The sequence below is a fragment of the Vigna unguiculata genome, chromosome 1 (genome assembly GCF_037176805.1).
Source record: "Vigna unguiculata cultivar grain cowpea cultivar isolate G323 ecotype 2 chromosome 1, ASM3717680v1, whole genome shotgun sequence".
Lineage (NCBI taxonomy): Eukaryota > Viridiplantae > Streptophyta > Magnoliopsida > Fabales > Fabaceae > Vigna > Vigna unguiculata.
This window is the reverse complement of record NC_140792.1, coordinates 36,242,737-36,314,825: the sequence shown is the minus strand read 5'-3', so window position 1 is coordinate 36,314,825 and position 72,089 is coordinate 36,242,737. Positions and strand designations below refer to the sequence as shown.

Genomic DNA, 72,089 nt, shown 5'->3' with positions numbered 1-72,089 from the left:
TTCCATGGACGTCCCCCTTGCGGTTTTTCACGTTTTTGGCTCATTTTTACCGTTTTTATGCATATTTGACAGCACCCATTGAGGGTTTTACGTTTGGAATTCGTTTTCTTGGTTGGGCAGTTCGGTTTGTGGATTTTATTGACTTGGAACAATACCCATTCATGGGGTTTTCGCATTTATATATGATAACACTGTTTTGCATTCCATTTAAGCTTTGAAATCTCAATTTTTGCTCTTAAATTGCGTTTTCAGATTTGAAGGGTTCTTGGTTCTTGGTTCTGATTTTTGTGATTTCAGTTTTGAAGTGTTTAATTACTCATTTCCATGTCTAGCTAAATTCGTGTATTGACTCCTTGATGAAAAATGCAATGAAGCTTTGAGGTTCTGCTTGTTTTGTGAAATCTGCCATGTTTTTGTTCTGAATTCGTGGAATGCATGTGGTGAATCTGTCAATGCTTAATTTACAGAGTAATTGCATGTGTTTTGTTTAAGATACGTTCATGCTTAATGTATGTAGCTTGGCTGTCACGAATTTAAGGATGTGTGCATTGCTTAATTGCATAATGAAGCTAGATTGTAATTTTCGCTTAGTGAATTATTATCTAGTGGATTGAGACAAGGCAGGGTTGGTGTTAATTTGGTGGCCTATGATAAGTGAAATTGCGTTTGAATCAGGGATGTCAATACGGCTTTAGTCACTGTAGCATTTAAATTAATCTATTGATTAGCATTCTGAATCTCTCTGCCAACCCCCCTCCCCCCTGTGTTTTATTGTTGTGTTCATCTGGAAAATTGGCTTTGAATGAAAATATTGGTCGTTGGGAGACGACTTGGTTCACTTTCATGTACTGCATTTAATATGTTTTAATTTGGTGGGCTACGGCCTTTATCAAATTTGGCGCCGTTGCCGGGGACCAATCGTTTCGTTCAAAGTAAAATTTTCAGTGTGTTTGTGTTCTGTGTTTTGGTGTGTATATGTTCATTGTGATGTTAATGTTGTGTTAAGTTCAGTGTCTGTTTCCATTCCTGTGTGTTTCTGTTTAGTGTAGTGAATAGTGTCGCGGCGCGCATGAATAGTGTCATTTGTAGTAGTGAATAGTGTTTGAATAGTGTCCGAATCTGGCATTTAACTTCTGGATTTTATTTTTGGTAGCTATGGAGCTTGTTTTAACTTGAAATTTTTTTTCCCCACTTCTAAGACGTTGAACTTGATAGGAAAAATAGCTAGAGCAATTGCTATGGTCTGAGTTAAGAGATTCAAAAAAATTTTGGACTGATTTTAAGTTAAACTTCAAAGGACCATAACTTTTGCTCTGGTTATCAGGTTTTTATCTTCTCCCACGCGCATGAACTAACCCCTAAACGGAATCTCTACCGGCACACTTTAGAGCATACCACAGCCATTGACGGCCAAAAAAAGGGCCTAGAAAATCAAATTGCCGCTTGCGAAGCCGCCGTCCCGAACCAGATCGCCGCCGTCGCGAGCCACCTACGTGAACACAACCAGATCGGTGTTGCGAGCCACCTCCGCTGCGACGAAACCAGAGCCAGCAGATGTCTCGCGAAACCAGGCTGCCACGACGAACCACCACACGTTGACGAAGCCACGCGTTGCAGAACCACTGCGAATCAGATCGACGACGAGGGCACTTTCTGACGCGAAATCCCCATCACTGCGGCGCCGGCCACCACGCAGCCACCTGCGACGAAAAAAGCTGCCTGGAGAAGACGCCAAACCAGACGCGAACACACTTACATTGCGAGAATCCTCCACCTCCGTTCCAAACAGAACCGCAGGCCACCGTGACAGAAATCGATGTCGATTGCGCCAATGCGACAGCCACCACGGTACCTGCAAAAAACCAGACCAGACAGACCCCCGTGAAGCAACTGATGAGTCATTATTTTCTTCTATTCCACTAGCCTTTGTGCACCCATTAGACAGTTGATTAGTGCTTAATTGTTCATCATTAGAGTGTTTTTCATCTGTTGGGCTTTATTGGGCCACTGTTCCGAATTTGGACTAATTTCACATTATTTGGCCTAATTTTTGTTTTTAATTATTTTTAGGTATTTGGGTGAAGCAATTTTGGAGCTTGGACATTAATATTTAGTTGAAGAAACTTTCCACATCATTGCCACATCATTTCCATGTCATTTCCACATCAGCAAAGTCAATGGGTCAACATTTGAGGCCCATAGTGGCATTTTTGTAATTCTGCGGCTTATAATGGCAGTTTTGTAATTCTGAGTGGCATGGGTGATATGACCACGAATTAGGTCTGCATGAGAAGAAGGCAGCCGCTCATTCATCTTCAACCTCTCTTCAAAACCTCCATTTTCGTTCTCCAAGCTTCCATGGACGTCCCCCTTGCGGTTTTTCACGTTTTTGGCTCATTTTTACCGTTTTTATGCATATTTGACAGCACCCATTGAGGGTTTTACGTTTGGAATTCGTTTTCTTGGTTGGGCAGTTCGGTTTGTGGATTTTATTGACTTGGAACAATACCCATTCATGGGGTTTTCGCATTTATATATGATAACACTGTTTTGCATTCCATTTAAGCTTTGAAATCTCAATTTTTGCTCTTAAATTGTGTTTTCAGATTTGAAGGGTTCTTGGTTCTTGGTTCTGATTTTTGTGATTTCAGTTTTGAAGTGTTTAATTACTCATTTCCATGTCTAGCTAAATTCGTGTATTGACTCCTTGATGAAAAATGCAATGAAGCTTTGAGGTTGTGCTTGTTTTGTGAAATCTGCCATGTTTTTGTTCTGAATTCGTGGAATGCATGTGGTGAATCTGTCAATGCTTAATTTACAGAGTAATTGCATGTGTTTTGTTTAAGATACGTTCATGCTTAATGTATGTAGCTTGGCTGTCACGAATTTAAGGATGTGTGCATTGCTTAATTGCATAATGAAGCTAGATTGTAATTTTCGCTTAGTGAATTATTATCTGGTGGATTGAGACAAGGCAGGGTTGGTGTTAATTTGGTGGCCTATGACAAGTGAAATTGCGTTTGAATCAGGGATGTTAATACGGTTTTAGTCACTGTAGCATTTAAATTAATCTATTGATTAGCATTCTGAATCTTTCTGCCAACCCCCCTCCCCCCTGTGTTTTATTGTTGTGTTCATCTGGAAAATTGGCTTTGAATGAAAATATTGGTCGTTGGGAGACGACTTGGTTCACTTTCATGTACTGCATTTAATATCTTTCAATTTGGTGGGGTACGACCTTTATCAAATTTGGCGCCGTTGCCGGGGACCAATCGTTTCGTTCAAAGTAAAATTTTCTGTGTGTTTGTGTTCTGTGTTTGGTGTGTATATGTTCATTGTGATGTTAATGTTGTGTTAAGTTCAGTGTCTGTTTCCATTCCTGTGTGTTTCTGTTTAGTGTAGTGAATAGTGTCGCGGCGCGCATGAATAGTGTCATTTGTAGTAGTGAATAGTGTTTGAATAGTGTCCGAATCTGGCATTTAACTTCTGGATTTTTGTTTTGGTAGCTACGGAGCTTGTTTTAACTTGAAATTTTTTTTCCCCACTTCTAAGACGTTGAACTTGATAGGAAAAATAGCTAGAGCAATTGGTATGGTCTGAGTTAAGAGATTCAAAAAAATTTTGGACTGATTTTAAGTGAAACTTCAAAGGACCATAACTTTTGCTCTGGTTATCAGGTTTTTATCTTCTCCCACGCGCATGAACTAACCCCTAAACGGAATCTCTGCCGGCACACTTTAGAGCAAACCACAGCCATTGACGGCCAAAAAAAGGGCCTGGAAAATCAAATTGCCGCTTGCCAAGCCGCCGTCCCGAACCAGATCGCCGCCGTCGCGAGCCACCTACGCGAACACAACCAGATCGGTGTTGCGAGCCACCTCCGCTGCGATGAAACCAGAGCCAGCAGATGTCTCGCGAAACCAGGCTGCCACGACGAACCACCACACGTTGACGAAGCCACGCGTTGCAGAACCACTGCGAATCAGATCGACGACGAGGGCACTTTCTGACGCCAAATCCCCATCACTACGGCGCCGGCCACCACGCAGCCACCTGCGACGAAAAAAGCTGCCTGGAGAAGACGCGAAACCAGACGCGAACACACCTACATTGCGAGAATCCTCCACCTCCGTTCCAAACAGAACCGCAGGCCACCGTGACAGATATCGATGTCGATTGCGCCAATGCGACAGCCACCACGGTACCTGCAAAAAACCAGACCAGACAGACCCACGCGAAGCAACTGATGAGTCATTATTTTCTTCTATTCCACTAGCCTTTGTGCACCCATTAGACAGTTGATTAGTGCTTAATTGTTCATCATTAGAGTGTTTTTCATCTGTTGGGCTTTATTGGGCCACTGTTCCGAATTTGGACTAATTTCACATTATTTGGCCTAATTTTTGTTTTTAATTATTTTTAGGTATTTGGGTGAAGCAATTTTGGAGCTTGGACATTAATATTTAGTTGAAGAAACTTTCCACATCATTGCCACATCATTTCCATGTCATTTCCACGTCAGCAAAGTCAATGGGTCAACATTTGAGGCCCATAGTGGCATTTTTGTAATTCTGCGGCTTATAATGGCAGTTTTGTAATTCTGAGTGGCATGGGTGATATGACCACGAATTAGGTCTGCATGAGAAGAAGGCAGCCGCTCATTCATCTTCAACCTCTCTTCAAAACCTCCATTTTCGTTCTCCAAGCTTCCATGGACGTCCCCCTTGCGGTTTTTCACGTTTTTGGCTCATTTTTACCGTTTTTATGCATATTTGACAGCACCCATTGAGGGTTTTACGTTTGGAATTCGTTTTCTTGGTTGGGCAGTTCGGTTTATGGATTTTATTGACTTGGAACAATACCCATTCATGGGGTTTTCGCATTTATATATGATAACACTGTTTTGCATTCCATTTAAGCTTTGAAATCTCAATTTTTGCTCTTAAATTGCGTTTTCAGATTTGAAGGGTTCTTGGTTCTTGGTTCTTGGTTCTGATTTTTGTGATTTTAGTTTTGAAGTGTTTAATTACTCATTTCCATGTCTAGCTAAATTCGTGTATTGACTCCTTGATGAAAAATGCAATGAAGCTTTGAGGTTGTGCTTGTTTTGTGAAATCTGCCATGTTTTTGTTCTGAATTCGTGGAATGCATGTGGTGAATCTATCAATGCTTAATTTACAGAGTAATTGCATGTGTTTTGTTTAAGATACGTTCATGCTTAATGTATGTAGCTTGGCTGTCACGAATTTAAGGATGTGTGCATTGCTTAATTGCATAATGAAGCTAGATTGTAATTTTCGCTTAGTGAATTATTATCTAGTGGATTGAGACAAGGCAGGGTTGGTGTTAATTTGGTGGCCTATGATAAGTGAAATTGCGTTTGAATCAGGGATGTCAATACGGTTTTAGTCACTGTAGCATTTAAATTAATCTATTGATTAGCATTCTGAATCTGTCTGCCAACCCCCCTCCCCCCTGTGTTTTATTGTTGTGTTCATTTGGAAAATTGGCTTTGAATGAAAATATTGGTCGTTGGGAGACGACTTGGTTCACTTTCATGTACTGCATTTAGTATGTTTTAATTTGGTGTGGTACGTCCTCTATCAAATTTGGCGCCGTTGCCGGGGACCAATCGTTTCGTTCAAAGTAAAATTTCCAGTGTGTTTGTGTTCTGTGTTTTGGTGTGTGTGTAGTTCAAGTGTGGTTGAGTTGGTATATGTTCATTGTGATGTTAATGTTGTGTTAAGTTCAGTGTCTGTTTCCATTCCTGTGTGTTTCTGTTTAGTGTAGTGAATAGTGTCGCGGCGCGCATGAATAGTGTCATTTGTAGTAGTGAATAGTGTTTGAATAGTGTCCGAATCTGGCATTTAACTTCTGGATTTTTGTTTTGGTAGCTACGGAGCTTGTTTTAACTTGAAATTTTTTTTCCCCACTTCTAAGACGTTGAACTTGATAGGAAAAATAGCTAGAGCAATTGGTATGGTCTGAGTTAAGAGATTCAAAAAAATTTTGGACTGATTTTAAGTGAAACTTCAAAGGACCATAACTTTTGCTCTGGTTATCAGGTTTTTATCTTCTCCCACGCGCATGAACTAACCCCTAAACGGAATCTCTGCCGGCACACTTTAGAGCAAACCACAGCCATTGACGGCCAAAAAAAGGGCCTGGAAAATCAAATTGCCGCTTGCGAAGCCGCCGTCCCGAACCAGATCGCCGCCGTCGCGAGCCACCTACGCGAACACAACCAGATCGATGTTGCGAGCCACCTCCGCTGCGACGAAACCAGAGCTAGCAGATGTCTCGCGAAACCAGGCTGCCATGACGAACCACCACACGTTGACGAAGCCACGCGTTGCAGAACCACTGCGAATCAGATCGACGACGAGGGCACTTTCTGACGCCAAATCCCCATCACTGCGACACCGGCCACCACGCAGCCACCTGCGACGAAAAAAGCTGCTTGGAGAAGACGCGAAACCAGACGTGAACACACCTACATTGCGAGAATCCTCCACCTCCGTTCCAAACAGAACCGCAGGCCACCGTGACAGAAATCGATGTCGATTGCGCCAATGTGTCAGCCACCACGGTACCTGCAAAAAACCAGACCAGACAGACCCCCGCGAAGCAACTGATGAGTCATTATTTTCTTCTATTCCACTAGCCTTTGTGCACCCATTAGACAGTTGATTAGTGCTTAATTGTTCATCATTAGAGTGTTTTTCATCTGTTGGGCTTTATTGGGCCACTGTTCCGAATTTGGACTAATTTCACATTATTTGGCCTAATTTTTGTTTTTAATTATTTTTAGGTATTTGGGTTAAGCAATTTTGGAGCTTGGACATTAATATTTAGTTGAAGAAACTTTCCATATCATTGCCACATCATTTCCATGTCATTTCCACGTCAGGAAAGTCAATGGGTCAACATTTGAGGCCCATAGTGGCATTTTTATAATTTTGCGGCTTATAATGGCAGTTTTGTAATTCTGAGTGGCATGGGTGATATGACCACGAATTAGGTATGCATGAGAAGAAGGCAGCCGCTCATTCATCTTCAACCTCTCTTCAAAACCTCCATTTTCGTTCTCCAAGCTTCCATGGACGTCCCCCTTGCGGTTTTTCACGTTTTTGGCTCATTTTTACCGTTTTTATGCATATTTGACAGCACCCATTGAGGGTTTTACGTTTGGAATTCGTTTTCTTGGTTGGGCAGTTCGGTTTGTGGATTTTATTGACTTGGAACAATACCCATTCATGGGGTTTTCGCATTTATATATGATAACACTGTTTTGCATTCCATTTAAGCTTTGAAATCTCAATTTTTGCTCTTAAATTGCGTTTTCAGATTTGAAGGGTTCTTGGTTCTTGGTTCTGATTTTTGTGATTTCAGTTTTGAAGTGTTTAATTACTCATTTCCATGTCTAGCTAAATTCGTGTATTGACTCCTTGATGAAAAATGCAATGAAGCTTTGAGGTTGTGCTTGTTTTGTGAAATCTGCCATGTTTTTGTTCTGAATTCGTGGAATGCATGTGGTGAATCTGTCAATGCTTAATTTACAGAGTAATTGCATGTGTTTTGTTTAAGATACGTTCATGCTTAATGTATGTAGCTTGGCTGTCACGAATTTAAGGATGTGTCCATTGCTTAATTGCATAATGAAGCTAGATTGTAATTTTCGCTTAGTGAATTATTATCTAGTGGATTGAGACAAGGCAGGGTTGGTGTTAATTTGGTGGCCTATGATAAGTGAAATTGCGTTTGAATCAGGGATGTCAATACGGTTTTAGTCACTGTAGCATTTAAATTAATCTATTGATTAGCATTCTGAATCTGTCTGCCAACCCCCCTCCCCCCTGTGTTTTATTGTTGTGTTCATCTGGAAAATTGGCTTTGAATGAAAATATTGGTCGTTGGGAGACGACTTGGTTCACTTTCATGTACTGCATTTAGTATGTTTTAATTTGGTGGGGTACGGCCTCTATCAAATTTGGCGCCGTTGTCGGGGACCAATCGTTTCGTTCAAAGTAAAATTTTCAGTGTGTTTGTGTTCTGTGTTTTGGTGTGTGTGTAGTTCAAGTGTGGTTGAGTTGGTATATGTTCATTGTGATGTTAATGTTGTGTTAAGTTCAGTGTCTGTTTCCATTCCTGTGTGTTTCTGTTTAGTGTAGTGAATAGTGTCGCGACGCGCATGAATAGTGTCATTTGTAGTAGTGAATAGTGTTTGAATAGTGTCCGAATCTGGCATTTAACTTCTGGATTTTTGTTTTGGTAGCTACGGAGCTTGTTTTAACTTGAAATTTTTTTTCCCCACTTCTAAGACGTTGAACTTGATAGGAAAAATAGCTAGAGCAATTGGTATGGTCTGAGTTAAGAGATTCAAAAAAATTTTGGACTGATTCTAAGTGAAACTTCAAAGGACCATAACTTTTGCTCTGGTTATCAGGTTTTTATCTTCTCCCACGCGCATGAACTAACCCCTAAACGGAATCTCTGCCGGCACACTTTAGAGCAAACCACAGCCATTGACGGCCAAAAAAAGGGCCTGGAAAATCAAATTGCCGCTTGCGAAGCCGCCGTCCCGAACCAGATCGCCGCCGTCGCGAACCACCTACGCGAACACAACCAGATCGGTGTTGCGAGCCACCTCCGCTGCGACAAAACCAGAGCCAGCAGATGTCTCCCGAAACCAGGCTGCCACGACGAACCACCACACGTTGACGAAGCCACGCGTTGCAGAACCACTGCGAATCAGATCGACGACGAGGGCACTTTCTGACGCGAAATCCCCATCTCTGTGGCGCCGGCCACCACGCAGCCACCTGCGACGAAAAAAGCTGCCTGGAGAAGACGCGAAACCAGACGCGAACACACCTACATTGCAAGAATCCTCCACCTCCGTTCCAAACAGAACCGCAGGCCACCGTGACAGCAATCGATGTCGATTGCGCCAATGCGACAGCCACCACGGTACCTGCAAAAAACTAGACCAGACAGACCCCCGCGAAGCAACTGATGAGTCATTATTTTCTTCTATTCCACTAGCCTTTGTGCACCCATTAGACAGTTGATTAGTGCTTAATTGTTCATCATTAGAGTGTTTTTCATCTGTTGGGCTTTATTGGGCCACTGTTCCGAATTTGGACTAATTTCACATTATTTGGCCTAATTTTTGTTTTTAATTATTTTTAGGTATTTGGGTGAAGATATTTTGGAGCTTGGACATTAATATTTAGTTGAAGAAACTTTCCACATCATTGCCACATCATTGCCACATCATTTCCATGTCATTTCCACGTCAGCAAAGTCAATGGGTCAACATTTGAGGCCCATAGTGGCATTTTTGTAATTCTGCGGCTTCTAATGGCAGTTTTGTAATTCTGAGTGGCATGGGTGATATGACCACGAATTAGGTCTGCATGAGAAGAAGGCAGCCGCTCATTCATCTTCAACCTCTCTTCAAAACCTCCATTTTCGTTCTCTAAGCTTCCATGGACGTCCCCCTTGCGGTTTTTCACGTTTTTGGCTCATTTTTACCGTTTTTATGCATATTTGACAGCACCCATTGAGGGTTTTACGTTTGGAATTCGTTTTCTTGGTTGGGCAGTTCGGTTTGTGGATTTTATTGACTTGGAACAATACCCATTCATGGGGTTTTCGCATTTATATATGATAACACTGTTTTGCATTCCATTTAAGCTTTGAAATCTCAATTTTTGCTCTTAAATTGCGTTTTCAGATTTGAAGGGTTCTTGGTTCTTGGTTCTGATTTTTGTGATTTCAGTTTTGAAGTGTTTAATTACTCATTTCCATGTCTAGCTAAATTCGTGTGTTGACTCCTTGATGAAAAATGCAATGAAGCTTTGAGGTTGTGCTTGTTTTGTGAAATCTGCCATGTTTTTGTTCTGAATTCGTGGAATGCATGTGGTGAATCTGTCAATGCTTAATTTACAGAGTAATTGCATGTGTTTTGTTTAAGATACGTTCATGCTTAATGTATGTAGCTTGGCTGTCACGAATTTAAGGATGTGTGCATTGCTTAATTGCATAATGAAGCTAGATTGTAATTTTCGCTTAGTGAATTATTATCTAGTGGATTGAGACAAGGCAGGGTTGGTGTTAATTTGGTGGCCTATGATAAGTGAAATTGCGTTTGAATCAGGGATGTCAATACGGTTTTAGTCACTGTAGCATTTAAATTAATCTATTGATTAGCATTCTGAATTTGTCTGCCAACCCCCCTCCCCCATCTGTTTTATTGTTGTGTTCATCTGGAAAATTGGCTTTGAATGAAAATATTGGTCGTTGGGAGACGACTTGGTTCACTTTCATGTACTGCATTTAGTATGTTTTAATTTGGTGGGGTACGGCCTCTATCAAATTTGGCTCCGTTGCCGGGGACCAATCGTTTCGTTCAAAGTAAAATTTTTAGTGTGTTTGTGTTCTATGTTTTGGTGTGTGTGTAGTTCAAGTGTGGTTGAGTTGGTATATGTTCATTGTGATGTTAATGTTGTGTTAAGTTCAGTGTCTGTTTCCATTCCTGTGTGTTTCTGTTTAGTGTAGTGAATAGTGTCGCGGCGCGCATGAATAGTGTCATTTGTAGTAGTGAATAGTGTTTGAATAGTGTCCGAATCTGGCATTTAACTTCTGGATTTTTGTTTTGGTAGCTACGGAGCTTGTTTTAACTTGAAATTTTTTTTCCCCACTTCTAAGACGTTGAACTTGATAGGAAAAATAGCTAGAGCAATTGGTATGCTCTGAGTTAAGAGATTCAAAAAAATTTTGGACTGATTTTAAGTGAAACTTCAAAGGACCATAACTTTTGCTCTGGTTATCAGGTCTTTATCTTCTCCCACGCGCATGAACTAACCCCTAAACGGAATCTCTGCCGGCACACTTTAGAGCAAACCACAGCCATTGACGGCCAAAAAAAAGGCCTGGAAAATCAAATTGCCGCTTGCGAAGCCGCCGTCCCGAACCAGATCACCGCCGTCGCGAACCACTTACGCGAACACAACCAGATGGGTGTTGCGAGCCACCTCCACTGCGACGAAACCAGAGCTAGCAAATGTCTCCCGAAACCAGGCTGCCACGACGAACCACCACACGTTGACGAAGCCACGCGTTGCAGAACCACTGCGAATCAGATCGACGACGAGGGCACTTTCTGACGCGAAATCCCCATCACTGCGGCGCCGGCCACCATGCAGCCACCTGCGACGAAAAAAGCTGCCTGGAGAAGACGCGAAACCAGACGCGAACACACCTACATTGCGAGAATCCTCCACCTCCGTTCCAAACAGAACCGCAGGCCACCACGGTACCCGCAAAAAACCAGACCAGACAGACCCCCACGAAGCAACTGATGAGTCATTATTTTCTCCTATTCCACTAGCCTTTGTGCACCCATTAGACAGTTGATTAGTGCTTAATTGTTCATCATTAGAGTGTTTTTCATCTGTTGGGCTTTATTGGGCCACTGTTCCGAATTTGGACTAATTTCACATTATTTGGCCTAATTTTTGTTTTTAATTATTTTTAGGTATTTGGGTGAAGCAATTTTGGAGCTTGGACATTAATATTTAGTTGAAGAAACTTTCCACATCATTGCCACATCATTTCCATGTCATTTCCACGTCAGCAAAGTCAATGGGTCAACATTTGAGGGCCATAGTGGCATTTTTGTAATTCTGCGGCTTATAATGGCAGTTTTGTAATTCTGAGTGGCATGGGTGATATGACCACGAATTAGGTATGCATGAGAAGAAGGCAGCCGCTCATTCATCTTCAACCTCTCTTCAAAACCTCCATTTTCGTTCTCCAAGCTTCCATGGACGTCCCCCTTGCGGTTTTTCACGTTTTTGGCTCATTTTTACCGTTTTTATGCATATTTGACAGCACCCATTGAGGGTTTTACGTTTGGAATTCGTTTTCTTGGTTGGGCAGTTCGGTTTGTGGATTTTATTGACTTGGAACAATACCCATTCATGGGGTTTTCGCATTTATATATGATAACACTGTTTTGCATTCCATTTAAGCTTTGAAATCTCAATTTTTGCTCTTAAATTGCGTTTTCAGATTTGAAGGGTTCTTGGTTCTTGGTTCTTGGTTCTGATTTTTGTGATTTCAGTTTTGAAGTGTTTAATTACTCATTTCCATGTCTAGCTAAATTCGTGTATTGACTCCTTGATGAAAAATGCAATGAAGCTTTGAGGTTGTGCTTGTTTTGTGAAATCTGCCATGTTTTTTTTCTGAATTCGTGGAATGCATGTGGTGAATCTGTCAATGCTTAATTTACAGAGTAATTGCATGTGTTTTGTTTAAGATACGTTCATGCTTAATGTATGTAGCTTGGCTGTCACGAATTTAAGGATGTGTGCATTGCTTAATTGCATAATGAAGCTAGATTGTAATTTTCGCTTAGTGAATTATTATCTAGTGGATTGAGACAAGGCAGGGTTGGTGTTAATTTGGTGGCCTATGATAAGTGAAATTGCGTTTGAATCAGGGATGTCAATACGGTTTTAGTCACTGTAGCATTTAAATTAATCTATTGATTAGCATTCTGAATCTGTCTGCCAACCCCCCTCCCCCCTGTGTTTTATTGTTGTGTTCATCTGGAAAATTGGCTTTGAATGAAAATATTGGTCGTTGGGAGACGACTTGGTTCACTTTCATGTACTGCATTTAGTATGTTTTAATTTGGTGGGGTACGGCCTCTATCAAATTTGGCGCCGTTGCCGGGGACCAATCGTTTCGTTCAAAGTAAAATTTTCAGTGTGTTTGTGTTCTGTGTTTTGGTGTGTGTGTAGTTCAAGTGTGGTTGAGTTGGTATATGTTCATTGTGATGTTAATGTTGTGTTAAGTTCAGTGTCTGTTTCCATTCCTGTGTGTTTCTGTTTAGTGTAGTGAATAGTGTCGCGGCGCGCATGAATAGTGTCATTTGTAGTAGTGAATAGTGTTTGAATAGTGTCCGAATCTGGCATTTAACTTCTGGATTTTTGTTTTGGTAGCTACGGAGCTTGTTTTAACTTGAAATTTTTTTTCCCCACTTCTAAGACGTTGAACTTGATAGGAAAAATAGCTAGAGCAATTGGTATGGTCTGAGTTAAGAGATTCAAAAAAATTTTGGACTGATTTTAAGTGAAACTTCAAAGGACCATAACTTTTGCTCTGGTTATCAGGTTTTTATCTTCTCCCACGCGCATGAACTAACCCCTAAACGGAATCTCTGCCGGCACACTTTAGAGCAAACCACAGCCATTGACGGCCAAAAAAAGGGCCTGGAAAATCAAATTGCCGCTTGCGAAGCCGCCGTCCCGAACCAGATCGCCGACGTCGCGAACCACCTACGCGAACACAACCAGATGGGTGTTGCGAGCCACCTCCGCTGCGACGAAACCAGAGCCAGCAGATGTCTCCCGAAACCAGGCTGCCACGACGAACCACCACACGTTGACGAAGCCACGCGTTGCAGAACCACTGCGAATCAGATCGACGACGAGGGCACTTTCTGACGCGAAATCCCCATCACTGCGGCGCCGGCCACCATGCAGCCACCTGCGACGAAAAAAGCTGCCTGGAGAAGACGCGAAACCAGACGCGAACACACCTACATTGCGAGAATCCTCCACCTCCGTTCCAAACAGAACCGCAGGCCACCACGGTACCCGCAAAAAACCAGACCAGACAGACCCCCACGAAGCAACTGATGAGTCATTATTTTCTCCTATTCCACTAGCCTTTGTGCACCCATTAGACAGTTGATTAGTGCTTAATTGTTCATCATTAGAGTGTTTTTCATCTGTTGGGCTTTATTGGGCCACTGTTCCGAATTTGGACTAATTTCACATTATTTGGCCTAATTTTTGTTTTTAATTATTTTTAGGTATTTGGGTGAAGCAATTTTGGAGCTTGGACATTAATATTTAGTTGAAGAAACTTTCCACATCATTGCCACATCATTTCCATGTCATTTCCACGTCAGCAAAGTCAATGGGTCAACATTTGAGGGCCATAGTGGCATTTTTGTAATTCTGCGGCTTATAATGGCAGTTTTGTAATTCTGAGTGGCATGGGTGATATGACCACGAATTAGGTATGCATGAGAAGAAGGCAGCCGCTCATTCATCTTCAACCTCTCTTCAAAACCTCCATTTTCGTTCTCCAAGCTTCCATGGACGTCCCCCTTGCGGTTTTTCACGTTTTTGGCTCATTTTTACCGTTTTTATGCATATTTGACAGCACCCATTGAGGGTTTTACGTTTGGAATTCGTTTTCTTGGTTGGGCAGTTCGGTTTGTGGATTTTATTGACTTGGAACAATACCCATTCATGGGGTTTTCGCATTTATATATGATAACACTGTTTTGCATTCCATTTAAGCTTTGAAATCTCAATTTTTGCTCTTAAATTGCGTTTTCAGATTTGAAGGGTTCTTGGTTCTTGGTTCTTGGTTCTGATTTTTGTGATTTCAGTTTTGAAGTGTTTAATTACTCATTTCCATGTCTAGCTAAATTCGTGTATTGACTCCTTGATGAAAAATGCAATGAAGCTTTGAGGTTGTGCTTGTTTTGTGAAATCTGCCATGTTTTTTTTCTGAATTCGTGGAATGCATGTGGTGAATCTGTCAATGCTTAATTTACAGAGTAATTGCATGTGTTTTGTTTAAGATACGTTCATGCTTAATGTATGTAGCTTGGCTGTCACGAATTTAAGGATGTGTGCATTGCTTAATTGCATAATGAAGCTAGATTGTAATTTTCGCTTAGTGAATTATTATCTAGTGGATTGAGACAAGGCAGGGTTGGTGTTAATTTGGTGGCCTATGATAAGTGAAATTGCGTTTGAATCAGGGATGTCAATACGGTTTTAGTCACTGTAGCATTTAAATTAATCTATTGATTAGCATTCTGAATCTGTCTGCCAACCCCCCTCCCCCCTGTGTTTTATTGTTGTGTTCATCTGGAAAATTGGCTTTGAATGAAAATATTGGTCGTTGGGAGACGACTTGGTTCACTTTCATGTACTGCATTTAGTATGTTTTAATTTGGTGGGGTACGGCCTCTATCAAATTTGGCGCCGTTGTCGGGGACCAATCGTTTCGTTCAAAGTAAAATTTTCAGTGTGTTTGTGTTCTGTGTTTTGGTGTGTGTGTAGTTCAAGTGTGGTTGAGTTGGTATATGTTCATTGTGATGTTAATGTTGTGTTAAGTTCAGTGTCTGTTTCCATTCCTGTGTGTTTCTGTTTAGTGTAGTGAATAGTGTCGCGGCGCGCATGAATAGTGTCATTTGTAGTAGTGAATAGTGTTTGAATAGTGTCCGAATCTGGCATTTAACTTCTGGATTTTTGTTTTGGTAGCTACGGAGCTTGTTTTAACTTGAAATTTTTTTTCCCCACTTCTAAGACGTTGAACTTGATAGGAAAAATAGCTAGAGCAATTGGTATGGTCTGAGTTAAGAGATTCAAAAAAATTTTGGACTGATTTTAAGTGAAACTTCAAAGGACCATAACTTTTGCTCTGGTTATCAGGTTTTTATCTTCTCCCACGCGCATGAACTAACCCCTAAACGGAATCTCTGCCGGCACACTTTAGAGCAAACCACAGCCATTGACGGCCAAAAAAAGGGCCTGGAAAATCAAATTGCCGCTTGCGAAGCCGCCGTCCCGAACCAGATCGCCGACGTCGCGAACCACCTACGCGAACACAACCAGATGGGTGTTGCGAGCCACCTCCGCTGCGACGAAACCAGAGCCAGCAGATGTCTCCCGAAACCAGGCTGCCACGACGAACCACCACACGTTGACGAAGCCACGCGTTGCAGAACCACTGCGAATCAGATCGACGACGAGGGCACTTTCTGACGCCAAATCCCCATCACTACGGCGCCGGCCACAACGCAGCCACCTGTGACGAAAAAAGCTGCCTGGAGAAGACGCGAAACCAGACGCGAACACACCTACATTGCGAGAATCCTCCACCTCCGTTCCAAACAGAACCGCAGGCCACCGTGACAGAAATCGATGTCGATTGCGCCAATGCGACAGTCACCACGGTACCTGCAAAAAACCAGACCAGACAGACCCCCGCGAAGCAACTGATGAGTCATTATTTTCTTCTATTCCACTAGCCTTTGTGCCCCCATTAGACAGTTGATTAGTGCTTAATTGTTCATCATTAGAGTGTTTTTCATCTGTTGGGCTTTATTGGGCCACTGTTCCGAATTTGGACTAATTTCACATTATTTGGCCTAATTTTTGTTTTTAATTATTTTTAGGTATTTGGGTGAAGCAATTTTGGAGCTTGGACATTAATATTTAGTTGAAGAAACTTTCCACATCATTGCCACATCATTTCCATGTCATTTCCACGTCAGCAAAGTCAATGGGTCAACATTTGCGGCCCATAATGGCATTTTTGTAATTCTGCGGCTTATAATGGCAGTTTTGTAATTCTGAGTGGCATGGGTGATATGACCACGAATTAGGTCTGCATGAGAAGAAGGCAGCCGCTCATTCATCTTCAACCTCTCTTCAAAACCTCCATTTTCGTTCTCCAAGCTTCCATGGACGTCCCCCTTGCGGTTTTTCACGTTTTTGGCTCATTTTTACCGTTTTTATGCATATTTGACAGCACCCATTGAGGGTTTTACGTTTGGAATTCGTTTTCTTGGTTGGGCAGTTCGGTTTGTGGATTTTATTGACTTGGAACAATACCCATTCATGGGGTTTTCGCATTTATATATGATAACACTGTTTTGCATTCCATTTAAGCTTTGAAATCTCAATTTTTGCTCTTAAATTGCGTTTTCAGATTTGAAGGGTTCTTGGTTCTTGGTTCTTGGTTCTGATTTTTGTGATTTCAGTTTTGAAGTGTTTAATTACTCATTTCCATGTCTAGCTAAATTCGTGTATTGACTCCTTGATGAAAAATGCAATGAAGCTTTGAGGTTGTGCTTGTTTTGTGAAATCTGCCATGTTTTTTTTCTGAATTCGTGGAATGCATGTGGTGAATCTGTCAATGCTTAATTTACAGAGTAATTGCATGTGTTTTGTTTAAGATACGTTCATGCTTAATGTATGTAGCTTGGCTGTCACGAATTTAAGGATGTGTGCATTGCTTAATTGCATAATGAAGCTAGATTGTAATTTTCGCTTAGTGAATTATTATCTAGTGGATTGAGACAAGGCAGGGTTGGTGTTAATTTGGTGGCCTATGATAAGTGAAATTGCGTTTGAATCAGGGATGTCAATACGGTTTTAGTCACTGTAGCATTTAAATTAATCTATTGATTAGCATTCTGAATCTGTCTGCCAACCCCCCTCCCCCCTGTGTTTTATTGTTGTGTTCATCTGGAAAATTGGCTTTGAATGAAAATATTGGTCGTTGGGAGACGACTTGGTTCACTTTCATGTACTGCATTTAGTATGTTTTAATTTGGTGGGGTACGGCCTCTATCAAATTTGGCGCCGTTGTCGGGGACCAATCGTTTCGTTCAAAGTAAAATTTTCAGTGTGTTTGTGTTCTGTGTTTTGGTGTGTGTGTAGTTCAAGTGTGGTTGAGTTGGTATATGTTCATTGTGATGTTAATGTTGTGTTAAGTTCAGTGTCTGTTTCCATTCCTGTGTGTTTCTGTTTAGTGTAGGGAATAGTGTCGCGGCGCGCATGAATAGTGTCATTTGTAGTAGTGAATAGTGTTTGAATAGTGTCCGAATCTGGCATTTAACTTCTGGATTTTTGTTTTGGTAGCTACGGAGCTTGTTTTAACTTGAAATTTTTTTTCCCCACTTCTAAGACGTTGAACTTGATAGGAAAAATAGCTAGAGCAATTGGTATGGTCTGAGTTAAGAGATTCAAAAAAATTTTGGACTGATTTTAAGTGAAACTTCAAAGGACCATAACTTTTGCTCTGGTTATCAGGTTTTTATCTTCTCCCACGCGCATGAACTAACCCCTAAACGGAATCTCTGCCGGCACACTTTAGAGCAAACCACAGCCATTGACGGCCAAAAAAAGGGCCTGGAAAATCAAATTGCCGCTTGCGAAGCCGCCGTCCCGAACCAGATCGCCGCCGTCGCGAACCACCTACGCGAACACAACCAGATGGGTGTTGCGAGCCACCTCCGCTGCGACGAAACCAGAGCCAGCAGATGTCTCCCGAAACCAGGCTGCCACGACGAACCACCACACGTTGACGAAGCCACGCGTTGCAGAACCACTGCGAATCAGATCGACGACGAGGGCACTTTCTGACGCGAAATCCCCATCACTGCGGCGCCGGCCACCACGCAGCCACCTGCGACGAAAAAAGCTGCCTGGAGAAGACGCGAAACCAGACGCGAACACACCTACATTGCGAGAATCCTCCACCTCCGTTCCAAACAGAACCGCAGGCCACCGTGACAGAAATCGATGTCGATTGCGCCAATGCGACAGCCACCACGGTACCTGCAAAAAACCAGACCAGACAAACCCCCGCGAAGCAACTGATGAGTCATTATTTTCTTCTATTCCACTAGCCTTTGTGCACCCATTAGACAGTTGATTAGTGCTTAATTGTTCATCATTAGAGTGTTTTTCATCTGTTGGGCTTTATTGGGCCACTGTTCCGAATTTGGACTAATTTCACATTATTTGGCCTAATTTTTGTTTTTAATTATTTTTAGGTATTTGGGTGAAGCAATTTTGGAGCTTGGACATTAATATTTAGTTGAAGAAACTTTCCACATCATTGCCACATCATTTCCATGTCATTTCCACGTCAGCAAAGTCAATGGGTCAACATTTGCGGCCCATAGTGGCATTTTTGTAATTCTGCGGCTTATAATGGCAGTTTTGTAATTCTGAGTGGCATGGGTGATATGACCACGAATTAGGTCTGCATGAAAAGAAGGCAGCCGCTCATTCATCTTCAACCTCTCTTCAAAACCTCCATTTTCGTTCTCCAAGCTTCCATGGACGTCCCCCTTGCGGTTTTTCACGTTTTTGGCTCATTTTTACCGTTTTTATGCATATTTGACAGCACCCATTGAGGGTTTTACGTTTGGAATTCGTTTTCTTGGTTGGGCAGTTCGGTTTGTGGATTTTATTGACTTGGAACAATACCCATTCATGGGGTTTTCGCATTTATATATGATAACACTGTTTTGCATTCCATTTAAGCTTTGAAATCTCAATTTTTGCTCTTAAATTGCGTTTTCAGATTTGAAGGGTTCTTGGTTCTTGGTTCTTGGTTCTGATTTTTGTGATTTCAGTTTTGAAGTGTTTAATTACTCATTTCCATGTCTAGCTAAATTCGTGTATTGACTCCTTGATGAAAAATGCAATGAAGCTTTGAGGTTGTGCTTGTTTTGTGAAATCTGCCATGTTTTTGTTCTGAATTCGTGGAATGCATGTGGTGAATCTGTCAATGCTTAATTTACAGAGTAATTGCATGTGTTTTGTTTAAGATACGTTCATGCTTGATGTATGTAGCTTGGCTGTCACGAATTTAAGGATGTGTGCATTGCTTAATTGCATAATGAAGCTAGATTGTAATTTTCGCTTAGTGAATTATTATCTAGTGGATTGAGACAAGGCAGGGTTGGTGTTAATTTGGTGGCCTATGATAAGTGAAATTGCGTTTGAATCAGGGATGTCAATACGGTTTTAGTCACTGTAGCATTTAAATTAATCTATTGATTAGCATTCTGAATCTGTCTGCCAACCCCCCTCCCCCCTGTGTTTTATTGTTGTGTTCATCTGGAAAATTGGCTTTGAATGAAAATATTGGTCGTTGGGAGACGACTTGGTTCACTTTCATGTACTGCATTTAGTATGTTTTAATTTGGTGGGGTACGGCCTCTATCAAATTTGGCGCCGTTGTCGGGGACCAATCGTTTCGTTCAAAGTAAAATTTTCAGTGTGTTTGTGTTTTGTGTTTTGGTGTGTGTGTAGTTCAAGTGTGGTTGAGTTGGTATATGTTCATTGTGATGTTAATGTTGTGTTAAGTTCAGTGTCTGTTTCCATTCCTATGTGTTTCTGTTTAGTGTAGTGAATAGTGTCGCGGCGCGCATGAATAGTGTCATTTGTAGTAGTGAATAGTGTTTGAATAGTGTCCGAATCTGGCATTTAACTTCTGGATTTTTGTTTTGGTAGCTACGGAGCTTGTTTTAACTTGAAATTTTTTTTCCCCACTTCTAAGACGTTGAACTTGATAGGAAAAATAGCTAGAGCAATTGGTATGGTCTGAGTTAAGAGATTCAAAAAAATTTTGGACTGATTTTAAGTGAAACTTCAAAGGACCATAACTTTTGCTCTGGTTATCAGGTTTTTATCTTCTCCCACGCGCATGAACTAACCCCTAAACGGAATCTCTGCCGGCACACTTTAGAGCAAACCACAGCCATTGACGGCCAAAAAAAGGGCCTGGAAAATCAAATTGCCGCTTGCGAAGCCGCCGTCCCGAACCAGATCGCCGCCGTCGCGAACCACCTACGCGAACACAACCAGATGGGTGTTGCGAGCCACCTCCGCTGCGACGAAACCAGAGCCAGCAGATGTCTCCCGAAACCAGGCTGCCACGACGAACCACCACACGTTGACGAAGCCACGCGTTGCAGAACCACTGCGAATCAGATCGACGACGAGGGCACTTTCTGACGCGAAATCCCCATCACTGCGGCGCCGGCCACCACGCAGCCACCTGCGACGAAAAAAGCTGCCTGGAGAAGACGCGAAACCAGACGCGAACACACCTACATTGCGAGAATCCTCCACCTCCGTTCCAAACAGAACCGCAGGCCACCGTGACAGAAATCGATGTCGATTGCGCCAATGCGACAGCCACCACGGTACCTGCAAAAAACCAGACCAGACAGACCCCCGCGAAGCAACTGATGAGTCATTATTTTCTTCTATTCCACTAGCCTTTGTGCACCCATTAGACAGTTGATTAGTGCTTAATTGTTCATCATTAGAGTGTTTTTCATCTGTTGGGCTTTATTGGGCCACTGTTCCGAATTTGGACTAATTTCACATTATTTGGCCTAATTTTTGTTTTTAATTATTTTTAGGTATTTGGGTGAAGCAATTTTGGAGCTTGGACATTAATATTTAGTTGAAGAAACTTTCCACATCATTGCCACATCATTTCCATGTCATTTCCACATCAGCAAAGTCAATGGGTCAACATTTGCGGCCCATAGTGGCATTTTTGTAATTCTGCGGCTTATAATGGCAGTTTTGTAATTCTGAGTGGCATGGGTGATATGACCACGAATTAGGTCTGCATGAGAAGAAGGCAGCCGCTCATTCATCTTCAACCTCTCTTCAAAACCTCCATTTTCGTTCTCCAAGCTTCCATGGACGTCCCCCTTGCGGTTTTTCACGTTTTTGGCTCATTTTTACCGTTTTTATGCATATTTGACAGCACCCATTGAGGGTTTTACGTTTGGAATTCGTTTTCTTGGTTGGGCAGTTCGGTTTGTGGATTTTATTGACTTGGAACAATACCCATTCATGGGGTTTTCGCATTTATATATGATAACACTGTTTTGCATTCCATTTAAGCTTTGAAATCTCAATTTTTGCTCTTAAATTGCGTTTTCAGATTTGAAGGGTTCTTGGTTCTTGGTTCTTGGTTCTGATTTTTGTGATTTCAGTTTTGAAGTGTTTAATTACTCATTTCCATGTCTAGCTAAATTCGTGTATTGACTCCTTGATGAAAAATGCAATGAAGCTTTGAGGTTGTGCTTGTTTTGTGAAATCTGCCATGTTTTTGTTCTGAATTCGTGGAATGCATGTGGTGAATCTGTCAATGCTTAATTTACAGAGTAATTGCATGTGTTTTGTTTAAGATACGTTCATGCTTAATGTATGTAGCTTGGCTGTCACGAATTTAAGGATGTGTGCATTGCTTAATTGCATAATGAAGCTAGATTGTAATTTTCGCTTAGTGAATTATTATCTAGTGGATTGAGACAAGGCAGGGTTGGTGTTAATTTGGTGGCCTATGATAAGTGAAATTGCGTTTGAATCAGGGATGTCAATACGGTTTTAGTCACTGTAGCATTTAAATTAATCTATTGATTAGCATTCTGAATCTGTCTGCCAACCCCCCTCCCCCCTGTGTTTTATTGTTTTGTTCATCTGGAAAATTGGCTTTGAATGAAAATATTGGTCGTTGGGAGACGACTTGGTTCACTTTCATGTACTGCATTTAGTATGTTTTAATTTGGTGGGGTACGGCCTCTATCAAATTTGGCGCCGTTGTCGGGGACCAATCGTTTCGTTCAAAGTAAAATTTTCAGTGTGTTTGTGTTCTGTGTTTTGGTGTGTGTGTAGTTCAAGTGTGGTTGAGTTGGTATATGTTCATTGTGATGTTAATGTTGTGTTAAGTTCAGTGTCTGTTTCCATTCCTGTGTGTTTCTGTTTAGTGTAGTGAATAGTGTCGCGGCGCGCATGAATAGTGTCATTTGTAGTAGTGAATAGTGTTTGAATAGTGTCCGAATCTGGCATTTAACTTCTGGATTTTTGTTTTGGTAGCTACGGAGCTTGTTTTAACTTGAAATTTTTTTTCCCCACTTCTAAGACGTTGAACTTGATAGGAAAAATAGCTAGAGCAATTGGTATGGTCTGAGTTAAGAGATTCAAAAAAATTTTGGACTGATTTTAAGTGAAACTTCAAAGGACCATAACTTTTGCTCTGGTTATCAGGTTTTTATCTTCTCCCACGCGCATGAACTAACCCCTAAACGGAATCTCTGCCGGCACACTTTAGAGCAAACCACAGCCATTGACGGCCAAAAAAAGGGCCTGGAAAATCAAATTGCCGCTTGCGAAGCCGCCGTCCCGAACCAGATCGCCGCCGTCGCGAACCACCTACGCGAACACAACCAGATGGGTGTTGCGAGCCACCTCCGCTGCGACGAAACCAGAGCCAGCAGATGTCTCCCGAAACCAGGCTGCCACGACGAACCACCACACGTTGACGAAGCCACGCGTTGCAGAACCACTGCGAATCAGATCGACGACGAGGGCACTTTCTGACGCGAAATCCCCATCACTGCGGCGCCGGCCACCACGCAGCCACCTGCGACGAAAAAAGCTGCCTGGAGAAGACGCGAAACCAGACGCGAACACACCTACATTGCGAGAATCCTCCACCTCCGTTCCAAACAGAACCGCAGGCCACCGTGACAGAAATCGATGTCGATTGCGCCAATGCGACAGCCACCACGGTACCTGCAAAAAACCAGACCAGACAGACCCCCGCGAAGCAACTGATGAGTCATTATTTTCTTCTATTCCACTAGCCTTTGTGCACCCATTAGACAGTTGATTAGTGCTTAATTGTTCATCATTAGAGTGTTTTTCATCTGTTGGGCTTTATTGGGCCACTGTTCCGAATTTGGACTAATTTCACATTATTTGGCCTAATTTTTGTTTTTAATTATTTTTAGGTATTTGGGTGAAGCAATTTTGGAGCTTGGACATTAATATTTAGTTGAAGAAACTTTCCACATCATTGCCACATCATTTCCATGTCATTTCCACGTCAGCAAAGTCAATGGGTCAACATTTGCGGCCCATAGTGGCATTTTTGTAATTCTGCGGCTTATAATGGCAGTTTTGTAATTCTGAGTGGCATGGGTGATATGACCACGAATTAGGTCTGCATGAGAAGAAGGCAGCCGCTCATTCATCTTCAACCTCTCTTCAAAACCTCCATTTTCGTTCTCCAAGCTTCCATGGACGTCCCCCTTGCGGTTTTTCACGTTTTTGGCTCATTTTTACCGTTTTTATGCATATTTGATAGCACCCATTGAGGGTTTTACGTTTGGAATTCGTTTTCTTGGTTGGGCAGTTCGGTTTGTGGATTTTATTGACTTGGAACAATACCCATTCATGGGGTTTTCGCATTTATATATGATAACACTGTTTTGCATTCCATTTAAGCTTTGAAATCTCAATTTTTGCTCTTAAATTGCGTTTTCAGATTTGAAGGGTTCTTGGTTCTTGGTTCTTGGTTCTGATTTTTGTGATTTCAGTTTTGAAGTGTTTAATTACTCATTTCCATGTCTAGCTAAATTCGTGTATTGACTCCTTGATGAAAAATGCAATGAAGCTTTGAGGTTGTGCTTGTTTTGTGAAATCTGCCATGTTTTTGTTCTGAATTCGTGGAATGCATGTGGTGAATCTGTCAATGCTTAATTTACAGAGTAATTGCATGTGTTTTGTTTAAGATACGTTCATGCTTAATGTATGTAGCTTGGCTGTCACGAATTTAAGGATGTGTGCATTGCTTAATTGCATAATGAAGCTAGATTGTAATTTTCGCTTAGTGAATTATTATCTAGTGGATTGAGACAAGGCAGGGTTGGTGTTAATTTGGTGGCCTATGATAAGTGAAATTGCGTTTGAATCAGGGATGTCAATACGGTTTTAGTCACTGTAGCATTTAAATTAATCTATTGATTAGCATTCTGAATCTGTCTGCCAACCCCCCTCCCCCCTGTGTTTTATTGTTGTGTTCATCTGGAAAATTGGCTTTGAATGAAAATATTGGTCGTTGGGAGACGACTTGGTTCACTTTCATGTACTGCATTTAGTATGTTTTAATTTGGTGGGGTACGGCCTCTATCAAATTTGGCGCCGTTGTCGGGGACCAATCGTTTCGTTCAAAGTAAAATTTTCAGTGTGTTTGTGTTCTGTGTTTTGGTGTGTGTGTAGTTCAAGTGTGGTTGAGTTGGTATATGTTCATTGTGATGTTAATGTTGTGTTAAGTTCAGTGTCTGTTTCCATTCCTGTGTGTTTCTGTTTAGTGTAGTGAATAGTGTCGCGGCGCGCATGAATAGTGTCATTTGTAGTAGTGAATAGTGTTTGAATAGTGTCCGAATCTGGCATTTAACTTCTGGATTTTTGTTTTGGTAGCTACGGAGCTTGTTTTAACTTGAAATTTTTTTTCCCCACTTCTAAGACGTTGAACTTGATAGGAAAAATAGCTAGAGCAATTGGTATGGTCTGAGTTAAGAGATTCAAAAAAATTTTGGACTGATTTTAAGTGAAACTTCAAAGGACCATAACTTTTGCTCTGGTTATCAGGTTTTTATCTTCTCCCACGCGCATGAACTAACCCCTAAACGGAATCTCTGCCGGCACACTTTAGAGCAAACCACAGCCATTGACGGCCAAAAAAAGGGCCTGGAAAATCAAATTGCCGCTTGCGAAGCCGCCGTCTCGAACCAGATCGCCGCCGTCGCGAACCACCTACGCAAACACAACCAGATGGGTGTTGCGAGCCACCTCCGCTGCGACGAAACCAGAGCCAGCAGATGTCTCCCGAAACCAGGCTGCCACGACGAACCACCACACGTTGACGAAGCCACACGTTGCAGAACCACTGCGAATCAGATCGACGACGAGGGCACTTTCTGACGCGAAATCCCCATCACTGCGGCGCCGGCCACCACGCAGCCACCTGCGACGAAAAAAGCTGCCTGGAGAAGACGCGAAACCAGACGCGAACACACCTACATTGCGAGAATCCTCCACCTCCGTTCCAAACAGAACCGCAGGCCACCGTGACAGAAATCGATGTCGATTGCGCCAATGCGACAGCCACCACGGTACCTGCAAAAAACCAGACCAGACAGACCCCCGCGAAGCAACTGATGAGTCATTATTTTCTTCTATTCCACTAGCCTTTGTGCACCCATTAGACAATTGATTAGTGCTTAATTGTTCATCATTAGAGTGTTTTTCATCTGTTGGGCTTTATTGGGCCACTGTTCCGAATTTGGACTAATTTCACATTATTTGGCCTAATTTTTGTTTTTAATTATTTTTAGGTATTTGGGTGAAGCAATTTTGGAGCTTGGACATTAATATTTAGTTGAAGAAACTTTCCACATCATTGCCACATCATTTCCATGTCATTTCCACGTCAGCAAAGTCAATGGGTCAACATTTGAGGCCCATAGTGGCATTTTTGTAATTCTGCGGCTTATAATGGCAGTTTTGTAATTCTGAGTGGCATGGGTGATATGACCACGAATTAGGTCTGCATGAGAAGAAGGCAGCCGCTCATTCATCTTCAACCTCTCTTCAAAACCTCCATTTTCGTTCTCCAAGCTTCCATGGACGTCCCCCTTGCGGTTTTTCACGTTTTTGGCTCATTTTTACCGTTTTTATGCATATTTGACAGCACCCATTGAGGGTTTTACGTTTGGAATTCGTTTTCTTGGTTGGGCAGTTCGGTTTGTGGATTTTATTGACTTGGAACAATACCCATTCATGGGGTTTTCGCATTTATATATGATAACACTGTTTTGCATTCCATTTAAGCTTTGAAATCTCAATTTTTGCTCTTAAATTGCGTTTTCAGATTTGAAGGGTTCTTGGTTCTTGGTTCTTGGTTCTGATTTTTGTGATTTCAGTTTTGAAGAGTTTAATTACTCATTTCCATGTCTAGCTAAATTCGTGTATTGACTCCTTGATGAAAAATGCAATGAAGCTTTGAGGTTGTGCTTGTTTTGTGAAATCTGCCATGTTTTTGTTCTGAATTCGTGGAATGCATGTGGTGAATCTGTCAATGCTTAATTTACAGAGTAATTGCATGTGTTTTGTTTAAGATACGTTCATGCTTAATGTATGTAGCTTGGCTGTCACGAATTTAAGGATGTGTGCATTGCTTAATTGCATAATGAAGCTAGATTGTAATTTTCGCTTAGTGAATTATTATCTAGTGGATTGAGACAAGGCAGGGTTGGTGTTAATTTGGTGGCCTATGATAAGTGAAATTGCGTTTGAATCAGGGATGTCAATACGGTTTTAGTCACTGTAGCATTTAAATTAATCTATTGATTAGCATTCTGAATCTGTCTGCCAACCCCCCTCCCCCCTGTGTTTTATTGTTGTGTTCATCTGGAAAATTGGCTTTGAATGAAAATATTGGTCGTTGGGAGACGACTTGGTTCACTTTCATGTACTGCATTTAGTATGTTTTAATTTGGTGGGGTACGGCCTCTATCAAATTTGGCGCCGTTGCCGGGGACCAATCGTTTCGTTCAAAGTAAAATTTCCAGTGTGTTTGTGTTCTGTGTTTTGGTGTGTGTGTAGTTCAAGTGTGGTTGAGTTGGTATATGTTCATTGTGATGTTAATGTTGTGTTAAGTTCAGTGTCTGTTTCCATTCCTGTGTGTTTCTGTTTAGTGTAGTGAATAGTGTCGCGGCGCGCATGAATAGTGTCATTTGTAGTAGTGAATAGTGTTTGAATAGTGTCCGAATCTGGCATTTAACTTCTGGATTTTTGTTTTGGTAGCTACGGAGCTTGTTTTAACTTCAAATTTTTCTTCCCCACTTCTAAGACGTTGAACTTGATAGGAAAAATAGCTAGAGCAATTGGTATGGTCTGAGTTAAGAGATTCAAAAAAATTTTGGACTGATTTTAAGTGAAACTTCAAAGGACCATAACTTTTGCTCTGGTTATCAGGTTTTTATCTTCTCCCACGCGCATGAACTAACCCCTAAACGGAATCTCTGCCGGCACACTTTAGAGCAAACCACAGCCATTGACGGCCAAAAAAAGGGCCTGGAAAATCAAATTGCCGCTTGCGAAGCCGCCGTCCCGAACCAGATCGCCGCCGTCACGAGCCACCTACGCGAACACAACCAGATCGGTGTTGCGAGCCACCTCCGCTACGACGAAACCAGAGCCAGCAGATGTCTCCCGAAACCAGGCTGCCACGACGAACCACCACACGTTGACGAAGCCACGCGTTGCAGAACCACTGCGAATCAGATCGACGACGAGGGCACTTTCTGACGCGAAATCCCCATCACTGCGGCACCGGCCACCACGCAGCCACCTGCGACGAAAAAAGCTGCCTGGAGAAGACGCGAAACCAGACGCGAACACACTTACATTGCGAGAATCCTCCACCTCCGTTCCAAACAGAACCGCAGGCCACCGTGACAGAAATCGATGTCGATTGCGCCAATGCGACAGCCACCACGGTACCTACAAAAAACCAGACCAGACAGACCCCCGCGAAGCAACTGATGAGTCATTATTTTCTTCTATTCCACTAGCCTTTGTGCACCCATTAGACAGTTGATTAGTGCTTAATTGTTCATCATTAGAGTGTTTTTCATCTGTTGGGCTTTATTGGGCCACTGTTCCGAATTTGGACTAATATCACATTATTTGGCCTAATTTTTGTTTTTAATTATTTTTAGGTATTTGGGTGAAGCAATTTTGGAGCTTGGACATTAATATTTAGTTGAAGAAACTTTCCACATCATTGCCACATCATTTCCATGTCATTTCCACGTCAGCAAAGTCAATGGGTCAACATTTGAGGCCCATAGTGGCATTTTTGTAATTCTGCGGCTTATAATGGCAGTTTTGTAATTCTGGGTGGCATGGGTGATATGACCACGAATTAGGTCTGCATGAGAAGAAGGCAGCCGCTCATTCATCTTCAACCTCTCTTCAAAACCTCCATTTTCGTTCTCCAAGCTTCCATGGACGCCCCCTTGCGGTTTTTCACGTTTTTGGCTCATTTTTACCGTTTTTATGCATATTTGACAGCACCCATTGAGGGTTTTACGTTTGGAATTCGTTTTCTTGGTTGGGCAGTTCGGTTTGTGGATTTTATTGACTTGGAACAATACCCATTCATGGGGTTTTCGCATTTATATATGATAACACTGTTTTGCATTCCATTTAAGCTTTGAAATCTCAATTTTTGCTCTTAAATTGCGTTTTCAGATTTGAAGGGTTCTTGGTTCTTGGTTCTTGGTTCTAATTTTTGTGATTTCAGTTTTGAAGTGTTTAATTACTCATTTCCATGTCTAGCTAAATTCGTGTATTGACTCCTTGATGAAAAATGCAATGAAGCTTTGAGGTTGTGCTTGTTTTGTGAAATCTGCCATGTTTTTGTTCTGAATTCGTGGAATGCATGTGGTGAATCTGTCAATGCTTAATTTACAGAGTAATTGCATGTGTTTTGTTTAAGATACGTTCATGCTTAATGTATGTAGCTTGGCTGTCACGAATTTAAGGATGTGTGCATTGCTTAATTGCATAATGAAGCTAGATTGTAATTTTCGCTTAGTGAATTATTATCTAGTGGATTGAGACAAGGCAGGGTTGGTGTTAATTTGGTGGCCTATGATAAGTGAAATTGCGTTTGAATCAGGGATGTCAATACGGTTTTAGTCACTGTAGAATTTAAATTAATCTATTGATTAGCATTCTGAATCTGTCTGCCAACCCCCCTCCTCCCTGTGTTTTATTGTTGTGTTCATCTGGAAAATTGGCTTTGAATGAAAATATTGGTCGTTGGGAGACGACTTGGTTCACTTTCATGTACTGCATTTAATATGTTTTAATTTGGTGGGGTACGGCCTCTATCAAATTTGGCGCCGTTATCGGGGACCAATCGTTTCGTTCAAAGTAAAATTTTCAGTGTGTTTGTGTTCTGTGTTTTGGTGTGTGTGTAGGTCAAGTGTGGTTGAGTTGGTATATGTTCATTGTGATGTTAATGTTGTGTTAAGTTCAGTGTCTGTTTCCATTCCTGTGTGTTTCTGTTTAGTGTAGTGAATAGTGTCGCGGCGCGCATGAATAGTGTCATTTGTAGTAGTGAATAGTGTTTGAATAGTGTCCGAATCTGGCATTTAACTTCTGGATTTTTGTTTTGGTAGCTACGGAGCTTGTTTGAACTTGAAATTTTTTTTCCCCACTTCTAAGACGTTGAACTTGATAGGAAAAATAGATAGAGCAATTGGTATGGTCTGAGTTAAGAGATTCAAAAAAATTTTGGACTGATTTTAAGTGAAACTTCAAAGGACCATAACTTTTGCTCTGGTTATCAGGTTTTTATCTTCTCCCACGCGCATGAACTAACCCCTAAACGGAATCTCTGTCGGCACACTTTAGAGCAAACCCCAGCCATTGACGGCCAAAAAAAGGGCCTGGAAAATCAAATTTCCGCTTGCGAAGCCGCCGTCCCGAACCAGATCGGCGCCATCGCGAGCCACCTACGCGAACACAACCAGATCGGTGTTGCGAGCCACCTCCACTGCGACGAAACCAGAGCCAGCAGATGTCTCGCGAAACCAGGCTGCCACGACGAACCACCACACGTTGACGAAGCCACGCGTTGCAGAACCACTGCGAATCAGATCGACGACGAGGGCACTTTCTGACGCGAAATCCCCATCACTGCGGCGCCGGCCACCACGCAGCCACCTGCGACGAAAAAAGCTACCTGGAGAAGACGCGAAACCAGACGCAAACACACCTACATTGCGAGAATCCTCCACCTCCGTTCCAAACAGAACCGCAGGCCACCGTGACAGAAATCGATGTCGATTGCGCCAATGCGACAGCCACCACGGTACCTGCAAAAAACCAGACCAGACAGACCCCCGCGAAGCAACTGATGAGTCATTATTTTCTTCTATTCCACTAGCCTTTGTGTACCCATTAGACAGTTGATTAGTGCTTAATTGTTCATCATTAGAGTGTTTTTCATCTGTTGGGCTTTCTTGGGCCACTGTTCCGAATTTGGACTAATTTCACATTATTTGGCCTAATTTTTGTTTTTAATTATTTTTAGGTATTTGGGTGAAGCAATTTTGGAGCTTGGACATTAATATTTAGTTGAAGAAACTTTCCACATCATTGCCACATCATTTCCATGTCATTTCCACGTCAGCAAAGTCAATGGGTCAACATTTGAGGCCCATAGTGGCATTTTTGTAATTCTGCGGCTTATAATGGCAGTTTTGTAATTCTGAGTGGCATGGGTGATATGACCACGAATTAGGTCTGCATGAGAAGAAGGCAGCCGCTCATTCATCTTCAACCTCTCTTCAAAACCTCCATTTTCGTTCTCCAAGCTTCCATGGACGTCCCCCTTGCGGTTTTTCACGTTTTTGGCTCATTTTTACCGTTTTTATGCATATTTGACAGCACCCATTGAGGGTTTTACGTTTGGAATTCGTTTTCTTGGTTGGGCAGTTCGGTTTGTGGATTTTATTGACTTGGAACAATACCCATTCATGGGGTTTTCGCATTTATATATGATAACACTGTTTTGCATTCCATTTAAGCTTTGAAATCTCAATTTTTGCACTTAAATTGCGTTTTCAGATTTGAAGGGTTCTTGGTTCTTGGTTCTTGGTTCTGATTTTTGTGATTTAAGTTTTGAAGTGTTTAATTACTCATTTCCATGTCTAGCTAAATTCGTGTATTGGCTCTTTGATGAAAAATGCAATGAAGCTTTGAGGTTGTGCTTGTTTTGTGAAATCTGCCATGTTTTTGTTCTGAATTCGTGGAATGCATGTGGTGAATCTGTCAATGCTTAATTTACAGAGTAATTGCATGTGTTTTGTTTAAGATACGTTCATGCTTAATGTATGTAGCTTGGCTGTCACGAATTTAAGGATGTGTGCATTGCTTAATTGCATAATGAAGCTAGATTGTAATTTTCGCTTAGTGTATTATTATCTAGTGGATTGAGACAAGGCAGGGTTGGTGTTAATTTGGTGGCCTATGATAAGTGAAATTGCGTTTGAATCAGGGATGTCAATACGGTTTTAGTCACTGTAGCATTTAAATTAATCTATTGATTAGCATTCTGAATCTGTCTGCCAACCCCCCTCCCCCCTGTGTTTTATTGTTGTGTTCATCTGGAAAATTGGCTTTGAATGAAAATATTGGTCGTTGGGAGACGACTTGGTTCACTTTCATGTACTGCATTTAATATGTTTTAATTTGGTGGGGTACGGCCTCTATCAAATTTGGCGCCGTTGCCGGGGACCAATCGTTTCGTTCAAAGTAAAATTTTCAGTGTGTTTGTGTTCTGTGTTTTGGTGTGTGTGTAGTTCAAGTGTGGTTGAGTTGGTATATGTTCATTGTGATGTTAATGTTGTGTTAAGTTCAGTGTCTGATTCCATTCCTGTGTGTTTCAGTTTAGTGTAGTGAATAGTGTCGCGGCGCGCATGAATAGTGTCATTTGTAGTAGTGAATAGTGTTTGAATAGTGTCCGAATCTGGCATTTAACTTCTGGATTTTTGTTTTGCTAGCTACGGAGCTTGTTTTAACTTGAAATTTTTTTCCCCACTTCTAAGACGTTGAACTTGATAGGAAAAATAGCTAGAGCAATTGGTATGGTCTGAGTTAAGAGATTCAAAAAAATTTTGGACTGATTTTAAGTGAAACTTCAAAGGACCATAACTTTTGCTCTAGTTATCAGGTTTTTATCTTCTCCCACGCGCATGAACTAACCCCTAAACGGAATCTCTGCCGGCACACTTTAGAGCAAACCACAGCCATTGACGGCCAAAAAAAGGGCCTGGAAAATCAAATTGCCGCTTGCGAAGCCGCCGTCCCGAACCAGATCGCCGCCGTCGCGAGCCACCTACGCGAACACAACCAGATCGGTGTTGCGAGCCACCTCCGCTGCGACGAAACCAGAGCCAGCAGATGTCTCGCGAAACCAGGCTGCCACGACGAACCACCACACGTTGACGAAGCCACGCGTTGCAGAACCACTGCGAATCAGATCGACGACGAGGGCACTTTCTGACGCGAAATCCCCATCACTGCGGCGCCGGCCACCACGCAGCCACCTGCGACGAAAACAGCTGCCTGGAGAAGACGCGAAACCAGACGCAAACACACCTACATTGCGAGAATTCTCCACCTCCGTTCCAAACAGAACCGCAGGCCACCGTGACAGAAATCGATGTCGATTGCGCCAATGCGACAGCCACCACGGTACCTGCAAAAGACCAGACCAGACAGACCCCCGCGAATAGTGTCATTTGTAGTAGTGAATAGTGTTTGAATAGTGTCCGAATCTGGCATTTAACTTCTGGATTTTTGTTTTGGTAGCTACGGAGCTTGTTTTAACTTGAATTTTTTTTTCCCCACTTCTAAGACGTTGAACTTGATAGGAAAAATAGCTAGAGCAATTGGTATAGTCTGAGTTAAGAGATTCAAAAAAAATTTGGACTGATTTTAAGTGAAACTTCAAAGGACCATAACTTTTGCTCTGGTTATCAGAATCACTATTATTTTATATGGATTTGGGGTAGAATTTGATTTCCTACCTTGTCATAACCGGCTCTGCCGGTTTGCAAAATCAGATTCTCCAGAAAATGCCATTTTCTACATTTCAGCAATGTTTTTTGTGATTTTTCTTCATTTTTCTTACTTTTGAAAAATTGTTAAAAATACTTGTGCTTTGAGTTTTGATCTGATTTTTTTTGTGCTTCTGTTTGACCACTCAAAGGAATATCCTACCAATTTTCAAGTCATTTGAAGGTCGTTTGAGTATACTTGTAGTTATACCCTTTGTTATGCCAATATCACTACAATTAGTGCTTTTTGGTGCATGACTAGGGGAAACCCAAGTGAATTACAACCATTTGACCCTGAAATTGATAGGACATTCCACAGAGGAAGTAGGCATCTTAGGAATCCATCTTTGCATGCTGAATATTCAGTGACTTTTCCTGATTCTTCTGATTCTCATCAAATTCCTGACACTCCTCATTCCTTGCATTCTGAGCATACTGTTTATTCTGAGCATTTTCATACTGATAACATGGCTCAACCTCCTCCACCTCCTCCACATCATGAGAGAACCATGAGTGAGCTCACTGCACCAGAGTTCACTTATGATAATTTATGCATACAATACCCTGAGGAGGAGGTTCCATATGTGCTGAAAACTGGTTTAATACACTTGTTGCCAAAGTTTCATGGTCTTGCAGGTGAGGACCCGTGCAAACACTTGAAGCAGTTTCATGTCGTCTGTTCCACCATGAAGCCTGCAGATGTACAAGAGGACCATGTATACTTGAAGGCTTTCCCTCATTCTTTGGAGGGTAATGCGAAAGACTGGCTGTACTACCTAGCACCCAGGTCCATCACAAGCTGGGATGACCTTAAGAGATTGTTCCTTGCCAAGTTCTTTCCTGCTTCAAGGACAACAGCCATACGGAAGGAGATTTCTGGCATCAAGCAGCAATCTGGGGAGACCCTTTATGAGTACTGGGAGAGGTTCAAGAATCTCTGTTCAAGCTGTCCACACCATCAGATTTCTGAACATCTCCTTCTGCAGTATTTTCATGAAGGCTTGCACCACATGGATCGAAATATGATTGATGCCGCAAGTGGTGGTGCCCTTGGTAACATAACCCCAGCTGCAGCCAGGCAACTGATAGAAAACATGGCTTCAAATTCTCAACAATTTGGCACAAGGAGTGATGCCATAGTTGTTAGAGGTGTACATGATCTGGGGGCAGCCGAGTACACAAAGAAGTTGGAAAGTAAGATTGATGCTCTTACCTCACTTGTCAATCAACTTGCTTCCAATCAGAGAGCTCCAGCTGCAAGAGTTTGTGGCCTTTGTACATCTGTTGATCACTTTACAGACTCTTGCCCAGCGTTGCAACAACAGGCTGCTACTGCTGCTTCTTCTTCTACACCAGTGGATACGCCTCAGGCCTATGCAGCAAATATTTTCAACAATAGGCCCCAACATCAACAACAGAACCATGATTTTTCAACAAACAGATATAATCCAGGATGGAGGAATCACCCTAATTTGAGATGGGGAAACCAGGGTAACCAGCAGCCCCAACAATTTCAAAATGTGCAACCCCCTCCACAACAAAGAGTTGCACCTGCACCACAAGCTGCTCTTGTTCCACATCTACCCACACCAGCTCCTGCTATAGCACCTGCACCTTCTTCTTCTACTTCATTGGAGGAGTTAGTCAGGATGATGACCCTTCAAAATATGCAATTTCAGCAGGAGACTAGGGCCTCAATCCAGAGTTTGACAAATCAAATGGGGCAGATGGCCACTCAGCTAAACCAGGCACAGGCTCAGAATTCTGACAAGCTTCCATCACAGACGGTGGAAAATCTGAGGAATGTGAGTGCCATTACATTAACATCTGGGAAGAACATTGAAGTTCCCACTCCTGAGCCTACACCTCCAAAGGAAGCCGACCCTGCCAAACTTCAGAGAAAGCGTGATGCTCATGCAGCTGGTCCTTCCACATCTGGTGCGACTTCTACACCTTCCACCTCTACTGCTGCACCTTCCATACCTCTTCCTTTCCCTTCAAGAGCCATTCCAAGCAAAAAGATGGAAGAGGTTGACAGGGAGATCTTGGAAACTTTTAGGAAGGTGGAGGTGAACATACCTCTGTTGGATGCCATAAAAAAAATTCCCAGATATGCAAAGTTCTTGAAGGAGCTATGCACGCACAAAAGGAGGCTAAAAGGAAACGAAAAGATCAGCATGGGCAGAAACGTGTCAGCATTGATAGGTAAATCTGTTCCTCAGATTCCTGAGAAGTGCAAGGACCCAAGTACATTTTGTGTACCTTGCATCATAGGTAACAATAAATTTGAAAATGTAATGCTTGATCTTGGTGCTTCAATAAATGTAATGCCTCTATCTATTTTTAAATCTCTTTCTCTTGGACCCTTGCAACCTACAGGTGTGGTGATTCAGTTGGCAAATATAAGTGTTGCCCACCCCGCAGGTTTGGTTGATGATGTTTTGGTTCGTGTTGGTGAATTGATTTTCCCTGCTGATTTTTACATTCTTGATATGGAAGAGGGATTTTCACATGGTTCTGCACCAATCATTTTAGGCAGACCATTTTTGAAAACTGCACGAACCAAAATTGATGTCCATGCAGGTACTTTGTCCATGGAGTTTGATGATATTGTTGTGCGATTCAACATTATGGATGCCATGAAACATCCTTCTGAGGATCATTCTGTTTTTCACGTGGATATTATTGATGATGCTGTTGATGGATTGATCTCTGATTTCCACTCTTTGCATGCATTTAAACATTCATTTGTGTCTGAGTTGTCTGAATTTGCATGCATTGATGATTCTGATTCTGATTCTAATTCTGATCCTAATGATGCTGAATATGATGTGGATAATGTTGAATCTACTGAGTTTCACTCTCTGGATGTTGTACCTATTGACTTTGATGTTATACAATCAGGTTGCACTAACCATGTTGCAGGAAGTACATACGCATCTGATTGTTATGCTCAGGTACAGGTTGTGGAACCCATTTCTCCCCCCCCTCTGGTTCCTGATATTCAGCCAGCATCCAGTACTCCAGAGTTGAAACCACTGCCAGACAACCTCAAGTATGTCTACTTAGAGGAGGAGGACAAACTGCCTGTCATCATTTCCACCTCCCTCACTGCTGAACAAGAGCAGAGGTTGTTGCAAGTTCTTAAGAAGCATAAGAAGGCAATTGGATGGACATTGGCTGACATCCCTAGTATTAGCCCATCAACATGCATGCACAGGATATTGTTGGAAGATGGAGCAAAGCCAGTGAGACAGCCACAGAGGTGACTCAACCCTGTCATCTCGGATGTTGTAAAGAAGGAGGTGACCAAGCTTCTACAAGCTGGGATCATCTACCCCATTTCTGACAGTCAGTGGGTTAGCCCCATCCATGTTGTTCCAAAGAAGACTGGCCTCACTGTAGTCAAGAACGAAAAAGAGGAGCTAATTCCAACAAGAGTGCAAAACAGTTGGAGGGTTTGCATTGACTACAGAAGGCTAAATCAAGAAACCAGAAAAGACCACTTCCCCCTGCCTTTTATTGATCAGATGCTTGAGCGCTTGGCAGGTAAGTCCCATTATTGCTTTCTTGATGGGTTTTCTGGTTATTTTCAAATTTGCATTGCACCTGAGGACCAAGAAAAAACCACATTCACCTGCCCCTTTGGCACTTTTGCCTATAGGAGGATGCCGTTTGGCCTATGCAATGCCCCTGGCACATTCCAGCGGTGCATGCTTAGCATTTTTAGTTATTTTCTTGAAAAATGCATAGAGGTGTTTATGGATGACTTTACTGTATATGGGTCCTCATTTGATGCATGTTTGGATAGTTTGGACAGAGTTTTAAACAGGTGCATCCAATCTAACCTTGTTCTCAATTTTGAGAAATGTCATTTCATGGTAGAACAAGGCATAGTATTGGGGCATATAATTTCAAAAAAGGGCATTGAAGTTGACCCTGCCAAGATCTCAATTATTTCACAATTGCCTTACCCCTCTTTTGTGCGAGAGGTTCGTTCTTTTCTTGGCCATGCAGGGTTTTACAGGCGCTTCATTCAAGACTTCAGTAAGAAGGCCCTCCCACTGTCTAACCTACTGCAAAAAGATGTTGACTTCATCTTTGATGAAGGATGCAAAGAGGCTTTTGATTGCCTCAAGAAGGCCTTGACCACAACTCCAATCATTCAGGCGCCCGACTGGACAGCCCCATTTGAGCTTATGTGTGATGCATCCAACTATGCATTAGGGGCTGTTCTAGCTCAAAGGATTGATAAGCAACCGAGGGTAATCTACTACGCCTCCAGGACATTAGATGCTGCCCAAGCAAACTATACCACAACAGAAAAAGAGCTCCTTGCGGTAGTTTTTGCACTTGAAAAGTTTCGATCTTATCTGCTTGGTTCTCCTGTTGTTGTGTTTACTGACCATGTAGCTCTTAAGTACCTGTTGAAGAAGGCAGAATCAAAACCTCGACTGATAAGATGGATGCTCTGGCTCCAAGAATTTGATTTGGAGATCCGTGATAGGAGCGGAGCACAAAACCTGGTTGCAGACCACCTAAGCAGGATTGAGAGGTCTACTGATGATGCTGCTACACCGATCCAGGATGACTTTCCCGATGAAAGTTTGTTGACACTCTCTACTTCTTCCTCACCTTGGTTTGCTAACATTGTTAATTATCTTGCTGCTTCTGTTTTTCCTCCCCTAGCATCCAGAGCTCAATGTGATAAACTCAAGAGCGATGCTAGGTATTACATTTGGTATGACCCCTATCTGTGGAAAATGTGCAATGATCAGGTTACCAGGATATGCATTCCGGACCATGAGATTGACTCGGTCCCCAAATTTTGTCATTCATCTGCACCTGGTGGTCACCTTGGCACACAAAGGACACCTCGCAAGGTGCTAGATTGTGGATTTTATTGGCCCACAATCTTCAAGGATGCGTGGAGGATATGTAGCACGTGTGAGGAATGCCAACGAGCAGGAGGAGCCATTTCTTGGAGACAACATATGCCTCAACAACCCATGCTATTTTGTGAGGTGTTTGACGTCTGGGGTATAGATTTCATGGGCCCTTTCCCTGTCTCTTTTGGTTTCACTTACATCTTGCTTGCTGTTGATTATGTTTCAAAATGGGTGGAAGCCAAACCCACTAGAACTAATGATGCTCGAGTTGTTGTGGACTTTGTTAGGTCTCACATATTTTGCAGGTTTGGAGTTCCTCGAGCTATTGTTAGTGACCAAGGCACCCATTTTTGCAACAGATCCTTGGGGGTTTTGCTTCAAAAGTACGGGGTTGTGCAAAAACTTTCTACACCATATCACCCCTAAACTAATGGGCAAGCCAAGATCTCAAATAGAGAAATCAAGAGGATCTTGGAGAAGATTGTGCAGCCCAACAGGAAGGATTGGAGCAATAGACTTGAGGATGCTCTATGGGCTCACAGGACTGCTTACAAGGCACCTATAGGGATGTCTCCTTATCGGGTTGTCTTTGGTAAGCCATGCCACCTTCCAGTGGAGATAGAGCATCGAGCCTACTGGGCTGTCAAGTCATGCAACTTCTCTCTTGATCAAGCTGGGGAGGAAAGGAAGCTGCAGTTGAACGAGTTGGATGAGATCCGTTTGGAGGCATATCAGAACTCTATGTTCTACAAGGAGAAGACCAAGAGATTCCATGATAGCTCCATTGCTAGAAAGGAGTTTGTTATTGGTCAGCAAGTTTTACTGTATAACTCCAGACTTGGACTCATGGGGGGTAAGTTGAGATCAAAGTGGATTGGTCCTTTTGTTGTCACTAATGTTTATCCTTATGGTGCAGTTGAAATCAAAAGCCAGTCCACAGATAAGAGCTTCAAAGTGAATGGGCATCGTCTTAAGCCATTCCTCAGCAATCCTGCCTTGGTGGATACTGTTGTGGAGGAAACTTCCCTGCTTGACCCCACTTCTATTTCACCATGATTCAGGGAGTTTTCTTTCCTTTTCTTTCTCCTTCTTCTTTACTTTTATTGCACTTGTCCAGGTCTGTCCGTCTGTTGTTGTTTCCGTTTGTTTGTTTCATTTTTGTTAATTAGTGTTAGTTAGTGTGTTATGTTTTTGCTTTCTGTTTGGAACACTCATTTCACTCTTGGAGGATGAGTTGTTGGTTATTCTGTGAACTGTTATCCTTGCTTTGTCTTTGCATGTCAACTTGCTTTTGGAATTAGTTTACCCTGTGTAAGAATTTGAGCCACTCTCTGTTCTTTGATTGTGTGATATATGCCTCTTGAATGCTTGCACAGTGGCCTTGGCTTGACTCTTTCTGAATGCCTTTCTGATTCACATGCATGTTGGGATATGATTTAGGCAATTTTGTTCTGTGAGCCTACAACCAGATGAGCCTACCTTGAACTGTTTCCGTTGATACCCCTTTTTGAGCCTGCATACCCTTTCATTGTTTTACAGCTCATTACAAGCCCTTAGCCTGAAAAACCATGATTATTCCTACCTTAGGAAATTTTGGAGCTTTGGAATTGTTTTGGGAATGGGTGCTCAATTAAGTGTGGTCGCGCACAACAAGTGTGGTTGTGCGCGCACTTGTTGTTGGTTCTTGGAATTGCTCATTTGTACACCAAAGTGGGATTTCAAAATTGTTGTTTCTCTGCATGTTCTCTGTATAGAAAAAAGAAGAAAGAAAAAGAAAAGAAAAGAGAATAAAGAAAAGAAATAAAAAGGAGTTTGGATTTGAGCATTGTGTGAGAACCGAAGTTGGAAGTGTTGGTGTTTGGGATTACTTTCATGATTGATTGAGACTTATTACCCACTGCTCCTCTATTTCCTTGGTTGCTTAGCTACTTATCCATATGCTCCACACCTTGTCCTCAGCCCCATTACAACCTTGAAAAGTCCTTCTGATCTTGACCTGCATGTGTTTCTGGTTTGGTTGTTCGTTCTAGAGGCTTGCCAAGTCTGTTTGATGTTTGTTTTTCAAGGGTGCTTTGAGAGTAAACAGTAGCCTAGAGATTTGAGTGATACAGTGCATATTTCGTGAGGTTATGTTGCTTTCAATTCTCTCCTTAAGCTGAACTGAGTACTTGACATGTTTTGAACTGCTTGGATGATGTTCACGGATACCTTGCAGCTTTGAATCCTTATGTGTTAGATGTGTTTCCATTTGTCTGTGTCGAGTCCGTTTGTCATGTGTCTGTTTGTCTTGTGTCTTTTTGTCTCCCTTGTTATGTTTGTGATGTCCTTGCTTTGCTTTACTCTTTAATTTTGCCCAGGAGTGCAAAAGGGTAAGTGTGGTCGATTTTGATGAGTCATTATTTTCTTCTATTCCACTAGCCTTTGTGCACCCATTAGACAGTTGATTAGTGCTTAATTGTTCATCATTAGAGTGTTTTTCATCTGTTGGGCTTTATTGGGCCATTGTTCCGAATTTGGACTAATTTCACATTATTTGGCCTAATTTTTGTTTTTAATTATTTTTAGGTATTTGGGTGACGCAATTTTGGAGCTTGGACATTAATATTTAGTTGAAGAAACTTTCCACATCATTGCCACATCATTTCCATGTCATTTCCACGTCAGCAAAGTCAATGGGTCAACATTTGAGGCCCATAGTGGCATTTTTGTAATTTTGCGGCTTATAATGGCAGTTTTGTAATTCTGAGTGGCATGGGTGATATGACCACGAATTAGGTCTGCATGAGAAGAAGGCAGCCGCTCATTCATCTTCAACCTCTCTTCAAAATCTCCATTTTCGTTCTCCAAGCTTCCATGGACGTCCCCCTTGCGGTTTTTCACGTTTTTGGCTCATTTTTACCGTTTTTATGCATATTTGACAGCACCCATTGAGGGTTTTACGTTTGGAATTCGTTTTCTTGGTTGGGCAGTTCGGTTTGTGGATTTTATTGACTTGGAACAATATCCATTCATGGGGTTTTCGCATTTATATATGATAACACTGTTTTGCATTCCATTTAAGCTTTGAAATCTCAATTTTTGCTCTTAAATTGCGTTTTCAGATTTGAAGGGTTCTTGGTTCTTGGTTCTTGGTTCTGATTTTTGTGATTTCAGTTTTGAAGTGTTTAATTACTCATTTCCATGTCTAGCTAAATTCGTGTATTGACTCCTTGATGAAAAATGCAATGAAGCTTTGAGGTTGTGCTTGTTTTGTGAAATCTGCCATGTTTTTGTTCTGAATTCGTGGAATGCATGTGGTGAATCTGTCAATGCTTAATTTACAGAGTAATTGCATGTGTTTTGTTTAAGATACGTTCATGCTTAATGTATGTAGCTTGGCTGTCACGAATTTAAGGATGTGTGCATTGCTTAATTGCATAATGAAGCTAGATTGTAATTTTCGCTTAGTGAATTATTATCTAGTGGATTGAGACAAGGCAGGGTTGGTGTTAATTTGGTGGCCTATGATAAGTGAAATTGCGTTTGAATCAGGGATGTCAATACGGTTTTAGTCACTGTAGCATTTAAATTAATCTATTGATTAGCATTCTGAATCTGTCTGCCAACCCCCCTCCCCCCTGTGTTTTATTGTTGTGTTCATCTGGAAAATTGGCTTTGAATGAAAATATTGGTCGTTGGGAGACGACTTGGTTCACTTTCATGTACTGCATTTAATATGTTTTAATTTGGTGGGGTACGGCCTCTATCAGCAACCCACCGTCGACGAGAACGCAACTTCAAGAAAGGGTTCAGTCTTCTTCATCGTGATTTGGCCGTGCTCAATGAAGAAGAAGGGTTTGAAATCCAAGCGAGAGACGAAAGGTTAAAGAAATTGGGGATTTAGGGTTCTTTGAAACCCTTGAGAATCAGATTTGGGGATTATCTTGATTAGGGCTGCCAACGTTTGGTGACTTCAAATTCGAAATAGACAACCTAAAAAATACGTTGTTTTTTGGTTGATTCTAAACAAAGCATTCATTCATCTACGATCACAGAACCAATGCAGTCTCTCAAGTCACACCATGCTGTTTCATCTTCTCTTTTCAATCAATTCTCTTATCAGTCTATGACATTCTTCCTCTCTTTCTCAACCAAAAGCCGTTGCCTACACTTCAACAAAACCACTTCAATAATTGATTACCTGAATTCCGACTTGCAGTTCTCCAGAACCCAATCCCTTTATGTCTCCAAACGTGTTTCAGGGTGCTGATTCCGTCAAAACCCCTTATCAGTGCTCACTTTCTTCAAATTAATAGGCTTTTCCCAAAGCCAGATTCTCTCCCTGATTCGTCAAAGACCCCAGATACTGTTTACAAACGTTGAGAAAATCTTGAGACCCAAAATTCAGCTATTTCAGATGTCTGGATTCCAGGGTTACGAGTTATGCAGCTTCATTTCAAAGAATCCCTCCATTTTGACTCATAGCTTGAAGAAAACATTGGTCCCCTCAGTTGAAGCTATTAGGAAAATTGTCTACGACCAGAAAGATTTTATTCTTGTCTTGCACAGATGTGGCTGGATACCCCCAAAGTACAAAAGAATTATGGAGAATGTCGTCTTCTTGGAGAGTTGTGGCATTCTTGGGACTCATCTTTCATTGCTACTCAAACTTCATCCAAGGCTTTTCGTTGCACAGCGGTCTACTATTGAAAACAATGTTTCTCGAGCTGTAGACTTGGGTTTCCGTGAAAATTCAAGAATGTTTGTCCATGCAATTCATACATTAAGTTGTTTGAGCGATAAAACATTTGAGAGAAAGTTGAAACTAATTAATTGTTTTGGTTTTTCGAAGGATGAGGGCCTGCAAATGTTCAAGAGAACCCCGACTTTGTTTAGAACATTAGAGAAGAAGTTGAAAGTTGGAATGAAATTCTTCTTGCATACAGTTAAGCTGCCCAAGTCAGTCCTTATTCACCAGCCTAAGATTTTAATGTACAGCATGGAGGATCGCGTGCTTCCTCGATATAAAGTCTTCCAACTGTTGAAATCAAAAAATCTCTGCAAGAAAGTCCCCAGTTATATTCATGTGTTGTGCTTGTCTGAGGAGATGTTCTTGGACAAGTATATATCACAGTTCAGAGAAAATGCAGAGGAGTTATTAGTAGCATACAAGGGTCATTATCTGGAGGCATAACCATACCTTCAATTCTGTTTTTTCACTCTTCCACAGGGTTCTAATACTGAAATTATTTAGATAGTGTTGTGCATAACCATGGAATGTCTCATTGTAGTAATGAAGATGGCTCGTTTATTGTATCTGTTTATTGATTATGCATCTTTCTTTCCCATGGTAATTTGGTGGTCATAAGAACCTTGGAAGATCCACACGAAAATAAGCAATCCACTTTGACTGCTCCTTTAAAGAGGTATGCAGAGTATACTTTTCTTGATCTTGTTGACTTGTTCCCCAGCTGGGATATGCTCCAATGTTGAATTGTAAAATTAGCCTGTATTCATCTTCCAGCACCCTTGTTTAGCTTTTAAATCGCTGAGCATTAATTAGACTGTTTCTATGTTGTGAATTATGTAAGTTAATTTGATTAGTCAAATTTGTATGTGCCTCAGTAGGATTGATATCGAGTTTCCTTTTACTCCCTTCCACCTTCTACTATTAAGAGAGAAAAAATCAAGAAGAACGTGGGTTGCATTAGTAAATCTTAGGTGGTACTTGAAAGTTGAAACCATTGAGACATTATTATGCTGCTTTATTGTCAACGTTTAAGACTGCTTTTTTTTAATGGCTTTTCAATGAGGGACTAAAGGTATGCATCACTGCTTTCACTTGTTTATCACTGGAATATATTTGGTAGTATTTGAACTAAGCTAAAAAATGCCAAAATATAATCCCTTCAACTGCAGCTGCAACAAATCTTCTTACAATCTCTTTCCCTTACAAGATGGACCATTCTTTGCTGTGACAGTTTCATCTTGTCACCTTGCAGTGGCCCTCCAGCCCCGTCTTATGATTTCCTGACTCAACAGCTAAACCTGAAAACAATCAAAGAAGAGTTCATATTTTGTATATTAATTCTGATGCATTATCTTTGAAGGTCCGTCTCATGATATTTTGTATCACTCTTCTGCAGGGTTGTTATATTATAATAGATAAATATTACAATAGACAACATATGTATATAAGGACACACATTAAAAGAAATAATTATCTATTTATTTTAAAAATCAAATAATTTTAAAAATAATCTTTAGAAATACATACCGTGGGTTAAATCGATTCAATATAGAATTCGAGCATTTTAGAGATTTGTATGAAGATTTTAAATTTAAAAAACTAATAATACTATTTAAGAACTAAAATAATAATTTATTAGATATTAAAGGTTATAGTTGAAATATATTTTTATTTTTACGGTAAATCAGTTTAATAATAAATCAAATGAATAAAATAATTATTCAGAGAAGTAATACTTTAAACATAATATATTCTTTAATAATTTATTAAATGACCAACTAATTATAAATTCTAAAATTATAAATTTAATATAATAATAAAACAAAAAAAAAATATTACTTCTCTAAATATAGGGAGCCCATTAACTATAATACAGTAACATTCGCAAGAAATTTTTTTTCTTCTAGTCTCTAAAATACGCCATTTCAAAGTATAGTTTATTGTTAACTCTACTTGGTTACATAGTGAACTAATTTTCAAGTCTTTTATTAATGGTGGTAAATTCAAAACCCCATTACCATTATGAAAAAGCAGATAAGTTCTTGCATGTGATTGTTAGGTGTAATAAAGTAGTTTCGAACCTTAGTGTAGTCAAAGTTCTCTCTAATAACAACCGTCCCACCTTAAAAAAACACTTACGGGAATCATAAAAGCTGGTCCAGTATTTTGAATTTGAGTCAAAATAACTGGTTCTAGAAGTGTCAAGTTTGGTACATAATGGTTTGTTTTCTAAAAGATGGTGGTAGTGACATAAATCAACGGTGGAACCGGGAAGAGTAAATGGTATAAGAAAGAAGAAATCTTTGGCGTGAGTTGAAAATTAGAACTTTGTTTCTTTCGAGCTGCATGACTTGGACTCGCTTTCCCCCCCTCTCTTTCTGTCTTTTGTGAAAGAACATGACAACGTTAAACTATCTATTAACTGAGATAAATGTGGAAGCAATACTCAACCAGCAACGTTAGATTGAGATAAATTTAACTACGGTTGATACACTACACCATGAACATGCAAAAATAAAATTCCAGAAACATATTCGTTTTAATGTTTGGTATGGTAGGAGCCACTTACATTCTGGCTCTCTGATCGTAATTTAAAATTCAACAAGTGCGATGAGTTGTTTAATTTCCACATAAAGACACACGAATAATAATTACCCATAACCACATAAGCATCTTATATATATGGGAATGACGTGATTCTTGCAAGCTGCAACTGAAACTTTTGTTTATTTCGCCAATTCTGAAGAAGGGTCCTCTTGGAATCTGATACCATCTAGCTGCTCCATGGAAAACTCTCATGTTTGTGAGGGTGGGAGAGGAAGATACTGATTTTTGATGAAAGAGATAAATGTTTATGTTTATTTTTTTTGCTTTTTATTATGATAATAACAGATAATTAAAACAGCAGTATACAATACTAACCATAGAATTATCAAGTACTTAAAGAAAATCTCTTCCTTTTATTTTATTTCCTTGAGAAGATTAGGACTAAGCCGTCAACTTTGGCCATGGTTCAATGTTACTGTATATACATCAGTACTTCGTTGTTTTGGAGTTTGACACCATTATATTCCGTGGAAAATTAGAAAAAGCTCTTCTTAATCGCTGTTCAGAATCTTAACTGGATAGCTCCTACGAAAAACAATTAGTCCTCATACACATACCTATTCAAAACATGTCACTATTTCTTTCTTATTTTAGTTCATAATCTTCCATTTACACCCTCATAACACACTATAAAACAAGTTACACCAACTCAACTTATAATCATTTGAGCTTAACCAAGTTTGTCGAGAAACCATATACCTTGCATCGAACACTTTTCAAACCAACCTGCACCATGGAACAGGAACTCATCAAGTTCAAAGGTTCATGGAAAGGCAACAAGAGTTGCTTCAAGTGAAGCTGGATATGATCCAAGGATGAGGTGGCGTGCTGCTAATCCAGCAGTAGAGACCACACGCGCTTGGAAGGGACAACATGGTCGTGCGGCGAACTCAGATAACACCTCACTTGATAACGATGAAACTTTCAACAGTTTCATTCGACGTGCCAAGGGTAAACTTAGAAACGTGTCCCACATCGGTCGGGAGCAGAGCAACGTTACACCTGTACCACTACGAGATGATGACGAGGCTAATGCTAGGGATAACCTAAACGACCAGTTTTCAAATTTTATCAAGAGTTCGAAGAAGAAGTTGAGAAGTACATCAAGCATGAGGAAGCATGGTTCCTTCAACAGACGGTGACCATTGATAAACCAGGGAACCTCAAAGAGAGTGATTTGACATGTGGGTCCATCCAATATTCTGTTATATATACTGCATGAAAATAAGATCCTAAGCCATGCAAGCATTATTATACTTTACATTTTTTTCTATTTCAAGCACAGTAAATGTGAAATGTTTATTTGGGGGGAATAATTTCGACTGGTTTATTGTTTGTTTGTAAGAAATTAATATACATTGATGTTTTGTCGTTAATGAAAGGTTTCTGATTAATCTGTAGTGTTTTTATTGAAAGAATAATTAATATCAGTTTATTAACAGGAAGGATCAGAGGGCAGCTATATATAGGAAATGACTCAATGAACATACATACCTGCATTAGACCCAACACCTCTACTTCTTCACCGACTTTAATGACGCCTTGTTCAACACGGCCAGTGGCAACTGTTCCACGTCCCTTCATCACAAATGAAAAATATAAAGCAGCTGAAATGATGGAAACCATTGCCCCCATATTTATTTATGTCCATACAATCCAATATATGTAATGAAACAAATGCAGATTTTGAGAGAACTAAGTGTTGAAAATAGAAATTTTGATATTCTCTTTAAGGGAAAAAAAACAATTATATGAGACAACAGTTTTTAAAGCACTATGTTAAGATTTAAATTACCACTGCGTCATATCATTACAAAGAGCAAGGTCGTAACAAATGCTACCTCCTTTCCTTTTTTATTCTTCAAAAACCCTAGACCGAATTAAGAATTTGAAATTTAAGATTTTGAAATTTTATCCTTCACCTAACTAGAGATTTAGAAGAACAAGAAAGAATTTGTTAAAGTGACCACAGTTACAAAGATGACCGGTATTATAAACATCTATTCCACATATGCTCCAGTGTTCATAATCCCATCTGCTTATGATGTTAAGCACATCAATAATTGTTGTAGTTTGAGTGAACTGAAGGAGCATATAAGGAATTTAAAGCAATTTTAACGTAAACAGAATAGTAATAAATAGTACTTCTTAAACAGTGTCGTTACCTAAACGGTGTTTATACTGGAGCAGATGGAAAGTGATAGAACATGATAAAAACACAAGACTTACATTACAAATTGTAACAATTTTATAACTGAGGCCATCTTTACTTGAATGAATCTGCTTTCTTCAAAAATTAACCCAAAAAATAAAGTTCAGGTCCTTTTACCTGAATTGAGAACACATCTTCAATTGGCATTAGGAAGGGCTTGTCAAGTTGGCGAACAGGGTCAGGAATGTATGCATCTACAACATCCATTAATTTTAGAATGGCCTATCTTCCAATCTCGTCATTTGTACCCTGTAAAGCAGACAACGCTGAACCTCTAATGATCGGGATTTCATCCCCAGGGAACTTGTAGAAGCTCAGTAGCTCTGCAAAAAACATTATCATAAAAACACATTTTAGCAAACACAAAGATTACAGAAACTTAAGCAGGTTTATTCATTTTCTGAGCATGGACAAGAGAAGAGAAGCCTTAGAGAAACACCCTACCACGTAACTCCATTTCTACAAGCTCTAACAACTCTGGATCATCAACAGCATCAACTTTATTTAGAAAGCAAACAAGAGATGGCACACCAACATGCATAATACATTTAAAGATAAAATATGTCAATCTAGAAGTAAGGAGAAAGGTGTAGACGTTCTAGGTATATATATACAAACCACATCAGTAGAATACCTACTTGGCGAGCAAGAAGAATGTGCTCCTTGGTTTGAGGCATTGGTTCATCAGGTGCAGATACAACAAGTATACCACCATCCATCTGGGCAGCTCCCGTAATCATATTCTGAAAAAAAAAACAGACAATTATAAAGCATACAGTGAAAAAGAATTAATTTCTTATTTAAACTAAATAAAACCATTAGATAAACCATCTAGTAAGTACATCAAGGCAAGCTGGAATGCTAAACCCACCAGCATTCATGGAAAATAGGAATCTGACAAATGCAGCTGTTGCCAATATACAGTGTAATCAATACCTATAAAATATATTTTGTTACAAACTAATCTACTTCCAAATTCCTAGCATAAATTTTCCATCTCATTTTGAAAAGAAGGTCAGGCTACACAAGCACCAAAATATGCTAAATTCCACAATTAACTATTATACAAGGTAAAATTGCTTAAATTTGTTCGCCACAACTTAGCCACCCAGCTTCCGTTAGGCAATTGATAACTCCAATAAAAAAAAACATTCTTAGAGAAACTAAACCAAATTCGAAAGCTTACTTTAACATAATCCGCGTGTCCAGGGCAGTCCACATGCGCATAACGTCGTTTTGCAGTCTCATACTCCACATGAGCCTGAAAACCGAAATATAGAGCAAGCATACATATCAACAGAAAACAACACAATCGATTGCAAGACCAAAAGAGTGCGATTCCATACCGTTGCAATGGTGATTCCTCTCTTCTTCTCTTCAGGAGCCTTGTCAATTTCATCAAAGGCCACAGCCTTAGCCTTCCCTTCATCCGCAAGCACCTGATCAAACCTAATTGAGTAATAAACACCAAAACATCCACCTCAACACACATTTAAACAAAGAGTGAATCAAGACCTTGGTGATTGCCGCAGTTAGCGTGGTCTTCCCATGATCCACGTGTCCAATAGTTCCGACATTAACGTGAGGCTTCCTGCAAAGTCAAACAATAAAATGAACAAAACAAGTAAAAGACATACTAATAACGATTAATGTTACTTGTATATTTTAAATTTTGCGACGAAAAAGAGAAAGCGAGAGTGTTACGTTCTGGTGAAAGTTGCCATGGATCTCCACCATGGATTGGAATTGAAAGAATATAAGGCGGTGGAGGTGGAGTCACTGGGAGTAGAGAGAGGAGAACGAGATACGGAAGAGTGGATTTGAGAGGCTAAGGGGAAGAGGCGGCGAGAAGTGGAAGAGGAGTGTCTGAGAAGAAGAATGGCCATTGAAGAAGTGATGAGGAGAATGAAAAGCCCTAACTATGGAGTGCAGAGGCGAGGGTTTTAGGAGAAGGAAGACAAAAGCGAAGAGCAGTGAGTGCGAAGAGCGAGGGTTTTAGAATGGGCGCCCGACACCGACCCGTCATATTCGTGCGGCCCAATTCGAGCACTCTCATAATGTTTCGGAGCACATACATACTTCTTTTTTTTCTGTTACAAATGTTTTTTTCTTCTTGCTCCGACAGAAAATATTTGAAGTGATTTTTATCTTATTGACTTAATTTAAAGTTTTAGATAAATGAATTAATTCGTGTCTGGTTTAACTTATTTAGTTAAATGGTATCTTTTGGTAAAATTTAGGTATATTTTATGAGAAATAATTCTGTTCGAGGTAGAAAAAATTATATATTAGGACAGGGTTATTCTGGTTCAAAAACTGACCATTTTTCTCTTTATTTTATTTTTTTTATGAAAATGCATTAACTTGTGATAAGTATAAATAAAATGAATAAATAAATTAAAAGATAATTTATGTAATATAGGTTTTACTTGTTTGTTTAGTATAGATGCTTTATATTCAACTTTTTTCATTTTGAGTCAACTCTAATTTTCTTTTCTTATTTTTTAAACGAATGTATAGATAGGAGTTTTATACTTTTAGTCGGTATTTCCTCTTTTGAATTTTTAAACGAATGTATATAATTGTTTCTTTGCTTAAAATCATTTGCTTTTGTCGATGAAATCATATAAAATAGTTACGTATTGTTGCTCTTTTGTAAGCAATAAAATATTTTCGATTTTAATGTTGTGATACTTTTCAATTAAATTTGTTTTTTAAGAAACTTTTAAAGGACAATGTTCTCTTTGCATCTTTTACTCCTTATCAATCTTTATTAGTATACTTTGACTTCAATTGAAGGGAGCCTAATGGTTGATTGGATGATTCAATTTCTATTTTAAACTCTCCTTTGGTTGATGGAAATATCATGGTGAAAGAAAAAAGAAAAATTTAATGATGGGATGTTGCTTGATGATGGACAATCTCTATCTTGTACTTCTAAGATTTAGTTTTAGACATGTTCCTACAAAACTTAAGTGCTCATATTTTTGCACTATTATTTTGGTAGACTTCAAGATTTAATAATTTATAATATTTTTGTTGATGTTAATTTTTATTGTATATTTTCTTATCATACATATTAATATGTATGATACAAAAAATATGTAATAAATATCAATATCAACAAAAATATTATAAGTTATTAAATTACAAATTAAAACTTCATATAATGTATCAACTTATATTGAACTATGGATTATTTATAATATTATATATTAGAAAAAATGGTTAAAATTGAATTCGGATATATATATATATATATATATATATATATATATATATATATATATATATATATATATATATATTAATAAATAAATAAAGGTTAAAGCTTCTAACTAGAACCTTGATCATGCAAAAAATTGTGTTAGGTGTACAAACATATTTAATATTTATTTTATATAACTTAAATCTATATTTACCTGTATTTTTCTATTATATTTTCTTTTTTCCTTTTAATTTACAAAATTATTATCTCGTTTTAATATGATTTTTATTTTATATGATGGTGAAAATAACTATTCTTGTTTTTGTTTTTTGTGTATAGCTTTTTGTTCTCGATTCATTTGAACATATACTTTGCTGGTTGGATTTGTTATTTTGAGCCAATTCCTCCGAGAAATTGACTTTCATACGAATCTTTGAAAACATGAAACAAATTAAAAGTAGAAAACAATTTATAAAATGTAATAGTTTTTCTTCGTATTGTTAATCACTTTGACTATACATTTAAATTTAGCACAACAGTGAATTGAAATTAATATTATCATTTTTAAAAACACTTTATGAACAATATTGATATAGTACAATTCGGTTAAAATAGTATAGTCCAAATTAAAATTAATATAGTTTGATTCAAAAGTGTAATTAGAAAAAATGTTTGGTTCATAACAGTTGGTTCATATCGTTGTTCGGTTCACTAAATGCAGTTTAGTTTGTTAGAATAAAAGACAATTCAATTCAATTTGTTTGAATAAAATTAACGAAAATTTGTATGAATTAAATATAAAATATGTGACAATAATACTGACTTTGTATGTGGTAATGACACTTGCTTGACATATGACACTGCCATGTGTCATAATGTTGACTTGGATGTGAACAATTTTTTAAAATTTTTTAAAAAATTTTAAAAATAAAAAAAATAACGAAATGACACATGATTGTCGTTGTTCACTTTTGGTTAACAATTTAAATGTCGTCACAAAAAATAATCAAATTGATCATAATTTATACAAATATTTTAACACATAAAAAAAGTCACATCAGATTATAAGAGAAAATTGTCAAAATATCATTGTCCTTCATAAAAATATGACCAAATCGAAGAAAGAGAAACGAAACTTGGGACAAATGATGTCTTTAAGAATAAAAAAAATAATATTCTCTTCCCCCGACCTCTTCACCTTTTATCTACAACTTCCCTCTTTTCTTCAGAATTTGCTCATTCCTCGTGCTCATTGGAAGGTGTTGCGCTTTCCTATCACACAAAGGTGTTGTCTTCTTCCGGTGAAGTGTGGGCTGGCTTACGTTTGTGTGATGTCCGAAATTACCCATATCCTCGATTAATCCGGTTGGGCTGAATCCAGCCAAACCCGAATGTTGCTTAGCTCTAGGTGCAGAGCTGAACTTAGGGTTTTGTTGTTTGTTCCTTGGTCTTCTATCAATCCAACACATTTGATCCTTGCATAAACTTGGAAAGCTTAATAATTTAGGAGACAAACATGCTAGTTTATGAAAGCATAAATACAATGTAGGCATACACAAACTTAAACATAAAACATAAACCACAAAAGTGACTAACTCCTAATAAAGCAAATATTATTAAAAAAGTAAAACACCCATGTCACATCATAAAAATAAATAATTATAAATATATTTAAATAATGGTTTAACACATCTCAAGACATCTAATGCATCATCAATATTCTTTGGACAACAATATAAATCATATTAACTACTAAGAATATTTTGTTGTAACGACTAAACATTGATAATGAAGTATGTCAAACAACAAACCCATCTTATTCATCTTTGAATTGATTTATCATCAACCAAAACAAAACCTTCTAATTATCACATTTTACCATCACATGTATGTAATCTGGCCAAATATTAATTTTCTTTTGGAACAACCAATATTCGCATGATATACACAAACACTGATGTTTAACATTTTTCACTAACTATGATCATTAACTGCAAAAAGTATTAAACTTGAATATTTTGTTAACTTCTTGATTTAATTTACTCACAAAAAATATTAAACTACCAAAACATTGAATATTTTATTTATACTGAAACTAAATATTTATAGGTATTTATTTTAATACAAAAAATTTTATCAGGTTTTTATCTTCTCCCACGCGCATGAACTAACCCCTAAACGGAATCTCTGCCGGCACACTTTAGAGCAAACCACAGCCATTGACGGCCAAAAAAAGGGCCTGGAAAATCAAATTGCCGGTTGCGAAGCCGCCGTCCCGAACCAGATCGCCACCGTCGCGAGCCACCTACGCGAACACAACCAGATCGGTGTTGCGAGCCACCTCCGCTGCGACGAAACCAGAGCCAGCAGATGTCTCGCGAAACCAGGCTGCCACGACGAACCACCACACGTTGACGAAGCCACGCGTTGCAGAACCACTGCGAATCAGATCGACGACGAGGGCACTTTCTGACGTGAAATCCCCATCACTGCGGCGCCGGCTACCACGCAGCCACCTGCGATGAAAAAAGCTGCCCGGAGAAGACGCGAAACCAGACGCGAACACACCTACATTGCGAGAATCCTCCACCTCCGTTCCAAACAGAACCGCAGGCCACCGTGACAGAAATTGATGTCGATTGCGCCAATGTGACAGCCACCACGGTACCTACAAAAAACCAGACTAGACAGACCCCCGCGAAGCAACCCACCGTCGATGAGAACGCAACTTCAAGAAAGGGTTCAGTCTTCTTCATCGAGATTTGGCCGTGCTCAATGAAGAAGAAGGGTTTGAAATCCAAGCGAGAGACGAAAGGTTAAAGAAATTGGGGATTTAGGGTTCTTCGAAACCCTTGAGAATAAGATTTGGGGATTATCTTGATTAGGGCTGCCAACGTTTGGTGACTTCAAATTCGAAATAGACAACCTAAAAAATACGTTGTTTTTTGGTTGATTCTAAACAAAGCATTCATTCATCTACGATCACAGAACTAATGCAGTCTCTCAAGTCACACCATGCTGTTTCATCTTCTCTTTTCAATCAATTCTCTTATCAGTCTATGACATTCTTCCTCTCTTTCTCAACCAAAAGCTGCTGCCTACACTTCAACGAAACCACTTCAATAATTGATTACCTGAATTCCGACTTGCAGTTCTCCAGAACCCAATCCCTTTATGTCTCCAAACGTGTTTCAGGGTGCAGATTCCCTCAAAACCCCTTATCAGTGCTCATTTTCTTCAAACAAATAGGCTTTTCGCAAAGCCAGATTCTCTTCCTGATTCGTCAAAAGACCCCAGATACTGTTTACAAACGTTGAGAAAATCTTGAGATCCAAAATTCAGCTCTTTCAGATGTCTGGATTCCAGGGTTACGAGTTATGCAGCTTCATTTCAAAGAATCCCTCCATTTTGACTCATAGCTTGAAGAAAACATTGGTCCCCTCAATTGAAGCTATTAGGAAAATTGTCTACGACCAGAAAGATTTTATTCTTGTTTTGCACAGATGTGGTTGGATACTCCCAAAGTACAAAAGAAGTATGGAGAATGTCATCTTCTTGGAGAGTTGTGGCATTCTTGGGACTCATCTTTCATTGCTACTCAAACTTCATCCAAGGCTTTTCGTTGCACAGCGGTCTACTATTGAAAAAAATGTTTCTCGAGCTGTAGACTTGGGTTTCCGTGAAAATTCAAGAATGCTTGTCCATGCAATTCATACATTAAGTTGTTTGAGCGATAAAACATTTGAGAGAAAGTTGAAACTAATTAATTGTTTTGGTTTTTCGAAGGATGAGGGCCTGCAAATGTTCAAGAGAACTCCGACTTTGTTTAGAACATCAGAGAAGAAGTTGAAAGTTGGAATGAAATTCTTCTTTCATACAGTTATGCTGCCCAAGTCAGTCCTTATTCACCAGCCTAAGATTTTAATGTACAACATGGAGGATCGCGTGCTTCCTCGATATAAAGTCTTCCAATTGTTGAAATCAAAAAATCTCTGCAAGAAAGTCCCCAGTTATATTCATGTGTTGTGCTTGTCTGAGGAGATGTTCTTGGACAAGTATATATCACAGTTCAGAGAAAATGCAGAGGAGTTATTAGTAGCATACAAGGGTCATTATCTGGAGGCATAACCATACCTTCAATTCTGTTTTTTCACTCTTCCACAGGGTTCTAATACTGAAATTATTTAGATAGTGTTGTGCATAACCATGGAATGTCTCATTGTAGTAATGAAGATGGCTCGTTTATTGTATCTGTTTATTGATTATGCATCTTTCTTTCCCATGGTAATTTGGTGGTCATAAGAACCTTGGAAGATCCACACGAAAATAAGCAATCCACTTTGACTGCTCCTTTAAAGAGGTATGCAGAGTATACTTTTCTTGATCTTGTTGACTTGTTCCCCAACTGGGATATGCTCCAACGTTGAATTGTAAAATTAGCCTGTATTCATCTTCCAGCACCCTTGTTTAGCTTTTAAATCGCTGAGCATTAATTAGACTGTTTCGATGTTGTGAATTATGTAAGTTAATTTGATTAGTCAAATTTGTATGTGCGTAAGTAGGATTGATATCGAGTTTCCTTTTACTCCCTTCCACCTTCTACTATTAAGAGAGAAAAAATCAAGAAGAACGTGGGTTGCATTAGTAAATCTTAGGTGGTACTTGAAAGTTGAAACCATTGAGACATTATTATGCTGCTTTATTGTCAACGTTTAAGACTGCTTTTTTTTAATGGCTTTTCAATGAGGGACTAAAGGTATGCATCACTGCTTTCACTTGTTTATCACTGGAATATATTTGGTAGTATTTGAACTAAGCTAAAAAATGCCAAAATATAATCCCTTCAACTGCAGCTGCAACAAATCTTCTTACAATCTCTTTCCCTTACAAGATGGACCATTCTTTGCTGTGACAGTTTCATCTTGTCACCTTGCAGTGGCCCTCCAGCCCCGTCTTATGATTTCCTGACTCAACAGCTAAACCTGAAAACAATCAAAGAAGAGTTCATATTTTGTATATTAATTCTGATGCATTATCTTTGAAGGTCCGTCTCATGATATTTTGTATCACTCTTCTGCAGGGTTGTTATATTATAATAGATAAATATTACAATAGACAACATATGTATATAAGGACACACATTAAAAGAAATAATTATCTATTTATTTTAAAAATCAAATAATTTTAAAAATAATCTTTAGAAATACATACCGTGGGTTAAATCGATTCAATATAGAATTCGAGCATTTTAGAGATTTGTATGAAGATTTTAAATTTAAAAAACTAATAATACTATTTAAGAACTAAAATAATAATTTATTAGATATTAAAGGTTATAGTTGAAATATATTTTTATTTTTACGGTAAATCAGTTTAATAATAAATCAAATGAATAAAATAATTATTCAGAGAAGTAATACTTTAAACATAATATATTCTTTAATAATTTATTAAATGACCAACTAATTATAAATTCTAAAATTATAAATTTAATATAATAATAAAACAAAAAAAAAATATTACTTCTCTAAATATAGGGAGCCCATTAACTATAATACAGTAACATTCGCAAGAAATTTTTTTTCTTCTAGTCTCTAAAATACGCCATTTCAAAGTATAGTTTATTGTTAACTCTACTTGGTTACATAGTGAACTAATTTTCAAGTCTTTTATTAATGGTGGTAAATTCAAAACCCCATTACCATTATGAAAAAGCAGATAAGTTCTTGCATGTGATTGTTAGGTGTAATAAAGTAGTTTCGAACCTTAGTGTAGTCAAAGTTCTCTCTAATAACAACCGTCCCACCTTAAAAAAACACTTACGAGAATCATAAAAGCTGGTCCAGTATTTTGAATTTGAGTCAAAATAACTGGTTCTAGAAGTGTCAAGTTTGGTACATAATGGTTTGTTTTCTAAAAGATGGTGGTAGTGACATAAATCAGCGGTGGAACCGGGAAGAGTAAATGGTATAAGAAAGAAGAAATCTTTGGCGTGAGTTGAAAATTAGAACTTTGTTTCTTTCGAGCTGCATGACTTGGACTCGCTTTCCCCCCCTCTCTTTCTGTCTTTTGTGAAAGAACATGACAACATTAAACTATCTATTAACTGAGATAAATGTGGAAGCAATACTCAACCAGCAACGTTAGATTGAGATAAATTTAACTACGGTTGATACACTACACCATGAACATGCAAAAATAAAATTCCAGAAGCATATTCGTTTTAATGTTTGGTATGGTAGGAGCCACTTACATTCTGGCTCTCTGATCGTAATTTAAAATTCAACAAGTGCGATGAGTTGTTTAATTTCCACATAAAGACACACGAATAATAATTACCCATAACCCCATAAGCATCTTATATATATGGGAATGACGTGATTCTTGCAAGCTGCAACTGAAACTTTTGTTTATTTCGCCAATTCTGAATAAGGGTCCTCTTGGAATCTGATACCATCTAGCTGCTCCATGGAAAACTCTCATGTTTGTGAGGGTGGGAGAGGAAGATACTGATTTTTGATGAAAGAGATAAATGTTTATGTTTATTTTTTTTGCTTTTTATTATGATAATAAGAGATAATTAAAACAGCAGTATACAATACTAACCATAGAATTATCAAGTACTTAAAGAAAATCTCTTCCTTTTATTTTATTTCCTTGAGAAGATTAGGACTAAGCCGTCAACTTTTGCCATGGTTCAATGTTACTGTATATACATCAGTACTTCGTTGTTTTGGAGTTTGACACCATTATATTCTGTGGAAAATTAGAAAAAGCTCTTCTTAATCGCTGTTCAGAATCTTAACTGGATAGCTCCTACGAAAAACAATTAGTCCTCATACACATACCTATTCAAAACATGTCACTATTTCTTTCTTATTTTAGTTCATAATCTTCCATTTACACCCTCATAACACACTATAAAACAAGTTACACCAACTCAACTTATAATCATTTGAGCTTAACCAAGTTTGTCGAGAAACCATATACCTTGCATCGAACACTTTTCTAACCAACCTGCATCATGGAACAGGAACTCATCATGTTCAAAGGTTCATGGAAAGGCAACAAGAGTTGCTTCAAGTGAAGCTGGATATGATCCAAGGATGAGGTGGCGTGCTGCTAATCCAGCAGTAGAGACCACACGCGCTTGGAAGGGACAACATGGTCGTGCGGCGAACTCAGATAACACCTCACTTGATAACGATGAAACTTTCAACAGTTTCATTCGACGTGCCAAGGGTAAACTTAGAACCGTGTCCCACATCGGTCGGGAGCAGAGCAACGTTACACCTGTACCACTACGAGATGACGACGAGGCTAATGCTAGGGATAACCTAAACGACCAGTTTTCGAATTTTATCAAGAGTTCGAAGAAGAAGTTGAGAAGTACATCAAGCATGAGGAAGCATGGTTCCTTCAACAGACGGTGACCATTGATAAACCAGGGAACCTCAAAGAGAGTGATTTGACATGTGGGTCCATCCAATATTCTGTTATATATACTGCATGAAAATAAGATCCTAAGCCATGGAAGCATTATTATACTTTACATTTTTTTCTATTTCAAGCACAGTAAATGTGAAATGTTTATTTGGGGGGAATAATTTCGACTGGTTTATTTTTTGTTTGTAAGAAATTAATATACATTGATGTTTTGTCTTTAATGAAAGGTTTCTGATTAATCTGTAGTGTTTTTATTGAAAGAATAATTAATATCAGTTTATTAACAGGAAGGATCAGAGGGCAGCTATATATAGGAAATGACTCAATGAACATACATACCTGCATTAGACCCAACACCTCTACTTCTTCACCGACTTTAATGACGCCTTGTTCAACACGGCCAGTGGCAACTGTTCCACGTCCCTTCATCACAAATGAAAAATATAAAGCAGCTGAAATGATGGAAACCATTGCCCCCATATTTATTTATGTCCATACAATCCAATATATGTAATGAAACAAATGCAGATTTTGAGAGAACTAAGTGTTGAAAATAGAAATTTTGATATTCTCTTTAAGGAAAAAAAAACAATTATATGAGACAACAGTTTTTAAAGCACTATGTTAAGATTTAAATTACCACTGCGTCATATCATTACAAAGAGCAAGGCCGTAACAAATGCTACCTCCTTTCCTTTTTTATTCTTCAAAAACCCTAGACCGAATTAAGAATTTGAAATTTAAGATTTTGAAATTTTATCCTTCACCTAACTAGAGATTTAGAAGAACAAGAAAGAATTTGTTAAAGTGACCACAGTTACAAAGATGACCGGTATTATAAACATCTATTCCACATATGCTCCAGTGTTCATAATCCCATCTGCTTATGATGTTAAGCACATCAATAATTGCTGTAGTTTGAGTGAACTGAAGGAGCATATAAGGAATTTAAAGCAATTTTAACGTAAACAGAATAGTAATAAATAGTACTTCTTAAACAGTGTCGTTACCTAAACGGTGTTTATACTGGAGCAGATGGAAAGTGATAGAACATGATAAAAACACAAGACTTACATTACAAATTGTAACAATTTTATAACTGAGGCCATCTTTACTTCAATGAATCTGCTTTCTTCAAAAATTAACCCAAAAAATAAAGTTCAGGTCCTTTTACCTGAATTGAGAACACATCTTCAATTGGCATAGGAAGGGCTTGTCAAGTTGGCGAACAGGGTCAGGAATGTATGCATCTACAACATCCATTAATTTTAGAATGGCCTGTCTTCCAATCTCGTCATTTGTACCCTGTAAAGTAGACAACGCTGAACCTCTAATGATCGGGATTTCATCCCCAGGGAACTTGTGGAAGCTCAGTAGCTCTGCAAAAAACATTATCATAAAAACACATTTTAGCAAACACAAAGATTACAGAAACTTAAGCAGGTTTATTCATTTTCTGAGCATGGACAAGAGAAGAGAAGCCTTAGAGAAACACCCTACCACGTAACTCCATTTCTACAAGCTCTAACAACTTTGGATCATCAACAGCATCAACTTTATTTAGAAAGCAAACAAGAGATGGCACACCAACCTGCATAATACATTTAACGATAAAATATGTCAATCTAGAAGTAAGGAGAAAGGTGTAGACGTTCTAGGTATATATATACAAACCACATCAGTAGAATACCTACTTGGCGAGCAAGAAGAATGTGCTCCTTGGTTTGAGGCATTGGTCCATCAGGTGCAGATACAACAAGTATACCACCATCCATCTGGGCAGCTCCCGTAATCATATTCTGAAAAAAAAAAACAGACAATTATAAAGCATACAGTGAACAAGAATTAATTTGTTATTTAAACTAAATAAAACCATTAGATAAACCATCTAGTAAGTACATCAAGGCAAGCTGGAATGCTAAACCCACCAGCATTCATGGAAAATAGGAATCTGACAAATGCAGCTGTTGCCAATATACAGTGTAATCAATACCTATAAAATATATTTTGTTACAAACTAATCTACTTCCAAATTCCTAGCATAAATTTTCCATCTCATTTTGAAAAGAAGGTCAGGCTACACAAGCACCAAAATATGCTAAATTCCACAATTAACTATTATACAAGGTAAAATTGCTTAAATTTGTTCGCCACAACTTAGCCACCCAGCTTCCGTTAGGCAATTGATAACTCCAATAAAAAAAAAATTCTTAGAGAAACTAAACCAAATTCGAAAGCTTACTTTAACATAATCCGCGTGTCCAGGGCAGTCCACATGCGCATAATGTCGTTTTGCAGTCTCATACTCCACATGAGCCTGAAAACCGAAATATAGAGCAAGCATACATATCAACAGAAAACAACATAATCGATTGCAAGACCAAAAGAGTGCGATTCCATACCGTTGCAATGGTGATTCCTCTCTTCTTCTCTTCAGGAGCCTTGTCAATTTCATCAAAGGCCACAGCCTTAGCCTTCCCTTCATCTGCAAGCACCTGATCAAACCTAATTGAGTAATAAACACCAAAACATCCACCTCAACACACATTTAAACAAAGAGTGAATCAAGACCTTGGTGATTGCCGCAGTTAGTGTGGTCTTCCCATGATCCACGTGTCCAATAGTTCCGACATTAACGTGAGGCTTCCTGCAAAGTCAAACAATAAGATGAACAAAACAACTAAAAGACATACTAATAACGATTACTGTTACTTGTATATTTTAAATTTTGCGACGAAAAAGAGAAAGCGAGAGTGTTACGTTCTGGTGAAAGTTGCCATGGATCTCCACCATGGATTGGAATTGAAAGAATAGAAGGAGGTGGAGGTGGAGTCACTGGGAGTAGAGAGAGGAGAATGAGATACGGAAGAGTGGATTTGAGAGGCTAAGGGGAAGAGGCGGCGAGAAGTGGAAGAGGAGTGTCTGAGAAGAAGAGTGGCCATTGAAGAAGTGATGAGGAGAATGAAAATCCCTAACTATGGAGTACAGAGGCGAGGGTTTTAGGAGAAGGAAGACAAAAGCGAAGAGCAGTGAGTGCGAAGAGCGAGGGTTTTAGAATGGGCGCCCGACACCGACCTGTCATATTCGTGCGGCCCAATTCGAGCACTCTCATAATGTTTCGTAGCACATACATACTTCTTTTTTTCTGTTACAAATGTTTTTTTCTTCTTGCTTCGACAGAGAATATTTGAAGTGATTTTTATCTTATTGACTTAATTTAAAGTTTTAGATAAATGAATTAATTCGTGTCTGGTTTAACTTATTTAGTTAAATGGTATCTTTTGGTAAATTTTAGGTATACTTTATGAGAAATAATTCTGTTCGAGGTAGAAAAAATTATATATTAGGACAGGGTTATTCTGGTTCAAAAACTGACCATTTTTCTCTTTATTTTATTTTTTTTATAAAAATGCATTAACCTGTGATAAGTATAAATAAAATGAATAAATAAATTAAAAGATAATTTATGTAATTAAGCACTGTTATTTATATTCAATGTAATATAGGTTTTACTTGTTTGTTTAGTATAGATGCTTTATATTCAACTTTTTTCATTTTGAGTCAACTCTAATTTTCTTTTCTTATTTTTTAAACGAATGTATAGATAGGAGTTTTATACTTTTAGTCGGTATTTCCTCTTTTGAATTTTTAAACGAATGTATATAATTGTTTCTTTGCTTAAAATCATTTGCTTTTGTCAATGAAATCATATAAAATAGTTACGTATTGTTGCTCTTTTGTAAGCAATAAAATATTTTCGATTTTAATGTTGTGATACTTTTCAATTAAATTTGTTTTTTAAGAAACTTTTAAAGGACAATGTTCTCTTTGCATCTTTTACTCCTTATCAATCTTTATTATTATACTTTGACTTCAATTGAAGGGAGCCTAATGGTTGATTGGATGATTCAATTTCTATTTTAAACTCTCCATTGGTTGATGGAAATATCATGGTGAAAGAAAAAAGAAAAATTTAATGATGGGAAGTTGCTTGATGATGGACAATCTCTATCTTGTACTTCTAAGATTTAGTTTTAGACATGTTCCTACAAAACTTAAGTGCTCATATTTTTGAACTATTATTTTGGTAGACTTCAAGATTTAATAATTTATAATATTTTTGTTGATGTTAATTTTTATTGTATATTTTCTTATCATACATATTAATATGTATGATACAAAAAATATGTAATAAATATCAATATCAACAAAAATATTATAAGTTATTAAATTACAAATTAAAACTTGATATAATGTATCAACTTATATTGAACTATGGATTATTTATAATATTATATATTAGAAAAAAAGGTTAAAATTGAATTCGGATATATATATATATATATATATATATATATATATATTAATAAATAAATAAAGGTTAAAGCTTCTAACTAGAACCTTGATCATGCAAAAAATTGTGTTAGGTGTACAAACATATTTAATATTTATTTTATATAACTTAAATCTATATTTACCTGTATTTTTCTATTATATTTTCTTTTTTCCTTTTAATTTACAAAATTATTATCTCGTTTTAATATGATTTTTATTTTATATGATGGTGAAAATAACTATTCTTGTTTTTGTTTTTTGTGTATAGCTTTTTGTTCTCGATTCATTTGAACATATACTTTGCTGGTTGGATTTGTTATTTTGAGCCAATTCCTTCGAGAAATTGACTTTCATACGAATCTTTGAAAACATGAAACAAATTAAAAGTAGAAAACAATTTATAAAATGTAATAGTTTTGCTTCGTATTGTTAATCACTTTGACTATACATTTAAATTTAGCACGACAGTGAATTGAAATTAATATTATCATTTTTAAAAACACTTTATGAACAATATTGATATAGTACAATTCGGTTAAAATAGTATAGTCCAAATTAAAATTAATATAGTTTGATTCAAAAGTGTAATTAGAAAAAATGTTTGGTTCATAACAGTTGGTTCATATCGTTGTTCGGTTCACTAAATTCAGTTTAGTTTGTTAGAATAAAAGACAATTCAATTCAATTTGTTTGAATAAAATTAACGAAAATTTGTATGAATTAAATATAAAATATGTGACAATAATACTGACTTTGTATGTGGTAATGACACTTGCTTGACATATGACACTGCCATGTGTCATAATGTTGACTTGGATGTGAACAATTTTTTAAAATTTTTTAAAAAATTTAAAAAATAAAAAAAATAACAAAATGACACATGATTGTCGTTGTTCACTTTTGGTTAATGTATCACACCTAGCCGGTTTTGCTAGTTCACCAACACATGTCATCCTTGACCGACAACCCATATCGGACAAGGCTGGGGGACTGGTGTACCGTACCTAGCCAAAACTCAATCAAGTAAATAGTACACACGTCAAAACCACATACCATCTAGTACCCGGACACCACCAGTACAAACCATCTAGGCAGGTAGCCGGCCGAAACCGACTACTTGTCTAGAAAGTTAGCCAACATCAATACCCTATCTTCAATAGACCCCTAAGACCTGTTTCAGGACCAGGCCCACTCATGGCCCAAGCTGGGGCCCAAGCTAGAGCCCAAGTCAAGGCCCAGCCCATGAAATGGTCAAACATCATTAAATGCTCTATAAATACACGTGGACCCCATCATTTAAAGGTACGCTTTCATTAATTGCTGATTTGACTCTCTGAGAGCTTTGACTTACTTGAGCTTCAGAGATTCTTCTGCAGGTAACCCCTCCTGGGTTCAAGCCGACATCTATCGAATGGGAAGAGGCCAACTGAGGAGATAACGGACTACATGGTAAGGTGACTCTTATGTCTGACTTCTTATTTGTTCTCTGCAGGAACAATTAACAATTTAAATGTCGTCACAAAAAATAATCAAATTGATCATAATTTATACAAATTAATATTTTTTTAACTTAAAAAAATAAAATGATATTTTAACACATAAAAAAAGTCACATCAGATTATAAGAGAAAATTGTCAAAATATCATTGTCCTTCATAAAAATATGACCAAATCGAAGAAAGAGAAACGAAACTTGGGACAAATGATGTCTTTAAGAATAAAAAAAATAATATTCTCTTCCCCCGACCTCTTCACCTTTTATCTACAACTTCCCTCTTTTCTTCAGAATTTGCTCATTCCTCGTGCTCATTGGAAGGTGTTGCGCTTTCCTATCACACAAAGGTGTTGTCTTCTTCCGGTGAAGTGTGGGCTGGCTTACGTTTGTGTGATGTCCGAAATTACCCATATCCTCGACTAATCCGGTTGGGCTGAATCCAGCCAAACCCGAATGTTGCTTAGCTCTAGGTGCAGAGCTGAACTTAGGGTTTTGTTGTTTGTTCCTTGGTCTTCTATCAATCCAACACATTTGATCCTTGCATAAACTTGGAAAGCTTAATAATTTAGGAGACAAACATGCTAGTTTATGAAAGCATAAATACAATGTAGGCATACACAAACTTAAACATAAAACATAAACCACAAAAGTGACTAACTCCTAATAAAGCAAATATTATTAAAAAAGTAAAACACCCTGTCACATCATAAAAATAAATAATTATAAATATATTTAAATAATGGTTTAACACATCTCAAGACATCTAATGCATCATCAATATTCTTTGGACAACAATATAAATAATATTAACTACTAAGAATATTTTGTTGTAACGACTAAACATTGATAATGAAGTATGTCAAACAACAAACCCATCTTATTCATCATTGGATTGATTTATCATCAACCAAAACAAAACCTTCTAATTATCACATTTTACCATCACATGTATGTAATCTGGCCAAATATTAATTTTCTTTTGGAACAACCAATATTCGCATGATATACATAAACACTGATGTTTAACATTTTTCACTAACTATGATCATTAACTGCAAAAAGTATTAAACTTGAATATTTTGTTAACTTCTTGATTTAATTTACTCACAAAAAATATTAAACTACCAAAACATTGAATATTTTATTTATACTGAAACTAAATATTTATAGGTATTTATTTTAATACAAAAATTTTATCAGGTTTTTATCTTCTCCCACGCGCATGAACTAACCCCTAAACAGAATCTCTGCCGGCACACTTTAGAGCAAACCACAGCCATTGACGGCCAAAAAAAGGGCCTGGAAAATCAAATTGCCGCTTGCGAAGCCGCCGTCCCGAACCAGATCGCCGCCGTCGCGAGCCACCTACGCGAACACAACCAGATCGGTGTTGCGAGCCACCTCCGCTGCGACGAAACCAGAGCCAGCAGATGTCTCGCGGAACCAGGCTGCCACGACGAACCACCACACGTTGACGAAGCCACGCGTTGCAGAACCACTGCGAATCAGATCGACGACGAGGGCACTTTCTGACGCAAACTCCCCATCACTGCGGCGCCGGCCACCACGCAGCCACCTGCGACGAAAAAAGCTGCCCGGAGAAGACGCGAAACCAGACGCGAACACACCTACATTGCGAGAATCCTCCACCTCCATTCCAAACAGAACCGCAGGCCACCGTGACAGAAATCGATGTCGATTGCGCCAATGTGACAGCCACCACGGTACCTGCAAAAAACCAGACCAGACAGACCCCCGCGAAGCAACCCACCGTCAACGAGAACGCAACTTCAAGAAAGGGTTCAGTCTTCTTCATCGTGATTTGGCCGTGCTCAATGAAGAAGAAGGGTTTGAAATCCAAGCGAGAGACGAAAGGTTAAAGAAATTAGGGATTTAGGGTTCTTCGAAACCCTTGAGAATCAGATTTGGTGATTATCTTGATTAGGGCTGCCAACGTTTGGTGACTTCAAATTCGAAATAGACAACCTAAAAAATACGTTGTTTTTTGGTTGATTCTAAACAAAGCATTCATTCATCTACGATCTACGATCACAGAACTAATGCAGTCTCTCAAGTCACACCATGCTGTTTCATCTTCTCTTTTCAATCAATTCTCTTATCAGTCTATGACATTCTTCCTCTCTTTCTCAACCAAAAGCCGTTGCCTACACTTCAACGAAACCATTTCATTAATTGATTACCTGAATTCCGACTTGCAGTTCTCGAGAACCTAATCCCTTTATGTCTCCAAACGTGTTTTAGGTTGCAGATTCCCTCAAAACCCCTTATCAGTGCTCATTTTCTTCAAACAAATAGGCTTTTCCCAAAGCCAGATTCTCTCCCTGATTCGTCAAATACCCCAGATACTGTTTACAAACGTTGAGAAAATCTTGAGACCCAAAATTCAGCTCTTTCAGATGTCTGGATTCCAGGGTTACGAGTTATGCAGCTTCATTTCAAAGAATCCCTCCATTTTGACTCATAGCTTGAAGAAAACATTGGTCCCCTCAGTTGAAGCTATTAGGAAAATTGTCTACGACCAGAAAGATTTTATTCTTGTTTTGCACAGATGTGGCTGGATACTCCCAAAGTACAAAAGAATTATGGAGAATGTCGTATTCCTGGAAAGTTGTGGCATTCTTGGGACTCATCTTTCATTGCTACTCAAACTTCATCCAAGGCTTTTCGTTGCACAACGGTCTACTATTGAAAACAATGTTTCTCGAGCTGTAGACTTGGGTTTTCGTGAAAATTCAAGAATGCTTGTCCATGCAATTCATACATTAAGTTATTTGAGCGATAAAACATTTGAGAGAAAGTTGAAACTAATTAATTGTTTTGGTTTTTCGAAGGATGAGGGCCTGAAAATGTTCAAGAGAACCCCGGCTTTGTTTAGAACATCAGAGAAGAAGTTGAAAGTTGGAATGAAATTCTTCTTGCATACAGTTATGCTGCCCAAGTCAGTCCTTATTCACCAGCCTAAGATTTTAATGTACAGCATGGAGGATCGCGTGCTTCCTCGATATAAAGTCTTCCAACTGTTGAAATCAAAAAATCTCTGCAAGAAAGTCCCCAGTTATATTCATGTGTTGTGCTTGTCTGAGGAGATGTTCTTGGACAAGTATATATCACAGTTCAGAGAAAATGCAGAGGAGTTATTAGTAGCATACAAGGGTCATTATCTGGAGGCATAACCATACCTTCAATTCTGTTTTTTCACTCTTCCACAGGGTTCTAATACTGAAATTATTTAGATAGTGTTGTGCATAACCATGGAATGTCTCATTGTAGTAATGAAGATGGCTCGTTTATTGTATCTGTTTATTGATTATGCATCTTTCTTTCCCATGGTAATTTGGTGGTCATAAGAACCTTGGAAGATCCACACGAAAATAAGCAATCCACTTTGACTGCTCCTTTAAAGAGGTATGCAGAGTATACTTTTCTTGATCTTGTTGACTTGTTCCCCAGCTGGAATATGCTCCAATGTTGAATTGTAAAATTAGCCTGTATTCATCTTCCAGCACCCTTGTTTAGCTTTTAAATCGCCGAGCACTAATTAGACTGTTTCTATGTTGTGAATTATGTAAGTTAATTTGATTAGTCAAATTTGTATGTGCCTAAGTAGGATTGATATCGAGTTTCCTTTTACTCCCTTCCACCTTCTACTATTAAGAGAGAAAAAATCAAGAAGAACGTGGGTTGCATTAGTAAATCTTAGGTGGTACTCTAAAGTTGAAACCATTGAGACATTATTATGCTGCTTTATTGTCAACGTTTAAGACTGCTTTTTTTTAATGGCTTTTCAATGAGGGACTAAAGGTATGCATCACTGCTTTCACTTGTTTATCACTGGAATATATTTGGTAGTATTTGAACTAAGCTAAAAAATGCCAAAATATAATCCCTTCAACTGCAGCTGCAACAAATCTTCTTACAATCTCTTTCCCTTACAAGATGGACCATTCTTTGCTGTGACAGTTTCATCTTGTCACCTTGCAGTGGCCCTCCAGCCCCGTCTTATGATTTCCTGACTAAACAGCTAAACCTGAAAACAATCAAAGAAGAGTTCATATTTTGTATATTAATTTTGATGCATTATCTTTGAAGGTCCGTCTCATGATATTTTGTATCACTCTTCTGCAGGGTTGTTATATTATAATAGATAAATATTACAATAGACAACATATGTGTATAAGGACACACATTAAAAGAAATAATTATCTATTTATTTTAAAAATCAAATAATTTTAAAAATAATCTTTAGAAATACATACCATGGGTTAAATCGATTCAATATAGAATTCGAGCATTTTAGAGATTTGTATGAAGATTTTAAATTTAAAAAACTAATAATAGTATTTAAGAACTAAAATAATAATTTATTAGATATTAAAGGTTAGAGTTGAAATATATTTTTATTTTTACGGTAAATCAGTTTAATAATAAATCAAATGAATAAAATAATTATTCAGAGAAGTAATACTTTAAACATAATATATTCTTTAATAATTTATTAAATGACCAACTAATTATAAATTCTAAAATTATAAATTTAATATAATAATAAAAAAAAAATATTACTTCTCTAAATATAGGGAGCCCATTAACTATAATACAGTAACATTCGTTAGAAATTTTTTTTCTTCTAGTCTCTAAAATACGCCATTTCAAAGTATAGTTTATTGTTAACTCTACTTGGTTACATAGTGAACTAATTTTCAAGTCTTTTATTAATGGTGGTAAATTCAAAACCCCATTACCATTATGAAAAAGCAGATAAGTTCTTGCATGTGATTGTTAGGTGTAATAAAGTAGTTTCGAACCTTAGTGTAGTCAAAGTTCTCTCTAATAACAACCGTCCCACCTTAAAAAAACACTTACGGGAATCATAAAAGCTGGTCCAGTATTTTGAATTTGAGTCAAAATAACTGGTTCTAGAAGTGTCAAGTTTGGTACATAATGGTTTGTTTTCTAAAAGATGGTGGTAGTGACATAAATCAGCGGTGGAACCGGGAAGAGTAAATGGTATAAGAAAGAAGAAATCTTTGGCGTGAGTTGAAAATTAGAACTTTGTTTCTTTCGAGATGCATGACTTGGACTCGCTTTCCCCCCCTCTCTTTCTGTCTTTTGTGAAAGAACATGACAACGTTAAACTATCTATTAACTGAGATAAATGTGGAAGCAATACTCAACCAGCAACGTTAGATTGAGATAAATTTAACTACGGTTGATACACTACACCATGAACATGCAAAAATAAAATTCCAGAAACATATTCGTTTTAATGTTTGGTATGGTAGGAGCCACTTACATTCTGACTCTCTGATCGTAATTTAAAATTCAACAAGTGCGATAAGTTGTTTAATTTCCACATAAAGACACACGAATAATAATTACCCATAACCACATAAGCATCTTATATATATGGGAATGACGTGATTCTTGCAAGCTGCAACTGAAACTTTTGTTTATTTCGCCAATTCTGAAGAAGGGTCCTCTTGAAATCTGATACCATCTAGCTGCTCCATGGAAAACTCTCATGTTTGTGAGGGTGGGAGAGGAAGATACTGATTTTTGATGAAAGAGATAAATGTTTATGTTTATTTTTTTTGCTTTTTATTATGATAATAACAGATAATTAAAACAGCAGTATACAATACTAACCATAGAATTATCAAGTACTTAAAGAAAATCTCTTCCTTTTATTTTATTTCCTTGAGAAGATTAGGACTAAGCCGTCAACTTTGGCCATGGTTCAATGTTACTGTATATACATCAGTACTTGGTTGTTTTGGAGTTTGACACCATTATATTCCGTGGAAAATTAGAAAAAGCTCTTCTTAATCGCTGTTCAGAATCTTAACTGGATAGCTCCTACGAAAAACAATTAGTCCTCATACACATACCTACTCAAAACATGTCACTATTTCTTTCTTATTTTAGTTCATAATCTTCCATTTACACCCTCATAACACACTATAAAACAAGTTACACCAACTCAACTTATAATCATTTGAGCTTAACCAAGTTTGTCGAGAAACCATATACCTTGCATCGAACACTTTTCAAACAAACCTGCATCATGGAACAGGAACTCATCATGTTCAAAGGTTCATGGAAAGGCAACAAGAGTTGCTTCAAGTGACGCTGGATATGATCCAAGGATGAGGTGGCGTGCTGCTAATCTAGCAGTAGAGACCACACGCGCTTGGAAGGGACAACATGGTCGTGCGGCGAACTCAGATAACACCTCACTTGATAACGTGAAACTTTCAACAGTTTCATTCGACGTGCCAAGGGTAAACTTAGAACCGTGTCCCACATCGGTCGGGAGCAGAGCAACGTTACACCTGTACCACTACGAGATGATGACGAGGCTAATGCTAGGGATAACCTAAACGACCAGTTTTCGAATTTTATCAAGAGTTCGAAGAAGAAGTTGAGAAGTACATCAAGCATGAGGAAGCATGGTTCCTTCAACAGACGGTGACCATTGATAAACCAGGGAACCTCAAAGAGAGTGATTTGACATGTGGGTCCATCCAATATTCTGTTATATATACTGCATGAAAATAAGATCCTAAGCCATGCAAGCATTATTATACTTTACATTTTTTTCTATTTCAAGCACAGTAAATGTGAAATGTTTATTTGGGGGGAATAATTTCGACTGGTTTATTGTTTGTTTGTAAGAAATTAATATACATTGATGTTTTGTCTTTAATGAAAGGTTTTTGATTAATCTGTAGTGTTTTTATTGAAAGAATAATTAATATCAGTTTATTAACAGGAAGGATCAGAGGGCAGCTATATATAGGAAATGACTCAATGAACATACATACCTGCATTAGACCCAACACCTCTACTTCTTCACCGACTTTAATGACGCCTTGTTCAACACGACCAGTGGCAACTGTTCCACGTCCCTTCATCACAAATGAAAAATATAAAGCAGCTGAAATGATGGAAACCATTGCCCCAATATTTATTTATGTCCATACAATCCAATATATGTAATGAAACAAATGCAGATTTTGAGAGAACTAAGTGTTGAAAATAGAAATTTTGATATTCTCTTTAAGGAAAAAAAAAACAATTATATGAGACAACAGTTTTTAAAGCACTATGTTAAGATTTAAATTACCACTGCGTCATATCATTACAAAGAGCAAGGCCGTAACAAATGCTACCTCCTTTCCTTTTTTATTCTTCAAAAACCCTAGACCGAATTAAGAATTTGAAATTTAAGATTTTGAAATTTTATCCTTCACCTAACTAGAGATTTAGAAGAACAAGAAAGAATTTGTTAAAGTGACCACAGTTACAAAGATGACCGGTATTATAAACATCTATTCCACATATGCTCCAGTGTTCATAATCCCATCTGCTTATGATGTTAAGCACATCAATAATTGCTGTAGTTTGAGTGAACTGAAGGAGCATATAAGGAATTTAAAGCAATTTTAACGTAAACAGAATAGTAGTAAATAGTACTTCTTAAACAGTGTCGTTACCTAAACGGTGTTTATACTGGAGCAGACGGAAAGTGATAGAACATGATAAAAACACAAGACTTACATTACAAATTGTAACAATTTTATAACTGAGGCCATCTTTACTTCAATGAATCTGCTTTCTTCAAAAATTAACCCAAAAAATAAAGTTCAGGTCCTTTTACCTGAATTGAGAACACATCTTCAATTGGCATTAGGAAGGGCTTGTCAAGTTGGCGAACAGGGTCAGGAATGTATGCATCTACAACATCCATTAATTTTAGAATGGCCTGTCTTCCAATCTCGTCATTTGTACCCTGTAAAGCAGACAACGCTGAACCTCTAATGATCGGGATTTCATCCCCAGGGAACTTGTAGAAGCTCAGTAGCTCTGCAAAAAACATTATCATAAAAACACATTTTAGCAAACACAAAGATTACAGAAACTTAAGCAGGTTTATTCATTTTCTGAGCATGGACAAGAGAAGAGAAGCCTTAGAGAAACACCCTACCACGTAACTCCATTTCTACAAGCTCTAA

The 72,089-nt window shown here is 38.7% G+C and overlaps 3 protein-coding genes, 1 non-coding gene and 3 pseudogenes across 4 annotated transcripts in view; 3 read left to right on the top strand and 4 right to left on the bottom strand.

Moving 5' to 3' along the window:
- Window positions 1-33,257: 33,257 nt before the first annotated feature.
- On the top strand, window positions 33,258-43,195 carry LOC146888924 (uncharacterized). The gene is made up of 8 exons (XM_085666745.1): window positions 33,258-33,491; window positions 33,594-34,452; window positions 34,663-35,407; window positions 35,513-35,577; window positions 35,893-36,188; window positions 36,486-36,682; window positions 37,547-37,738; window positions 42,318-43,195. The coding sequence occupies exons 1-8, from the start codon at window positions 33,388-33,390 to the stop codon at window positions 43,193-43,195; spliced, it is 3,336 nt and encodes a 1,111-aa protein (XP_085522871.1). The 5' UTR covers window positions 33,258-33,387.
- LOC146888925 (small nucleolar RNA R71) lies at window positions 33,990-34,098 on the bottom strand. The gene has a single exon (XR_014984859.1). It is a non-coding gene; the product is annotated as a small nucleolar RNA R71 (small nucleolar RNA).
- A 2,823-nt stretch (window positions 43,196-46,018) lies between the features above and the next one.
- Window positions 46,019-49,456, bottom strand: LOC114171467 (elongation factor Tu, mitochondrial-like; annotated as a pseudogene).
- A 4,315-nt stretch (window positions 49,457-53,771) lies between these two features.
- LOC146888923 (transcription termination factor MTERF8, chloroplastic-like) lies at window positions 53,772-54,906 on the top strand (annotated as a pseudogene).
- Window positions 54,907-57,832: 2,926 nt separating this feature from the next.
- On the bottom strand, window positions 57,833-61,166 carry LOC146888922 (elongation factor Tu, mitochondrial-like; annotated as a pseudogene).
- Window positions 61,167-66,470: 5,304 nt separating this feature from the next.
- LOC114172442 (uncharacterized) lies at window positions 66,471-67,247 on the top strand. The gene has a single exon (XM_028056919.2). The coding sequence runs from the start codon at window positions 66,471-66,473 to the stop codon at window positions 67,245-67,247; it is 777 nt and encodes a 258-aa protein (XP_027912720.2).
- A 2,818-nt stretch (window positions 67,248-70,065) lies between these two features.
- The window catches only part of LOC146888921 (elongation factor Tu, mitochondrial-like), a 3,438-nt gene continuing 1,414 nt past the window's right edge, over window positions 70,066-72,089 (bottom strand). Inside the window, exons 6-9 of the mRNA XM_085666733.1 lie at window positions 72,062-72,089; window positions 71,735-71,940; window positions 70,899-70,982; window positions 70,066-70,131 (exon numbers count right to left, since the gene is read on the bottom strand). The exon at window positions 72,062-72,089 is cut by the window's right edge and continues 63 nt beyond it. Coding sequence (XP_085522859.1) covers window positions 70,066-70,131; window positions 70,899-70,982; window positions 71,735-71,940; window positions 72,062-72,089 — 384 coding nt within the window. The remainder of the gene's footprint in view (window positions 70,132-70,898; window positions 70,983-71,734; window positions 71,941-72,061) is intronic.

Bases quoted from the DNA above. Each gene is read 5' to 3' on its own strand.
- LOC146888924 (XM_085666745.1), top strand. From the start codon at position 33,388: ATGACTAGGGGAAACCCAAGTGAATTACAACCATTTGACCCTGAAATT. The intron at 35,578-35,892 runs GTTCGTGTTGGT...TTTGTGTCTGAG, and splicing joins GTTTGGTTGATGATGTTTTG to TTGTCTGAATTTGCATGCAT. The intron at 36,683-37,546 runs GTAAGTCCCATT...CTGACCATGTAG, and splicing joins GATGCTTGAGCGCTTGGCAG to CTCTTAAGTACCTGTTGAAG.
- LOC114172442 (XM_028056919.2), top strand. From the start codon at position 66,471: ATGTCTGGATTCCAGGGTTACGAGTTATGCAGCTTCATTTCAAAGAAT.